This window comes from Micromys minutus (assembly GCF_963924665.1).
Source record: "Micromys minutus genome assembly, chromosome: 11".
In the NCBI taxonomy this organism is placed as follows: Eukaryota; Metazoa; Chordata; class Mammalia; order Rodentia; family Muridae; genus Micromys; species Micromys minutus.
The window spans coordinates 3,743,922-3,816,010 of NC_137980.1; positions in this window are offsets into that span (position 1 = coordinate 3,743,922).

The window sequence follows — 72,089 nt, forward strand, 5'->3', positions numbered from 1 at the left end:
GAAGTAGGAAATCATTGCTAATGTTGAATGGGTGAGAGGGTATATTGGCAATAATTCGGAGGGTTAGTTTGCTTTTTTCCCTGTGGAACATGAACAGGTTTGTTTGAAATATAATTTGACTTTAAACTGTTGTAAATCAATGGTTGTTTGGAAGAAGATGATTAAGTAATACAGAAAGACAACTTTACATGCAGAATTTTAAAAGACACTGTGGTGTTTTAAATATGCTTGGCCCAGGATGTACCACTGTTTGGAGCTGTGGCCTTGTTGGAGTAGATATGGCTTGTTAGAGTGGGTGTGGCTTGTTGAGGTAGGTATGGCTTGTTTGAGTAACTGTTAATGTGGGCAAGGTCTACATGACCCTCATCCTAGCTATCTTTTTTTTTTTTTAATTGAAGAACTTTATTTAAAAAAAAAAACAAAGATAAATGTAGAAATTTTAACCATTTTTGCATAAAAGTATATGAATACGTTTTTGTCATTGCTTGGCTTTTTTTTTAAGGTTTGATAGTGTGCCTTAAGATCTTACTAGTTACAATGAGCATAAAGTACAGTATGATCTCTTAACTGTGGAGTCATCTCTGTAACTGTCATTCTTCATGTCAATAAAGAGAATTTATCTACAATTATTTTAGGCAGTCTAATTTTTTTAAAAATGTTTTTCAATATTATAACCCTCCAGCTTTAATTCTACTTTTAACAATAAATTTTTTATTTGCACACCAAGTATTCTACAACCTTCCACTCCTCCCTCCCAGAGTTCATTTCCCATTTCCCCTCCCCTTAGACTCTGAGATGGTGCTCTCTGGCCCCCCTGCACCTCCAGGCATCCCACTTCCCTAGGACATTAAGTTTCAATAAGATTAGGTGCATCCTCTCCCAGTGAGGCCAGGCAAGTCAGACCTCTGCTACTGCTCCTTATGTGCAGGGGATCACAGGTCAGCCCATATATGCTCTTTGATTGGTGGCTTAGGCTCTTCATTTGGTGGCTTATAATCCCAGGGACCTGGGTTAGTTAACACTGTTGGTCTTTCTATAGGGTTGTCATGCCTTAAGATCTTTCAATACTTCAGCTAACTCTTCCCTAAGTGTCCATGACTTCAGTCCAATGGTTGTCTGTGAGTGTCTGCATCTGTCTCAGTCATCTGCCAGTAGAGTCTCTCAGAGGATAGTCATGCTAGCTTCCTGTCTTCAAGCACAACATGGCATGAGTAACTTGGCCAGCATGTGCAGTCAACTGAGTTTTGATCTTAGCCTTTCTGACTGGTATGAGGTGGAATCTCTGGTCATATTGATTTTCATTTCCCTGATGACTAACAATGTTTAACTGTATGAATGGAAGTGTGTCTTAACTACTGGAAGATACTCTGAAGTGAAACACAAGAACAGAGTTCACCACAAATACTAGAGGCTTATTTTCCCATTCCCTGTCAGAGTTGACCCTCAATCAAACCCTCATGGTGAGTAACTAGAAGGCAACACCAAATTGCTTTAACAAGAAGTTTTTATACTTTTTAGTGACACTGATTGCATCAGCATGTTACAGTTTAAACTTATTGGCTAAGCACATTGACCCTTGAACCTATTGGCTAGCATGCATGGGCAGATAATGACATGCATTCAAACTTTATTTGAGACCAGAGGGTCAGGTGACTTTCAGCCAGTAGATTCTGCAGTTTTGTATGAATGTTCTGGCTCCTCCATAGAACTGTGAATAAAGAATGGAATTTGGCCTTGTCATGACCCAAGGCAGGAAGCTGGAACTTGGCCTAGTCTTCACCTGAAGCAGGTAGAGTTAAGGCTGGTAAAAGACCCTAGGGTCCTTCAGAGCATTTCATTAATCTTTTTTCTTTCTTTTTTTGATTGGATATATTTTATTATATTTCAAATATTATCTTCTTTCCCGGTTTCCCCTCCATAACCCTTATCCTGTCCCCAACCCTCTGCTTTTATGAGGGTGTTCACCAACCCACCCCATCTCACCTTCTGACCTTGGCATTCCCATACACTGGGATTTGAGATTGGCAGGCCCAAGGGGTTCCCTGGGTGCTCTGGGTGGTTGGTATTGTTGTTCTTGTGGAGTTTCAAACCCCTTCAACTCCTTGAAATCTTTTTCTATCTCCTCCATTAAGGACCCCACTCTCAGTCCTAGAGTTGACTTCAAGCATCTGCCTCTGTATTTGTCATGCTCTGAAAGACCCTCTCAGGAGAAAACTATAGCAGGCTCCTTTCAGCATGTACTTCTTGGTCAGCAGTATTTTCTGGGTTTGGTAGCTGTATCTGGGTTTGGGTCACTCTCTGTATGGCCTATCCTTCCGTCTCTGCTCCAAATTTTGTCTCTATATTTTCTCCTGAGAATGTTTTGGTTCCCACTTCTAAGAAAAACTGCAGCATCCACAGATTGACCTTCCTTCTTGAGTTTCATATGGTCTGTAAATTATATCTTGGGTGTTCTGAGCTTTTGGACTAATATCCACTTATCAGTTGGTGGATACCAAGGGTATATTTTTTCAATGTGTTACCTCTGTCTGGATGATATTTTCTAGATCCATCCATTTGTCTAAAAATTTTATGTAGTCCACTCAAAAGCTCAGAATACCCAAGATGGAATAAACCAGGAAAGTGGACAAAATTTGAAATATAAATAATATACATCCAATAAAAAAGAAAGAAAATAAAAATACCTCCATTTTGACAAAAATTATTTTGAAATAAAAATGGGATGTACCCACCCCCCCCCAAAAAAAAAAGATATTTGAACAAGAAAAGGAGGAGGACCCAGCTATACCACTCCTGAGCATGTTCTCAAATGATGCTTTCACATAAACAAGAACACATGTTCTACCATGTTCGTAGCAGCCTTACTATGATAGCCAGAAGCTGGAAAGCACCCATATGTCCCTCAACAATTGAATAGATACAGAAAATATGGTACTACTACACAATAGAGTACTTCTCAGCTATTAAAAACAATGACTTTATGAAATTCTCAGACAAATGGATGGATCTAGAAAATATCATCTTGAGTGAGGTAACACAGTCACAAAAGAACACCCATGTACTCACTAACATGTAGATTTTAAGAAAAGATCTTAGAGTGCCCATAATATAACTCATGGACTATATAATGCCCAAAATGAAGGAAGATCAAAGACTATATGCTTCAATGCTACTTAGAAGTAGGAACAAAATAATCAAGGGAAATAGAGAGGAGAGGGACTTGGGAGGAAGAAAGAAGGGGGGGCGAAGAGGGGCTGAATCACGTATGGGAGGAGATGTAGAGATATACAGATGGTCAGAAAATTAAACAGAGGTTTGCAGCAATGGAGGATTGGGAATTGTGGGCAGCAACCAGAAAGTCTCAGGTGCCAGGAAATTAAGAGTTTCCCCGGACCCCATAGGAATGACATTAGCTGAAATACCCCAAAAAGGGGAGGAAGAAAGTGTTGAAGCCATATCCAGAGATTAGGAATGTACCCTCTCTCCTGTTGAGGGAGTCAATGTTCCTTGGTCCTGTAAAGGCTTGATGCCTCAGTGTAGAAAAATGCAAAATTAAATAAATAAAATATTCAATAAAAAAACATGAAAACTCAATACAGCAACAAAATGAACAGAACAAAATAAAAACACACTGTAAACAAACATCAAACTTTAATAAAAGAAAACCATACACACACAAACACACACACACACACACACACACACAAAATCCACAACAAAACAAAGGAAAACAAAATGATACCTATGGAGTTATTATATGCTGGTCAATTACTCTAGAACATGAGGCTGGCCATGAAGTGCTTTATAACACTGCATCACTTTGTTGGATAAAACTGATTTTTCCTCTCCAAGCAGATGCAAGTGACAATTCAGTTGTTAACTTTTTCCTAGTGTCTAGGTATTCATCATTCATTCATTCATTCACTCCCTCATTTATTATTTTGTAAAGTATACCAGCATAAATTATAATTAAGTAAATGAAAACCATCATTCCAGAGTTGGACAAGACAAAGCATCAGAAATGAAAGACACCAAGAGAAGACCTATAATCAGAGACCTACTTGTTTGCTCAATGAAAAATCCCATAAAATATGTCAAGTACATCTTAAAATAGGATTGTTCAGAGAATTTATTCTACATTTATGTTAATGGAGACTTAATTATGTTTAATTGAAAAAATATCAATGAAGTTAGGTACAGATAATGTTAAATGTAGAACTTTGTTCTTAGAACTTTAATTGTAGAGCTCTATTTATAATAGCCAGAAGCTGGAAAGAACCCAGATGTCCTTCAGTAGATGAATAGATACAAAAACTGTGGTACATTTACACAATGGAGTACTACTCAGTTATCAGAAACAATGACTTAACGAAATTCTTAAGAAAATAGTTGCATCTAGAGAATAGTTTTTCCCAGACTATTACTCTGAGGTAGTGTCCGTGTTTGACTGTGATGTGCATTTCTCATATGCAGCAATATGATGGGTTCTGTTTACATAATAGTCTCTTAGTCTGTGTCTATTTATTGAGGGAATTATGTCCATTGATTTTCAGAAATATTAAGGACCAGTGATTGCTGCTCCCTGTTATTTTTGTTATTAGAGGTAGAATATTGTTTGTGTGGCTATCTTCTTTTGGGTTTCATGAAAAAAGATTACTTTCTTGCTCTTCCTAGGATGTAATTTCCCTCCTTGAGTTGTAGATTTCCATCTCTTACACTTTGTAGGGCTGGTATTTGTAGAAAGACATTATGTAAATTTGTTTTGTCATGGAATATCTTTGGTTTTCCATCTATTTTAATTGGGAGCCTTGCTAGGTTTAGTAGCCTGTGCTGGCATTTGTGTTCTCTTAGTGTTTGTATTACATATCCCCAGAATCTTCTGTCTTTTAGAGTCTCCATTAGGTAGTGTTGTGTAATTCTGATAGGTCTGCCTTTATATGTTACTTGACTTTTTCTTACTACTTTCAATATTCTCTCTTTTTTTGTGCAGTTGGTGTTTTAACTATTATGTGAGAAGAAGAATTTCTTCTCTGTTCCAATCCTTTTGGGGTTATGCAGGCTTCTTGTATGTTTATGGGCATCTTTTTTTTCTCTAATTTTTGAAGATATTTACTGACCCTTTGAATTGGGAATCTTCACCCACTTCTATACCTATTATCCTTAAGTTGGTCTTCTCATCCTGTTCTGGATTTCCTGGATGTTTTGGGTTAGGAGATTTTTGCATTGTGTATTTTTTGACTGCTGTGTCAATGTTTGCTATGCTATGTTCTGCACATCAGATTTTCTCTTCCATCTCTTGTATTCTGTTGGTAATACTTGCATATATGTCTCCTGATATTTTTCTAGGGTTTTCATCCCCAAAGTTGTCTCCATTTGTGATTTATTTATTATTTCTATTTTCATTTTTAGATCCTGTATGGTTTTATTCAGTTTATCTCGTTTGTGTTTTCCTGTATTTCTTAATGGATTTATGTTTTTCTTTTAAAAAAGCTTCTATCTGTTTGCCAGTGTTCTCCTGTATTTCTTTACCAAAGCTATATATTTTTTTAAAGTCTTCTATCATCATCATTAGATGTAATTTTAGATAATAATTTTACTTTTCAGGTATGTTGGGGTATCCAGAGTTTGCTGCGTTGGGAGAACTGGATTCTGATGATGACAAGTCGTCATGGTTTCTGTTCCATAGGCTCTTGTGCTTGCCACTTTCCATCTGCTTATTTCTGGTGTTAGCTGGTTTTGCTGATTTTGACTGGAGCTTCTCCCCTTTCTGAGCCTGTGAGCCTGTGATCTAAGGTGTGTCAGTACTTCTGGCAGACCAACCCTCTCCAGGCTGGATTTAGGTACAGAGAGATGTGGTACAGGTTTATCTCCAGGAACAAGTGGAAGCCATATGGATCCTGACCTCTGGTGCTCTGCAGTTCCTGTGCTCCATGGTCTGCCTATTGGATCTATACTAGTTGTCTCACCTGTGGCCTTGGGTATGCCAACACATCTGGGAAAAATTTTGTTATTGGGAGCTTTGGCACTGGTTTATCTCAGGGGTGTAGGTGGAAATCAGAACGATTAAGCAGTTAAATTTAAGTAATTATTAATATAGTAGTTTGATTAAAAATGTACTATACTTTCAATTTAAATTCATTGATTGCATGCATCTGTATTTTTTCTAACTGGTATTAATTTTGTTGTTATAAAACAACTGTCTGGATAGTGGATGTCTAAGTAACAAACAAAACAAACAAAAGGGATAATTAACTGTAGGAATATTAATTCTTGTATCTCAATTTTTAAAATAATTAGTGGTAGTTGATAAAAATAAATTATTATAATGTACATAAAAACAAAACGCTGATTCCAGTTGAAAGAAATTTCATCATTTGTGAAGTGTATTTTGCTACTTGGTAAAAGAAGTAAGAATCTGATTGTTCTTACTTGGAGCATGCTATTTCTTACCATTACTTCATAAGTAAGTACTGAGTATTTTTAAATTCTGTTTTAAAAAGATTTATTTATTTATTTTATATATGCAAGTACACTGTCACTCTTTAGACACATCAGAAGAGGGCATCATATCCTATTGCAGATGGTTGTGAATCACCATGTGGTTGCTGGGAATTGAACTTAGGACATCTGGAAGAGCATTTAGAACTTTGAAGAATTTTCAGTTGTAACAGTTAAAAGTGATTTAACACTTCTTGATTGTCCAGAGACAAGCTAAGCTCTCTCTCTCTCTCTCTCTCTCTCTCTCTCTCTCTCTCTCTCTCTCTCTCTCTCTCTCTCACATACACACACACACATACACACACACACACACACACACACACACACACACACAATAGGTTTTGAATTGTTGTCATTGCACTACTAACTTTAAGCCTTCCAGTTTTAAAATTTTAATTGTGCATGTCAAAACAAATGTTTCTCCCTGGGACTGAATGTCATATAAAAGATGTGTCACTGAAGAAACAGAAGCAGGAATCCTAGAAGCTTTCATTCACTAAATGAATATTGACTGGCTAATAATGCTGGGATGATATAAGCTTTTGAGAATCCCAAGCCATATGCTCACAGCATCTGGACCAGTATTTTATCACATCCTAAAGAATCAAAGTTTGTTTATGTTTAAAAGTGAACGGTCTGATTTGGGAAATATCTCTAAAATTTCTTTAATTTTTAGAATAAGTAATGACTAGAAGATAATTTTGTAGTCTTCTTCATTTTAGAACATGCTTCATAATAGATAACGTGCTGCCATTTAAATATAAACTATTGTCTATGATGGTCAATAAATAATTGAACGAAATCACATCTCTAAATCTTTAGATCCTCTCCCTCTGGCAATGAGCAAAGGGAAACCTGTTGTTGGTAGTGTTCTTGTAACAGTCAAGGGCAGACCATAAGTGGTCTGATGTAGATCTAGGCAGGCCCTGGGCATGCTGTTTCAGTGTCTATGTGCTTTGATTTTGCTAATTTAGAGGGCCTAGATTTCTGGAGTCTTTCATTTCCCCTGGTTCTTACACTCTTTCTTCCATCTCTTCCATGGATTTCACTGAGCCCTTTGAGGAGAGATCTGATGGAGACATCCCATTCAGGACTGAGCATTCCAAGGTCCCTTATTCTCTACCTCTGCATTTGTTCCGTCTGATGCAGTATGAAGCTTTTCTGATGATGATAGATGAGGGAGCTGTATAACTGATCGGTAGATGATATGTGATCTACCAGTGTAGCAGAACGTTATAAAATGACATTTAATTGCTGGGTTTTTTTTGTTGTTTGTTTTAGCTTGTTTGATTTCGAACAATAATATTTCATTGTAGCCTAAATTTCTGAGCTATCTAGTCTTAGGTTCTTAGTCCCCCAAGCAGTGTCAGAAATCTTGTTCAGTGATTGAGCTTAAACCAAATTAAATATTATTTGGTTAATTAGCATATCTTGCAGGCATCAATGTAGGTCAAAGCATTTGTGGTTTGCTAAGTGTTTCTGTTTCTCCTCTGGTGTGTGCAGTGTAACTTTTACACCAAAGATGGTATAAAATAGGAAAAAAGATGATCAGGTCAAAATTTCCATGTTCAATGAGATGTTTAGAAGTTGTCTATAGAAATTGTGGTATATTTACACAATGGAGTACTACTCAGCTATTACAAACAATGACTTTATAAAATTCCTCAGAAAATGGATGTATCTAGAGATTATCATCCTGAGTGAGGTAACCCAGTCACAAAAGAACAGACATAATATGCAGTCACTGATAATTGGATACTAGCTCCAGAAAGCCCTGAATACCCAAGAAACAACTCACATACTATATGAAGCTCAAAAAAGGAAAGGCCAAAACGTGGAAGCATCAGTCTGTCTTAGAAAAAAAAAAACAATAAGTGTATAGCACCTTCTCAGAGTGGGGTACACTTAGACCTTAAATCATTAGTAACTCAAGAGCTAAGTGGCAATTTTTGGTATTTAAAAATCATTATGTTTAATCCTTACACACCAAGAAAACTTTGACTACTTCTATGTTACATTTTGTTTTACATGTACGTTATGCTCCTTGTAACTAGTAAGATTTCAATGGATACTATCAAACCTTTAAAAAATTCAAGTACTGACAAAATATATTTATATAGTTTTATGCCAAAGCGCTTTAAAAAGTCTATACATGTATCTCTGTTTTGTAAAAAATAAAGTTGCAAAAAAATAACAATGGGGCCATACTTTCTCTTTCTTTCATTTTTTTCAATTATATTGGAAATTCTCTGTATTTACATTTCAAATCATATACCCTTCCCCCCACTCCCCTCCCTTCTTCCCTGCTGCTTGCTTCCATGAAGGTGCTCCCTCTCCCAATTACTCTCTCCACCTCAGAGCCATGGATGGTTGAAGATGTTGTTCTTCCCATGAGGTTGCAAACCCTTTGGCTCTTTCAGTCCTTTCTCTAGCTCTTGCATAGGGGTCCCTGTGCTCAGTTTGATGTTTAGCTGCAAGCATCCTCATCTGTATCAATATGACCACATAAACAAATATATAGAGTAATTGTTTTTTAGCTCTGACAGACCTCACCCAGGATTTTTTTTTATATTTCCATCCATTTACCTGCAAATTTCATGATTTCATTTATTAATGGCTGTTATACCCCACTGTGTAAATGTATCTTTTCGTTGTTGTTTGCTGAGGGACATCTAGACTTTTTCCAATTTCTAGAAATCATGAATAGAGAGAGCAGCAGTGAATATTTTTTAGTAAGTGTCTCTGTGGTAAGATGAAGTGTCCCTTTGGGTAAGTGCCCCAAAGTATATATGGACCATGAGGTAGATGAATTCCCATCTTGCTAAGGTACTGCCACACTGAGTGCCAGAGTGAATGCTCAAGATCATGCCATAATGGATAAATGCTCCCCTTACTCCACATCCTTGCCAGAATGAGCAGTCATATATATTATTGATATTAGATTTCAAAACATTTTTGAATAGCATGTCCCTGATAGTAAGAATATTGATCTTGTATTTGTTTCTCAGCTATTTGAGTTTCCTCTATTAAATATATATATATATATATTCTGTATATATAGATATATACCCAGGTTCTGTTTGGAGTATTTGGTTTTTTAGTGTCTGAAATTCATCATATGCTTTGGATATAAGTTCACTATTCTATGTAAAGTTAATAAAAATCTTTTGCCATTTTCTATGCTGCATCTATATATAATTCACAGTGTGTCTTATCTTATAAAATCTTTTCACTTTCATAATGAACTATATATTCACTGTTGATCTTAGTGCCTGTACTAATACCATTCTGACCAGGAAGTCTGTTCCTGTGCCAATAAGTTCAAGAAATTTTCCAATTTTCTTCTATCTTTTACAGTATGTTTGATTTTATGTTGAAGTCTATAATTTACTTGAAATTGATTTTCATATAGGGTGATAAATATGAATCTATTTGGATTTTTCTACCTGCAAATATATAATTTGACTGTATCATCTGATGAAGATTCTGTCTTTTGCCCAGTGATTCTATGTGGTTGTCTTTTTTATATCAAAAACCAGATGTCTAAAGGTGTGTGGATTCATGTCTGAGTCTTCAGTTTAATTTCATTTATCAACCTGTTTGTTTTGTGTCAATACCATTTTGTTTTTATTTTTTATTTCTTTATTTTTACTAGATAGTCTGTATTTACATCTGAGATGTTATCCCTTTCCCACTGCTCCACTCCTATCCCCCCCTTCTCTTCTACTTGTTTTCACAAAGGTGCACTTCCCCTAATAATCCTCTTTAACCATTGCCTTGGCATTCCTCTACATTGGGAATAAGTGCCCTCCCTGGATCAAATTCTCACATTGATGCCAAGCACTGCTGTCTTCAGCTACATATGCCACTGGATCAATAGGTCTCTCAATGTGTGCTCAATGGTTGGAGTTGTAGAGGGTTTGATTGGTTGATCATATTGTTCTTCCCATAGGTTTGCAACCCTTTCAGCTCCTTGAAATCAGAGATGGTGATACTTCCAGCAATTACTTTATCATTGAGGATTGTTTTAGGTATGCTAGATTTTTTTTTTGTGTGTTTCCATATGAAGTTGAAATTTGACCCTTAAAGATATATGAAGAATTGTGTTGGAATTTTGATGGAGATTGCATTAATCTGAAGATTGTTTTTGACAGGATGACTATTTTTCTATATTAATCCTAAAAATCCATGAGCATTGCATATCTTTCTATCTTATAAATTTCCTTCAGTTTCTTTTTGTCAGTGTCCTAATATTTTATCATGCACATCTTTCTCTTTCTTGATTAAACATAACAAGAGATATTTAATATCTTTTGAGAAATTGACATATTTTGAGAATATTCTAAAAAGTATTGTTTCACTGATTTAATTTACACTCCATGTGTAATTTATATATAAGAGGAATACTGAATTTTAGAAGTAAATTTGATTTCCAGCTACTTTTCTGAAAGGGCTTATCATCTTCTTTTAGTTCCTGATGGATATTTTTGGGTCAGTTATGTACACTACCATATCATCTCTAAATACACGCACCTGACTTCTTTTTTGCATGTGTACACCCATTGATCTCTTTCAGTTGTCTCATTGCTCAAGTTAAGGCTTCAAATAATATACTGAATACACACAGAGAGAATGGACAGCCTTGTCTTGTTCCCGATCTTAATAAAATTGCTTTGAGTTTCTCTTCATTTAATTATATGTTGGCTATATGGTTTCTGTACTGGCTGTTATATGTTGATGTATGTGTCTTGTATCTTTAATCTCTATGGGACTCTTATCATGAAGGAATATTGGGGAAAATGAATTTCTGAGATATGGAGTTTCTTGTAGTATTTTCCATGTTTCAAGTTCAGGCACGAGAGATTGTTCAAGGGGAAGAGGGAGACAGCAGAGTCAGAAAGTGGATGTGAGGACTCCATATGGCCTCCTGGCTTTGAAAATTGAAGGTTGTGAGTGAAGGAATTCAAACTGTCCTGAAAAGCCAGAAAAGGCAAGGAAACAGACCCTCCTCTAGAGTTTCCATAAGGAACCACCCTGGCAGAATTGTGGCTTCAGACCTGTGAAAGACACTTCAGATTTCTGAATTCCAAGACTGCGAGAAGATAGACTTGTTTTAAGTCACTACATTTTCGCAGTTTGTTACTGAACCAAAGGGAAATGGATATATATTCCAAAAGCAAAATCTCTCAAAAGTTTTCTTTTTTTCTTTTCTTTGCATTATTCCTACTGCTTTCATTTTATATTCCTCTATATATTCCATACAATATTTGAAATATTTTAGCAACATATACTCACTGAACTTTGTTTATGAGCAACAAAACTCTAATGACCAAAATGCTGAATGCCACATGCTGTCAGTGCCCCTGTTTGCTTAATGTGTGCTCACTTGAGGCAAATTATGGGTTGCATTTTATTGTTCTTTTTTTTTTCTGGTTAAAGAATAGATTTTGGTTCATGTTGAGGCTATGTGGGGAGAGTCATTTCACAACAGGGAAGAGACACTAAGTGGGAGTTTTCCTTTAGAGGAAGTAGGGAATAATTAATATTTGCATTTCATAGTGAAACCTGAAAGGATTGGGAAAATGTTAATGAATAGGGTGTACAGAATTGCTGTACAGAAAAGGGCTGCGTTATTTATTTGCAATATCTTTCTTTTAATGAACCACCGACTCGTGTATGCCACAGGGGATGATAATACTAGCCTTCAAGGATCCTAGTACAATAATGTCTTTTCCCAGAGTAAACTTATTTAAAACCATGTGTTATTATCACAAAAGCTGACAAAATACACTTAGTTTATTTTATTACCTAGTTAAGGATTTCAAAGTTGAGATCACATGACCAAAATAAATTGAAAATTAGGTTGCATAGTTTTAAACTTTGAATTGTGCTTAATTCGTCATAATTAAACCAAAGACGTATTATTTTCCTTCTTTATTCAAGATAATATCATTTGAAGAATGATTTATAGAAATGAGTTGTTTGACGTACCTTTCCATCATCATAGCCACCCTCAGATCTGTCTATAGACAGTGAAAATACTAACACTTGTGGTTCTCAGTGATTCCTGGCCCTATGAAGCTGTGAAACGCACATACTTACAGATTATGTTTATTTTTAATCCATTTGATGTAATAGGTACTTATCTTTAGGAGCTGGAGACATGGTCCATGCTTAAGAACACTGACTGGCTTGATTTTCAGTATACACATAGCAGTGCACAATCTTCTGTTACTCTACTTCCAAGGAATCCAATATCCTATTATGGTCACAGCAGTTGTCAAGCATATAAGATGTAGACAGACATATATGCAAAAAAATGACTAAACACATTAAATTAAAAAATTAAATTAAATTAAAACATACAGCAGAAATTTATCTTTTGAGATTAAATCATATAATTTTCTTTGCATTTATGTGTAACCTGGTTATATGAATTTGAACCATATTTGTTTTTTACAGAAGTGAGTAAAACCACATTAATACATAGCTACATAAAAAAAAATCTTCTCAGTTAATGAATTCATTATTTTAATTTGGGATAGTTTTAATCAGACAAGTATGTCAAAAGATACAATTATAATAGTTTTTTTATATTATGGAAATATAACTTTTCTTCACTGGATGCAATTGTTGTCTTGGAGGCTTAATGCTAAATAAGCTCGCCCTTTCTAGTGCTTTCAGAAGTTTGCCTGGCTGGTTCAAGTTGTCTGTTCTGGCTCAATACTCCACTCCAAGCTGACTAAATCAATCTGGCTTCTCTTCTCACTAAATTGCTCTGTTTGGAAAAACTGTCTCTAAATTTTGGGATCCAAATTTCACTAAATAGAACTCAATTGCATTGCCTGAACTCAACTGAACTTGACTCACTAAATTGTCCTCCATTCTTAACTCACTGTGCTGCTCTGCTAAGAAGCTTCTCTTTCCTGTCTATCCTTGTGAGAGTTGGACTTTATCCAGTCTCTGACACTTTCTGTCAAATCTGTCTTTGATTCTTCACTTTGTCTACCCCTCCGTTAGACATCAATTTCAAACATGTCTACTTCCTTCTACAAACTAATTTTACCTTCATGGTTTGGGATTTATGGTGTGTACTCATGGCATGTCTGTGTTCCTGCTCAATCATACTATAAATTTAGTTTGTATTATCATTATGGCTGGATCATTTAGACCTAGAAGGTTATTGGATGAAATTCCTTGCCACAGTAGCCATGTTGCTGGATTAATTTTTCTCTTGCTATGTTTATTTCCTATGATCAACTCAGCTTTTATATTTTGTGCTAATTTAGTATTAGATATCTTCTGTAATTGAAATTCTCATCAAAATGTTTACAAGTAAAATAATACTAACTCTACAAATTAGTAGTACATGTGCATCGAGTTCATGATTCATAATCATGTCACCAATTAAATTAGTCTTTAACCAAATTAATAAAAAATGGTTTGAGATTAAAACAGATCTCAAATATATAATACTCATCCCAAAGTCAGTTTAAGTTTTCATAGTTAAGTACACTTAAGGCATATTAAAGTATCTAGGATTGATAGAGAGGAACTGACTTTACAAGAAAAATTAAGATTCTTCTGAAACTGCCTTAAATAAAGCATCCAGCATATGATAGAAATGGATCATTTATTCTCATAAATCTGGCATTTAAACTGAACTAGTTATGAATATTCGTGACAGAAAGATTTAGCCTCATCCCCCAACCAGTGACTAAATAATTAGTCTTCCAGTTAATCTTCATTAGTATTGCCAACTTCCACCTTGTCCTTTGAAAATAAGATTGAGAGAGAAGGATACTCACAAATTCATATAGAGAAATATGAAGACTATAAGCCATTCATATGACAAAGGTTGTTCTGTGTAATCTATAGATACACCAATGTTAAATTGATTAAAATTTCAAAGGCGATTTCAGGGCACGGTAATGCTGATGAATAGTCCACAGACAGCAAAGGGTAAGATGAAATGCAGGCTATCAGGAGGCACTAGATTGTCTTTCATATGCTCTGTGCCTCTATAACATGACTGCTCTGTTGTAACACACTATACTGTTCACTCAGTCATTGAGACTAGTTACAACTAAAAAAAGTTTATGATGAAACATAATGTACAGATATGATATTTTGTTATTACCTCCCAAGATTATTCATCAGAACCAGAAAAACTGGTGGATATTTACCCTTAAAAATTTAATTATGTAATATTGAAAGAAAAACTTATTTTGGGAACTAAAGTATGTAAGTTAAGGGAAAAGTAGGTAATTTATCTAATTTATAGTGGAAAATAAAACTAGACAGAATTATTCTATCTTGTTTCATACTTTAATTTATGTCTTATGCATGTCAGTTTCCTGAATAGGGTCATGAGGTGGTAGAAATAAAGAATTTGCTTAACTAAATTTAAAATCTGTGATGAAAAATAACCATTGGGAATATGTTGACTAGATTCAGCAAAAGTTGTCAGATGTTTCTTTAATAGTTTGTGGAATATTTCAATCACTGCTTCGTCGTTGTTAACTCAGAAAGAAAAATCCAAGAAGAGTAACATAAAATGTGCAAAAACAATAGACTTTACTAAGATATAAATTTCCTTAATATCAAAAAATTAGCCTTACATTATTCCATTAATAATTATTTAATCATTGAAAAAAAGCTGCAAATGTCCATCTGTGCAGGCAACAAGAGGTATTTGAAAAGATAAATTATTGCTCTTACCTCTTGTAATATAATATCGGACTCCTCAGTAGGAATTAAAGTTTCATCCACATCCACAGACACCTCTGCAGTAAGCTCCACTGGGCTTTTTACCTGGTTTTTCTTGAATGTGTGCACTACTACATGAGCAAAAAAAAAATGTCACTGTCATTCAAAAAAGCTGGTGGGGTATCTTTCCAGTACTATTTAGAGAATTTACTTCATAGTCAAGAACAGCTTTAAAAACTTTCATTCTAACATTCCCATGTAAGGTCAGTCACTTTTTTCCCTCATTTATTTTTTTTAATTTTTTAAATTGAACAACTTTATTTAAAAAAAACAAAGATAAATGAACAGATATTAAGCATTTTTGCATAAAAGTATAGGAATACATTTTTGTCAATACTTGATTTTTTTTAAAGGTTTGATAGTGTGCATTAAGATCTTACTACTTACAATGAGAATAAAGTACATGTAAAACAAGATGTAACCTGTAAATAGTCAAAGTTTTCTTGGTGTGTAAAGATTAAGCATAATGGTTTTTCATTTTCTTCTTCTTCTTTTTGGCGTTTGTATTTTCTTGAATTTCATATAGTCTGTGAGTTGTTTTTGAAGTGTTTAGAGCTTTCTAGAGTTAGCATCCCACTATCAGTGACTGCATATTATGTCTGTTCTTTTGTGACTGGGTTATCTCACTCAGGATGATATTCTCTAGATGTATCCATTTTCTTAAGAATTTCATGAAGTCATTGTTTCTGATAGCTAAGTAGTACTCCATTGTGTAAATATACCACAAATTTTGAATCCATTCATCTACTGAAGGACATCTGGGTTATTTCCAGCTTCTGGCTATTATAAATAGAGCTGTTATGAACATTGTGGTGCATGGATCTTTGTTGTATATTGGAGTGTCTCTGGGGTATATGCCCAGAAGTGGAATAACTGGGTCTTCAGGTAGTGAGTACTTTAGTACTGTGTCCAATTTTCTGAGGAATCACCAGACTGATTTCCAGAGTGGTTTTACCAATTTACAACCCCACCAACAGTGGAGAAGTGTTCTTTTTTCTCGGCATCCTAGCCAGCATCTGCTGTTATTTGAATTTTGATCTTAGCTATTCTGGTTGCTGTAAGGTGGAATCTCAGGGTTTTTTTGATTTGCATTTCCCTGATGGCTAATGATGTAGAGCACTTCATTAGATGATTCTCAGCCATTCGATATTCCTCAATTGAAAACTCTTTCTTTAGCTCTGTACCCCATTTTTTATAGGGTTGTTTGATTCTCTGGTGTTTAGCTTCTTGAGTTCTTTGTATACCTTGGATATTAGGCCTCTATCTGATGTGGAGTTGGTAAGGAACTTTTCCCAATCTGTTGGCTGCCATTTTGTTTTCTTGACAATGTCCTTAAGCTTACAGAAACTTTTCAATCTCATTAAGTCCCATTTGTCAATATTTGACCTTAGAGCATGAACCATTGTTGTTGTGCTCAGGAAATATTCTCCTGTGCCTATGTTCTCTAAGGTTTTCCCTACTTTCTCATTTAACAGTTTCAGTTTACCTGGTTTAATGTGGAGATCTTTGATCCACTTACAGTTGAGCTTTGTACAAGGAGATAAGAAAGGGTCTATTTTCATTCTTCTGCATGCTGAGTGCCAGTTGGACCAACACCATTTGTTGAATAGGCTGTCCTTTTTCCATTGAATGTTTACAGCTCCTTTGTCAAAAATCAGGTGACCGTATATGTGAGGGCTCATTGCTGGATCTTCTATTCTATTCCATTGATCCACGTGCCTATTTCTGTACCAGTACCATGCAGTTTTTAGCACAATTGCCTTGTAATATAGCTTGAGGTCAGGGATAGTGATTCCTGCAGATGTTTTCTTGTTGTTGAGAATGGGTTTTGCTATTCTAGGTCTTTTGTTATTCCATATGAAATAGCACATTGCACTTTCCAAGTCAATGAAGAATTGGGTTAGAATTTTGATATGGATTGCATTGAATCTGTAGTTTGCTTTTGGTAAGATGGCCATTTTTAAAATGTTGATCCTTCCAGTCTATGAGCATGGGAGATCTTTCCATTTTCTGAGATTTCCTCAATTTCCTTTGTTAGAAGTTTGAAGTTTTTGTCATACAGGTTTTTCACTTGCTTTGTTAGAGTCACACCGAGGTATTTCATAGTTTTTGTGACTACTGTGAAGGGTATCTTTTCCCTAATTTTTTTTTCTCCATGTAAGTCCTTTGAGAAGAGGAAGGCTACTGATTTGTTTGAGTTAATTTTATATCCAGCTAAGTTGCTGATCTTGTTTATCAGCTGTAGAAGTTTCCTGGTAGATTTATTGGGGTCACTTCCTTAAACTATATTGTTATCTGCAAACAATGATGTTTTTACTTCTTCCTTTCCCATTTGTATCCCTTTGATTTCCTTTTGCTGTCAAATTGCTCCAGCCAGGATACAAGTACTATGTTTAATATGTAGGGAGAGAGTAGACAGCCTTCCTAAATCCCTGATTTTAGTGGGATTGCTTCAAGTTTTCTACTGTTAAGTTTGATGTGGGCTAATGGTTTGCTGTATATTGATTTTATTATGTTTAGGTAAGGGCTTTGGATTCCTGTTCTTTCCAATACTTTTAACATGAAGGAGTGTTGAATTTTGTCAAATTCTTTCTCAGCATCTAGTGAGATGACCACATGGTTTTATTCTTTGAGTTTGTTTATATTGTGGTTGGATTTGTTTACATTACATTGATGGATTTCTGTATATAAAACCATCCCTGCAACCCAGGGATGAAGCCTACTTGATCATGGTGGATGATCATCTTTTTGTGTTCTTGGAATCAGTTTGCAAGTATATTTTTGAGTATTTTTGCATCAAATTTTATAACTGAGATTGGTCTGAAGTTCTCCTTTCTTGTAGGGTCTTTGTATGGTTTAGGAATGAGGATTAGTGTGGCCTTGAAAAATGAGTTAGGTAGTGTTCCATCTGACTCTATTTTTTGGAAAAGTTTCGAGAGTATTGGTATTATGTCATCAGTAAATGTCTGATAGAATCCTGCACTGAACCCATCTGGACCTGGGCTTTTTTTAGTTGGGAGGCTTTTGATGACTGATTTTATTTCTTTGGGTGTTATGGGATTATTTAGATGGTTTACGTGGTCCTGGTTTAACTTTAGTATCTTATATCTGTCTTGGAATTCATTCAATTTCTCCAGATTTTCCAGCTTTGCTGAATATAGGCTTTTGTAGTAGGATCTGATGATTTCTTGAATTTGCTCAGTTTCAGTTGTTATGTCTCCACTTCTATTTCTGATTTTGTTAATTTGGATACTCTATCTTTGTCCTCTAGTTAGTCTGGCTAAGGGTTTATCAATCTTGTTAATTTTCTCAAAGAACCAGCTCTTGGTTTTGTTGATTCTTTTAATGGTTCTTTTTGTTTCTATTTGGTCAGTTTCTGCTCTGATTTTGATTATTTCTTACCATCTACTCCTCTTGGGTGTATCTGTTTCCTTTGGTTCTAGAGCTGTCAACTGTGCTGTCAAGTTTCTACTGTATGCTCTCTCCAATTTCTTGTTGGAAGCACTCAGAGCTATGAGTTTTCCTCTCAGTACTGCTTTCATTGCATCCAATAGGTGTGAGTATGTTGTGTTTTTATTTTTATTAAATTCTCTAAGATCCTTAATTTCTTTCTTTATTTCTTCTTTGACCATCCTATCATTTAATAGAGCATTTTTTAGTTTCCATATGTATATGGGCTTTTTGTTGTCTTTGTTGTTATTAAAGACCAGCTTTAGACCATGGTGATCTGATAGGATGCATGGGAGTATTTCAATCTGCTTATATCTATGAGTCTTGTTTTGTGACTGATTATATGGTCAGTTTTTGAGAAGGTGCTATGAGGTGCTGAGAAGAAGGTGTATTGTTTTGTTTTAGGATGTTGTGTTCTGTAGATGTCTATTAATTCCAATTGGTTCATAACCTCTGCTAGTTTTACAGTGTCCTTGTTCAGTGTCCGTTTCAATGATATACCCTTTGAGGAGAGTGGGGTATTGAGGTCTCCCACTATTATTGTGTGGGGGTGAAATGTATTTTTTGAGCTTTAGTAGGGTTACTTTTATGAATGTGAGTGCTTTTGTATTTGGAGCATATATGTTAACGATTGAGAGTTCCTCCTGACAAATTTTCCATTTAATGAGTAAAAAGTGTCCTTCTTTATCTTATTTGATAACTTTTGTTTGAAAATCTTCTTTATTCAATATTTGAATGGCCACTCCAGCTTGCTTCTTGGGGCCATTTTCTTGGAAGGTTTTTTTTTTTTTTTTTTTTTTTTTTTTTTCCCACCTTTTACTCTGAGATATTGTCTGTCTTTGTCTCTAGGATGAGTTTCCTGTATGAAGCAAAATGCTGGCTTCTGTTTATGTACCTAGTCTGATAGCCTATATCTTTTTATTGGGGAATTGAGTCCATTTATGTTAACGGATATTAAGGAACAGTGGTTACTGTTTCCTGCTATTTTGCTTTTGGAAGTAGAATTGTGCCTGTGTGTCTTTCTTCTTTTGGTTTTCTTGCTTAGGTATTTTCTTGTTTTTACTAGTATGTAGTTCACCTCATTGTATTGGGTTTTCCACCTATAATTCGTTGTAGTGCTGGGTTTGTGGTCAGATATTTTGTAAATTTAGTTTTGTCTTGGAATATCTTGGTCTCTCCATCTATGGTGATTGAGAGAGTTGGTGGGTAAAGCAGCTTGGGCTGACACTTGTATTCTCTTAGGGTCTGCATGATGTCTATCCAGGATCTTCTAGCTTTCATAGTCTCTGTTGAGAAGTTGGGTGTGATTCTGATTGGTCTGCCTTTATATGTTACATGACCTTTTACCCTTACTGCTTTTAGTATTCTTTCTTTGCTTTGTGCACTTGGCATTTTGACTATTATGTGTCAGGAGGAATTTCTTTTCTGGTCTACTCTATTTTGAATTTTGTAGGCTTCTTTTATGTTCATGGTCATCTGCTTCTTAAGGGTAGGGGAGTTTTCTTCTACAATTTTGTTGAAGATATTTACTGTGCCCCTTAGTTTATAATCTTCCTCTTCTATTCCTATTAACCTTAGGTTTGGTCTTCTCATTGTGTTCTGGATCTACTGGTCATTTTGGTTTAGGTGCTTTTTGGTTTTTGCATCTTCTCTGTTTTGCCTATGTTTTCAATGTTGTCTTTGGCTCCTGAGATTCTCTCTTCCATCTCTTGTAGTCTGTTGGTGATGCTTGCATCTGTGACTCCTGATTTCTTAATTAGCTTTTCTATCTCTAGGGTTGTCTCCTTTAGTGTTTTCTTTATTGTTTTCATTTCCATTTTAAATTCCTTTTTCCATTCCTTCTCTTTGATCTCTTTGGTTCTGTTTTCCTCTAGTTCTTTCATTTCTTTGAGTGTTTTTCTTATTTCCTCTTTAAAGGCTTCTATTTCTTTATGCTTTTCCTCCTGTTCTTGTTTATGGATTACTATCATCATCTTGCGGTATGATTTCAGGTCTGAGTCTTCTTTTTTCTGGAGTGTTTGGCATTCTGCTGTTTGCTGTGATGGGAGAGCTGGGTTCTGGCGTTGCCAGGTTGTCCTGGTTTCCCTGGAGTAAGTTCTTTTGCTTTCCTCTTGCCATCTTGTTGTCTGTGATTATACATGGTCTTGATGTCAGTGATTGGTTCTCATCTCTCCCGTGTACCTTGCCTGTGTCTCTGGATCTCTGCTGTTTCTTTGGCAGTTTGCCTGAGCACCTGATCAGCACGCACAGGCCCTCTGGTTGGATACCAAGTCTCTAAGGAAGAGTTTCTGCTCCCTTGAACCAATCTGGGGTAGGAAAATGCTTCTGGGCACTCAACACAGACCTCTCTACACCCTGGCTACTAGCAGCATAGTCTCACGAGGCCTGTGTCCTTGGATCTCCACTGCTCCTGATGTCAGCTGGCCTGAGAGCCTGTTCTGCACAAACTGGCTGGCTGGGTGGAAACCGAGATCCTCTGGCAGAGTTCCTGATTCCCTGAACCAATTGGGATCTTGCTCTGCGGGCACTCAGCCCATACCTCTCTGAGCCCTGGCTACTCGCAGTGCAGTCTCACCAGGCCTGTGTCCCTGGCTGGATCTCCGCTGTTCCTGGTGGCAGATGGCCTGAGAGCCTGTTCTGCATGCACCCAGTTATTTGTTTTTGACAAGGGCTAAAGTATCTTTTATAAAGTGATTAATTTTATAGTGGAAGTTTTATTCTTTGTCCTCTACTTATACATAAATGATTTTTCTTCCCAGACATAAATTAATTAGTGTCTTTATTTCCCAGACACCTCTACTAGGTAATGGATGTAAATCTAATGCCCTCAAGGTGATTAAAACAGAAAATAAAAGTTGAAAGACAGAATGCAGTTTATCAGTACATTTTAAAATGTTTTTTAAAAAACTAATACTATTTGGTTGTTAAAAAAAGGAAAATGAGTTTACTTTCTCATTTGTATTTTTGTTTTGTTGCCTATTGTTTTGCATTCCTGCAAAATACAACTTTAATATGTGCAATTGGTTATGTTTGAAAACAAAATTCTGATATTTTAGGTGCATAATCCTGAAAAAACTAATGATTTTGCTAATATGTGCCATTTCTTAGATTGCAACAAACTGCTTTTAATCAGATTATAGTACTAGTTAAGATCACAATGACTCAAACATTTGAAGTTAGAAATTTCTCCTCTTTTACTGAGAGAAACACACAACCTGCCAGTCTCTTGAAGGCCAAGTAAAGGTTAATAATATTGAGACATTAGTTACAATATTGGTAAGTTTTGCTGTATAGACACAATGATCAGGATCTCTTACAGTGATCCAGATTTCCTTCTGGGTACCAGATAATGGGGCTCACATGCACCCTGTAATGCCCCTTGCAGGTGATCAGAGGCTTCCTGCCAGTCTCCAAAGGCACATACACACATGCAAAGCTCATATACATAAGCGAGAATACACACACCTAGAAGCAAATTATAAGTAAATGAGTCTTTAAAAATATTACTAACTAAAAACCCAAATTCAAAGTCATGTGAGTATAGTTTAGAAAGAAGCTAAGGGGTACTCTGTAAAGTGCCATTTGACCCTACTGACTTGAAAACTGGCTTTGAACTCATCCTGGAGTATGTTCCGTGAACATTTAAACCCATATGTATTAAGCTGTTTTTAATACTATATTGATGAATTTTCCTGGAGGATATTTTAAAATTTTCAAATAAAGCACATTTGCATTTTCTAGAAAAGTTCCAAAAATATCAAAACTAACCTACAAATCTCAGGAATGAATCTAATTTTTGAGACAGCATTTTTTTGGAGCACTGGCCACCCTAGAACTAGTTTTGGAGATCAGGCCAGCCCTTAACCCACAGATATTAGCATCTGACTCCAGTTAAAGATATACACAACCATTTATTCAGCTTATTTCTTATTTTTTAAAGGGTGAACAACTATATAGTACATCTTTACTACTCTAGAACATCTGCTATGTTTGATACCTATCCCTCAGCACTACAGTGCACAGAAGCATGGCCTTCTGGGGGGTATTTCATACTTTGAGGACTATGACTTCTGAACGGATTCTCCAGAAGAGTTTCATGAGTTCATACTTTCATTCTTGTGCTCTGGTTGGAGATATCACTTGCCCTGCTTTACACTACTTGTCTGCTTTCTGCAGGTTTTTACCATGTATACAGCATAAAGTCTCTAGCATCAGTTTCCAGTACCTCCTTAGTAATTCCTGCTTTTCTGAGAAATGTGTGCCCAGGACTAGGATGGAATATGCTTAACAACTCCCCTGAGGCTGTTGTTTCTGAGTAATATTATGTTTGAATAACTGTATTAACTAAGTAAATGGAGCATATTTTACTGATTCTGATTTTAACAAGCTGGCCTCTATGTGGAGAAAGAGGAACACTTCTCCTCTGTTGGTAGGGTTGTAAACTGGTATAACAACTCTGTAAATCAGTCTGGTGATTCCTCAGAAAATAAATACCTGAAGACCCATTTATTCCACTTCTGGGCATAAACCCTAGAGAAACTCCAACAGACAACAAAGACACATGCACTAGAATGTTTAAAGCAGCCATTATTATAATAGCCAGAGGCTGGAAAGAACCCAGATATTCTTCAGTAGATGAATGGATACAAAAATTGTGGTATATTTACACAATGGAGAACTACTAAGCTATCCGAAACAATGACTTCATGAAATTCTTAAGAAAACAGATGCATCTAGACAATATCATCCTGAGTGAGGTAACCCAGTTACAAAAGAACAGACATAATATGAACTCCCTGATAATTGGATACTAACCCTAGAAAGCTCTGAACACCCCAGAAACAACTCACAGACTATATGAAGTTCAAGAAAATACAAACGCCAAAAAAAGAAAAACCATTATACTTAATCTTTACACACCAAGAAAACTTTGACTATTTACAGGTTACATCTTGTTTTACATGTACTTTATGGTCATTGTAACTAGTAAGATTTTAATGCATATAATCAAACCTCTAAAAAATCGAGTACTGACAAAAATGTATTCATATACTTTTATGGATAAATGCTTAAAATCTGTATATTTATTTTTCTTTTTTTATTTTTTTCTTTTTTAAACTTTATTTTAAAAAACAAAGATAAAAGAAAAAATTTAAACATTTTTGCACTAATGTATACGAATACATTTTTGTCAGTGCTTGGCTTTTTTTTTTTTTTCTTTTTTTTAAGGTTTGATACTCTGCATTAAGGTATTACTAGTTACACTGAGCAAAAAGTACATGTAAAACAGGATGTAACCCAGAATAAGTTAAACTTTTCTTAGTGTGTAAGGATTGAGCATAATGTTTTTGTTTGTTTGTTTGTTTGTTTGTTTTGTTTTGATTTTCTTGAACTTCACACAGTCTGTGAGTTGTTTCTGGGGCAGTCTGAGCCTCTGGGGTTAGCATCCCACTATCAGTGACTGCATATTATGTCTGTTCTTTTGTGACTGGGTTATCTCACCCAGATTGATATTCTCTAGATGCAACAGTTTTCTTAAGAATTTGGTTAAGTCATTGTTTCTAATAGCTGAGTAGTACTCCATTGTGTAAATGTACCACAATTTTTGTATCCCTTCATCTACTGAAGGACATCTGGGTTCTTTCCAAAATCTGGCTATTATAAATAGAGCTGCTATGAACATTGTGGTGCATGTAACTGGGGTATATGCCCAGAAGTGGAATAGCTGGATCTTCAGGGAGTACTATGTCCAATTTTCTGAGGAATCGCCAGACTGATTTCCAGAATGGTTGTATCAGTTTACAACCCCACCAACAGTGGAGGAGTGTTCCTCTTTCTCCACAACCTTGCCAGTGTCTGAGATTTGTATCTTGGCCAATCTGACTGGTGTGAGGTTGTTTTGATTTGCATTTCCCTGATGGCTAATAATATCGAACACTTCCTTAGATTTTTTTCAGCCATTCCATATTCCTCAATTGAGAAAGTTTTGTTTAGCTCTCTACCCCATTTTTAATAGGGTTGTTTGATTCTCTGCTGTCTAGCTTTTTGAGTTCTTTGTATACCTTGGATATTAGGCCTCTATCTAATGTGGGGTTGGTAAATATATTTCCCACTTTGTTGGCTGCCGTTTTGTTTTCATGATAGTGTCTTTAGCCTTCAAAAACTTTGCAATCTCATTAAGTCCCATTTGTCAATCTTTGACCTTAGAGCTCGAGCTATTGGTGTTCTGTTCAGGAAATTTTCTCCTGTGCCTATGAGTTCTAAGGTTTTCCCTACTTTCTCATCTAATAGTTTCAGTGTACCTGGTTTAATGTGGAGATCTTTGATCCACTTACAGTTGAGCTTTGTACAAGGAGATAAGAAAGGGTCTATTTTCATTCTTCTGCATGCTGAGTGCCAGTTGGACCAACACCATTTGTTGAATAGTCTGTCCATTTTCCATTGCAGGTTTACAGCTCCTTTGTCAAAAATCAGGTGACCATATATATGAGGGCTCATTTCTGGATCTTCTATTCTATTCCCTTCATCCAAGTGCCTATTTTTGTTCCAGTACCATGCAGTTTTCAGCACAATTGTCTTGTAATATAGCTTGAGGTCAGGGATAGTGATTCCCGCAGATGTTTTCTTGTTGTTGAGGATGGATTTCACTATTCTAGGTTTTTTGTTATTCCATATGAAATTGCACATTGATCTTTCCAACTCAATGAATAACTGGGTTGGAGTTTTAGTGGGGATTGCATTGAATCTGTAGATTGCTTTTGGTAGGATGATCATTTTTATAATGTTGATTCTTCCAATCCATGAGCATGGGAGATCTTTCCATTTTCTGAGATCTTCCTCGATTTTCTTCTTTAGAGGTTTGAAGTTCTTGACAAACAGGTCCTTCACTTCCTTAGTTAGAGTCACACCAAGGTATTTTATGCTTTTTGTTCCTATTGTGAATGGTATCTTTTCCCTAATTTCTTTCTCCACATGTTTGTTCTTTGAATATAGGAAGGTTACTGATTTGTTTGAGTTAATTTTATATTCAGCCACATTGCTGAACTTGTTTATCAGCTGTAGGAGTTCTCTGGTGGAATTTTTGGGGTCACTTAAGTACACTATCATGTCATCTGCAAAAAGTGATGTTTTTACATCCTTTCTGATTTGTATCCCTTTGATTTCCTTTTGCTGTCTAATTGCTCCAGCCAGGACTTTCAGTACTATGTTGAATAGGTAGAGGGAGAGTGGGCAGCCTTGTCGAGTTCCTGATTTTAGTGGGATTTTTTTCAACTTTTCCACCATTAGGTTTGATGTTGGCTATTTGTTTTCTGTATATTGCTTTTATTGTGTTTAGATATGGACATTGGATTCTTGTTCTTTCTAGGAATTTTAACATGAAGGGGTGTTGGATTTTGTCAAATGCTTTCTCAGGATCTAGTGAGATGACCATGTGATTTTGTTCTTTGAGTTTGTTTATATGGTGGATTACATTGATGGATTTCTTTATTTTAAACAATCCCTGCATCCAAGGGATGAAGCCTACTTTGTCATAGTGAATGATCGTTTTGATGTGTTCCTGGATTCAGTTTGCAAGAATTTTGTTGAGTATTTTTCCATCAATGTTCACAAGTGAGATTGGTCTGAAAGTCTCTTTCCTTGTAGGGCTTTGTGTGGTTTAGGAAGGAGGGTATTTGCAGGCTCAAAAAATGAGTTAGGTAGTATTCCATCTGATTCTATCTTGTGGAGTAGTTTGGAGAGTATTGGTGTTATGTCCGCAATAATTGTCTGATAAAATTCTGCACTGAATTTGTCTGAACCTGGGCTTTTTTTAAAAGGTTGGGAGGCTTTTGATGACTTCTTCTATTTCTTTAGGTGTTAGGGGATTATTTAGATGGTTTACCTTGTCCTGGTTTAACTTTAGGATCTTGTATCTGTCTAGGAATTCATCCATTTCCTCCACATTTTCCAACTTTGTGGAGTATAGGCTTTTGTAGTAGGATCTTATGATTTCTTGAATTTCCTTAGTTTCAGTTTTTATGTCTCCACTTTCTTTTCTGATTTTGTTAATTTGTATCCTCTTTATTTGCCCTCTAGTTAGTCTGCCTAGGGTTTTATCAATCTTGTTGATTTTCTCAAAGAACCAGCTCTTGGTTTTGTTGATTCCTTCGATGGTTTATTTTCTTTCTATTTGGTGTATATCTGCCCTAAGTTTGATTATTTCTTGCAGTGTACTCCTCTTAGGTGAATCTGCTTCCTTTTGTTCTAGAGCTTTTAGCTGCACTGTCAAGTTGCTGCTGTATGCTCTCTTTGGTTTCTTTTTGGAAGTTCTCAGAGCTATGAGTTTTCCTCTTGGTACTGCTTACATTGCATCCCATAGGTTTGAGTATATTGTGTTTTCGTTTTCATTGAATTCTAGAAAATCCTTAATTTCTTTCTTTATTTCTTCTTTGACCCTGCTACTGTTTAACAGAGCATTGTTTAGTTTCCATGTGTATGTGGGCTTTTTGTTGTCTTTGTTTTTGTTAAAGACCAGCCGTAGACCAGGGTGACCTGAGAGGATGCATGGGAGTATTTCAATCTTCTTATATCGATGGAGGCTCGTTCTGTGTCCAATTATGTGGTCAATTTTTGAGAAGGTGCCATGGGGTGGTGAGAAGGAGGTGTATTCTTTTACTTTAGAATGATATGTTCTGTATATATCTATTAATTCCTGTTGGTTTTTAGTCTGTGCTAGTTTTACAGTGTCCTTGTTCAGTTTCTATTTCCATGATCTGTCCATTGGGGAGAGTGGGTTATTAAAGTCTCCCATTATTATTGTGTGGTATGAAATGTATTTTTTGAGCTTTAGTAGGGTTTCTTTTATGAATGTGGGTGCTTTTGTATTTGTGCATATATGTTAAAGATTGAGAGTTCCTCCTGACAGATTTCTCCTGTAATGAGTAAAAAGTGTCCTTCCTTATCTTTTTGATTACTTTTGGTTAAAAATTTACTTTATTCATCATTAGAATAGCCACTCCAGCTTTCTTCTTGGGGCTGTTTGCTTGGAAGTTTTTTTCCCACCCTTTTACTCTGAGATAGTGTCTGTCTTTGTCTCTGAGATGAGTTTCCTGTATGCAGCAAAATGCTGGATTTTTTTTTTATGTATCCAGTCTGATAGCCTATGTCTCTTTATTGGGGAGTTGAGTCCATTTATGTTAATAGATATCAAGGAATAGTGGTTGCTGTTTCCTGCTATTATTGCTTTTTAGGTTGAGTTGTGTCTGTGTCTCTTTCTTCTTTTGGTTTTCTTGCTTAGGAGTTTTCTTGTTTTTACTAGGATGTAGTTCCCTTCATTGTGTTGGTTTTTCCACCTATAATTCGTTGTAGTGCTGGGTTTGTGGTCAGATATTGTGTAAATTTTGATTTGTCTTGAAATATCTTCATCTCTTCATCTATGGTGATTGATAGTTTTCCTGGATATAGCAGCTTGGGCTGGCACTTGTGCTCTCTTAGGGTCTGCATGACGTCTGACCAAGCTCTTCTAGCTTGCACAGTCTCTGTTGAGAAATCAGGTGTGATTCTGATTGGTCTGATTTATACGTTAACTGACCTTTTTCCCTTACTGCTTTTAGAATTCTTTCTTTGCTCTGGAACTTGGTGTTTTGACTATTATGTGTTGGGAGGAATTTCTTTTCTGGTCCAACCTCTTTGGAGTTCTGAAGGCTTCTTTTATGCTCGTGGTCATCTCATTCTTAAGGGTAGGGAAGTTTTTGTCTACAATTTTGTTGAAGATATTTACTGTGACTCTTAGTTGATATTCTTCTCCCTCTTCTATTCCTATTATTCTTAGGTTTGGTCTTCTCATTTTGTCTTGAATCTCCTGGACATTTTGGGTTAGGAGCTTTTTGCATCTTCTCTGACTGTTTTGTCTATGTTTACAATGTTGTCTTCAGCTTCCAAGATTCTCTCTTCCATTTCTTGTAGGCTATTGGAAATGCTTGCTTCTGTGACTCCTGATTTCTTTTTTAGGTGTTCTACCTCTAGGGTTATCTCTTTTAGTGTTTTCTTTTTTGTGTCAATTTACATTTTACATTTTTTCTTCCATTTCTTCATTTCTTTGGTTCTGTTTTCCTCTAGTTCTTTGAGTTCTTTGAGTGTTTTCTTATTTCCTCTTTAAAAGCTTCTGATTCTTTTTGCTTTTCCTCCTGTTCTTGTTTAAGGATATCTATTTTCATCTTGAGGTATGATTTTAGGTCTGCGTCTTCTTTTTCTGGAGTGTTTGGCATTCCAATGTTTGCTGTGATGGGAGAGCTGGGTACTGGTGTTGCCAGGTTGTCTTGCTTTCCTTGGGATATGCTCTTTCACTTTCCTCTTGCCATCTTGTTGTCAGTGTTATGTTCTTGCTTTTCCCTTTTACCTGGTCTGTGACCCTGGATTTCCGCTGGTCCAGGTGGCAGATGGTCCGAGTCTTGTTCTGTGCCCCAAAGCAGTCGGGTTGGAACAGAGGTCTCAATGCTGGGTTCCTGATCCCTGGATCAGGCAGGGTAGGGGTGCGCTTTCAGTGCCCCCTGGCTACTTGGATCTCATTCTCACCAGGCCTTAACCTTTGGGAACTGCTGGTTCAGCTATTTTTGTTTTTTAAAATAAAGTTGTTCAATTAAAAAAAAAAGTGGGTCTCTAACTCATAACCAAAATGGAAATGATAATAATAATAATAATAATAATAATAATAATAATAATAATAATGCCCCAAACACATGTATTGTAGATCAATAAATAGCAATCTCATTATGGAATTGATTTCTTAAATTTTTATTTTAATGTAAGTAGAAAGACATTCATATTCAAAATTTTACAATTATTTACAGAAAAATAACATTTCCTAGTTCAGATTAATTGATCTGGATTGAAATAATATCGTTTTATTCATTTAATTCATTTGGTTATATCATTACATAACTCTTCAGTTATGGAAGAAACTGCAACTATGTAGACTGCAGACAACGTGCTCTCAAAAGTTAGCAAGATTGTTTTCACGTTTTCTTAGAAAATAATACAATTTACAGTAAATGAATCCTGTCAAAATTCAGCTCTATCTTTACATTTGCTGATGACAGTGAGTAGGAGGCAATTGCTCTGTACTGATCATATTAAGAGGAACTGTATGTGTGAGTTATAATTTGTCTCTTTTCATATCCTATCTCTCAGAATGAAGTAGGCTACTATCATTCAAGTTTAAAGACAAGAAAATTGAGTTTTAAAATCTCAAAGATGTCTACAGGTAATAGTTAAATGATACAACCAGACTAACCTGCTAAAATAGTGTTGTCAGGACTAATCAAGTATTTTTGTATCCAAAAAGCTAGCTTGTAAAATAAATATACATTCACCATTCTTCAGTAATCAACCCTACACTTCCAGAGCCACAGGTGCAACTACAAATGCCCATAATCATGTTGCTGAAACCTTTAATATCTTACAAAGAAAGTGAGTCTGTACATAAAAAAACTAAAAATTATGTCTAAAAATTATGTTGAACCAGCCATGTAGTATTTGGATTATATCTCCTCTTGGCTTCAATTAAAGAACATTAAACACATTTTAGAATCAGTTTAATTAGTTAAGTGAAATATTACTATTAATAGAAGATCATTGGTGGCTATGATCTAGGGAAGAATGAAATGCTATGCTATACTATACCAAACTGTAAAGTATGTTAAACTGTTGCTGACAATAATTGTCATAGGTATGTAAGCCTCTTTAAATATAGTATACTGTCCACTAATTCGTTACTCCCAATTACTTATGAACAGGCTGTATCTACTAAAGTATTGATTTTGATCTAACGTGCATATTTTCTGTTCTGAAAGTGCTCCATAAACATTAGCTAGAGCCAACACTAAACGTACCTCACTATGTCTTCAAGCACCATGGAAGACAACACACGCAGTTTGCATTTAGATATTATGACATGTGTGTACATTAGACTTGTACAATGTATCCTTAGTGAAGTTTAGCAAATGAGGACGACTTTGTTGAAAACAAGCCACAATCCAGGAAATGCAGAATTATGACTTCAATGCAAAGAATCAAAACATAGCATAACTTTCTATACTTAACACCATGAAAATCAATTAAACTGAAGAAATATTTCACAAAATACTTTTCAGAATTAAATCCACAACATGTTAGAAGAGATGGAAACTGTTCCATATGAAAATTTATAAGAAATTATGTTTCATCTCATCACTAGTGAAGAAAGATGTATAATTCTGAAAACAATGTCAATTTATATGCATGTGTATGTGCATGTGTGACAATGTGAATCTGTATCCATGCATGTGTGTGTGGCGTATATAGTTTATATGTGTAAGTGATGATGTGTGCACAAGTCATGCACTTGTATGAAGACGAAAGGTAAAAGTTCATGTCAGGTGTCTGTGTGTGAGGGATTCATTCATTCATTCATTCATTCATTCATTCATTCATTCAGTTGATTATTGAGATATGGTATTCAGTCTCACACTCAACTCCCAGTAAATTGCCATGAAGCTCTGTAATTGACTCGAACACTATCTTTTTACTTTAATGTCAGACATGTGAACATAGAAAGCTATGTTTGCTTGGTAGGCATATTACCTATTGAACCATTTCGAAAGCCCCAGATAAAACAATTCCCAAGACTAGAATTCCAAACCAGTCACCATATACCTAGTTTATTTTTCTTATGTTAGGTTATCATTCAAAAGCTAACATTGGAAACTAAGATTTTGAGTCTTACTCTGAATCAGAAATAGAAGTGCTTAAGTTAAGCAACCAATTTCTAATCCTAAGAGAAAGCACATAGCACAATATCACCAACAGCCAATTAAGCACTTTGTCAATAAAGGAGAAAAAAGTATTAGATTCAACTAATCTTGATAATTAGCCAGGAAAATCAACGAATCCTGCATCAAATAAGATAAACTGATAGAATTTATAATGCTAACAAATCTGTTTTATTGTAAGATCAATGCACCAGAACATTACACTAAAGCCTTTGATTTTTAGTTTGCAGTTGCTCTCTGGCTAGATCAGGTCTGTGATCAATATAGCAAAATAGACAAGAACTCAAAATAAACAATGACAAGAAAGAAAGCCTGAAGCAAAATCATCCTATTCAAGTTGTATTATGAGATATGAACAACTCTTGAAGTAACACTAAATTCATACAGATTATACTGTGAGGTGAAATATCTGTAGTCCTGTAGGTTTCTTCATTACTGCTTCATTTATTGTAATTTCTCAGCATCATTATCCTATAAAGATTAAATTATAAATTTTTAAATTTTAATACAAAATAACTGCACTAAATAACTGGAAAGCATCTTGAAAACTTACCACCAGACATTATCTGGGGGAGATTATCTGCGTCAACAGCTTGCAAGATTTCCAATTCCTGTGTAAATCTTTTTGATGTCCTCCGATGTCTGAAATAGTTACCTCCTTAATTTGGTATCTCTGCACTCCATATTTTCTTGTGTATTGGATTATCTGTATGTTAGACTATAATACCAAATGCAAACATTGTGTGAATATCTTGCTCTTATATTTACTATGGTACCAAAATGCTGTAGAGGGCTGAGATAGACTGGGTATCTATCAAATACTTCATCGATATCAAATAATAATTAATTCAAATATTTTGTCTAATATCACAAATTCAAGATTTTAGAAACAATAATGACTTTATACATTTTATTTTAATGCATTCTCTTAATTTTTGTAAAGTTCAAAGTTCATGTGATATGGAAATTAATGATTGGAAGGTTGTTTGTAAATTTCAAAGCAGATAGTCATGTTATTTGAAACTTAAGATGTTGTTGACAGTAATTGTTACCCCTCTATGAAATACACACAGAGCACGAAGTTGGTATTTATAGTTTCCCAACACTTCAACTCTGCTTAAAGTTTGAGAAGGAAGCTTTACCTATATAGAGTATGGAAAAAATAAATGAGAATCATCAAATGAGAATTCATCTCCAAAAGATGTCCATCTGTTTCCTTTCATGATTTCTAAATTTACATGATAAAAGGCAAACATATAATAAATATATTTTTCAGTAAGAGACAGTTTAAATCAAGTACATCAACAATGGATTGTGTAACAAGTTTTGACACATATAATTTGGAAATCTGTTTTCATCCTGGGAGGAAGAAGGAGAAGTTAGAGCCAGTAGCCCTTTGCAGTTGAGGAATTTTAGTGATCCATGGCTGAACACCATAGGCAGATAGTCTCAGTTTTGCTCTTGAACATGCATCAAGCCCTTTGCCAATACATAGTCTTTCCTGTCACACTTTGCACTGATTCTAAATCAGTGAATGAGCTATGTCTTCTGGCAGCCTCACTGCATTTCAATCTCCTCTTTTAAATCCAATCTGCACTTGCTAAACCTGGTGATCTGCATTTCAAACAAATGGCAGAGACTGCATAATTTTATATCATTAATATTCTCAGGAAGTCAGCTCTCTGGAAATAGTCTCCGGAAGTAGGCTACCTTCTATAGCAAAGGGGAAAGAAGTTGTAGAGAGGTGCTCATAAGATATTTTCAAAAGGAGAATAACTGAGTAAAGAACCAAATCAGATTGTCAGTGTGGAAAAGTTACATGCATTGATTTTATTGCAGGGGTTCAGTCACAACACCACCCCCATGTGACAGACACAGACAAAAAAGAAAAAGAAGTGTGTATTGCTGAGTAACATACTGGAAACTCGAGACCTCTGAGTCATAAATACCAGATTTGCTAATAACTGTTGCATGACAAACCACTTAATTTCTGTCATCGCTTTCCATAAAATATTAGACAGGTTGAATCTGCCCAATGAAGATTTTGTTATTAAAGTGAACTGGCAGTTACAGGAAAAGGGCTTTTAGATTGGGGGTGTATTCTGGCTCAATTTTCTCTGATAATGGATTCTTACCAAGTGAAAAGTAATTGTTCTTACCCTTCAGATCGTCTAGGTCTTGAGTAAAGTGGATATCAAAATGCTTGGAAGGAATTTTAAAGAATGGGTCTAAAGCTGTCAGTCTTTTTCCCATGGTAAAATGGATTAGTACGGAAGATCATCAAATAGAGATTGCTGCTAGAACATGCTTACAAAGGGACCTGAATGACATTTTTGTCTACACATCCATTCCAACTGTAAGCTTTCAGCAATGATAAGCTTGTGTGTGTGTGTGTGTGTGTATGTTGCTTAGAAATTAGATATGTAGGCATACATGAGTTTTTCATATGCAGTGGAATGTTGGATTAAATGAAGCATTCTATTGAAACAATACATAAATAATCAAAGTTTGAACCCAGTGTACAAATTATCAAAAATAATTTTTTCATAAGGTGTATGAAAATACAGATTTGACAAATACTATTGGTAACTCTGAGTGATCAGTATATAAAGTAACCATTTTTTTTCTATTGGACGTTTATATAACTGGGCTCTACAATCAGAGCAGTGCTAATTCATACATTCACTTGAGTTCCTCTTTCACTTTGTGATCAGCTCTTGTTTTTGAAATACCAAGCTCAATGGTTTCCGTAATTCCCCACTTATAGTCTACTTTCTAAATTAGTTTAAGATACACATATCCTGGCCCCAACCTATATGTGATATGGCTCTCAAAAGCGAGGATTAAAAATAGAACTATGTAAAATGACTGCCTCAGCAGTATTCTCAGACATGTTTAAGATTGTGGCTTGGAATTTTGTACTGGTCTTGAGATCTTCTGCAATTTCATATAAACACACAGTTGGCTCATGTTTCATAAGTTAGTTTCCTGTGTATCTTTTTATTTTAGTGAGTATGACATAGGGTTGAAAATAAATCAAAGACTATATTAATAATAGAGTTTAAGGTCTAAATTCTGAAGGATTTAAAAAATTTGTGTAATTCACAAGAAGAATGTTTTTGGCAGTTCTTGCTCTCACAAAATAATTTTCAGCAGATGTTCTAAGTGACTTGCATTTCTTTTGTTAAGCAAATTAAGTAAAAAATTTAAGTTGGGTCAGTGATCTCTCATAATTCAATAGTTTTGGCTGTATACATGGACTATTTTTACAATTTTGTGTTAATTACTAACTGCCCAATGCTTAGGGAAAAATAATTTTTAAAATAAAGACTAGAAACTCCTTAAAGTTTGGGTATTTAAAACTCGTCTAGTATTTGATGCCATCTTTTGTGATTTAAAACTTTATTTCCTGACTTTTGTAAAATAAACGTGAACATGTAACACGTCTTTGGTAAGCTACTTACCACAAAAGTTTACACTATAAATATTTTTAATCTAGATTATACTTTTCTGAAATTTCTATGAAAACATATATCACATGGTGGAATTATTTAGTGATTCAGCAGTGATTGTGTAAAGCTATGAACACTTGGTATTCTACTATAGGTTAACGACTGGGCAAATAAATTAGATTCATGCTCGGCATCCTACATCCCTCTTCTGGGTGGGGCTTGATGCAGATTTATAAAAGTTGGGAATCAATCTGAATAAAAATTGCTATTATGAAGCTCCCAGAACCATAGAAAGAGCTGCAGATGCAAAAGAATAGAGCCCGGGGACTGTTCTTCCACCATGCCCACACAACCATGCTCCTGAAAGTTTGTCTTCCTGTACACCGTGTGTTGTATGAAGACACCGAGCATCTAGATTGTCTTTAATCTACATCACACAGACCCACTATGAAACTCCCAAACTCTTAGAGGTTGTGCTTCACAAGGCTGTAATTCAGAAAGATCTCTGAAGTATTTTGCTGCATACATTCCAAATCTGCCTTCTTGGGCTCGAAGTCTGCCTCTCACGGACATGAGAGTGACCAACAAGTTTCTCACTGCTACGATTGAACATCCTTAATAACCATAAAGCAGGGATCACACACTTCTGTTTTGTCTCCACTGCTGTCTGCTAATTTTGAGAGCATTCCTCCTTACCTATCCTGTCACTTCTGTTTCTAATCCAGAAAACTGAGTAGACCTTTGTTTTTTAACTTTTAATGCAACTTTCCAAACAGCTGGATCACTCTCTTAAAAAATTTAAAAATATACATTTTATTAGAACATATTTGCATTTGAAAAATATGCATTTGAAAAATAAATCATGTGTAATTAGCTTGTGTGTGTTGATATTTCCACTCTGAAGCATCTATCACAATAAAGACCTGAGCTGTTTATTGATTTCATTATTTCTCCAGAATAAGTTTTACTCTATGAGGGGATAGTCTTTAGTTTAATTAAAATTTCATTTCAGTGGCTTGAAGTTAGCTTTAATAAAAACTAAGAAATATATTGTGAATTTAAAACATAAGAGGCCCATGTTTGAGTATCATAAGACAAGGTTGTCAAGGTAGACTAGCAGGTGGGAAAATTTGTCTTTATCTTTCTAAATGTAAATAATAATAATAATAATAATAATAATAATAATAATAATAATAATAGTTGAAATGAGAATTTTATTATTAGGATTTTGGGTATTTAACTTTTTTTTATGTTTTCAAATAAAACTCAACTCTCTATACATCATGATACACAACTTCAGAAGATATTACTTCTATCAGTTTGGGGGAAAGATATTTTTTGAGCATTCCTTCAAATGTGCAACAAACATTACCACTGGTTTATACAGAACAATCAGTGAATTTACTCAGTTTGGTGTTAATCTAAAAGGTTAGGCTACCATCTGGCCAATTTGTCCCAATTTCTTTCCCAAGAAATATGAACAGGATGGAGAAATCACTTCTAAGTGAGGAGCTCAAGGATGGTTCTGTGCATTCCTGAGTGTTTAGGTCACTCAACCCAAGACAGTAGTTATTATTTAATATTACACAATTATAGTTATTTTTCTAGAGGATCTCTTAGAATTTTTAGGCATGTATTCCTTTCTCAGACTCTAATTATAGATTCAGGTACAGCAATCTCATAAACCAGTTTGCAGGTGTATAGAGAACTCAAATAGAAATGATAATGTTTCCCATGTAGCCGCTTCACAGGGTGCTGTGACAAATGATATGAAAAAATGTCTTTGAAGTATTTTGAAGTTCTGGTGGAAAGATATAAACATGGAGTTGTATTTTCAGAAGACTGATTCCAGTGGCCCCTAGGGGAATCCCATATTACAATTTGAAACAAAGGAGAAGTATAGTGATCATTATGTGGAAACACACACAGTGCTTGCACTCCAGGGAAGAGATTTCTGATAGCGCTATCAACTACAATTCTTTCTTCTTTCTAAGCAAAGGCAAACTTTAAGTTGGGGGAAATTTATAATTGATTTCTAGGTTTTAGCATTGACAGATGTTGTAGTGGAAACTCAGTATAAGCTAGCTGGGGTGTCTGACAAAATGCCAGAGACTAGGTGGGTTAGACAGTACTAAGTAAGTTTCTCAGAGTTTAGAAATCTAGAGGTTTGAGGTCACAGTGGGGGCAGGCTTGGTTTTCTCTAAGATCTCTTCCTTGACTTGTCTTATGTCTTCATGTGAGCTTTCCTCTCTTTGTGTATATTGAATACTCTTTCCAAATATTCTCCATTTTCCAAGCTTTTATCCTAGTGCATTCTACTTCTCATACAGAAGTAATACAAGGCTTGTCTTTCTTATTTTGGCTCACTTGTCTTAAAATGTGGATCTCTAGTTCCATCTATTTAACTGAAAATGATATATTTTAGCTCTTGTTTATGGCTGAATAAAAGTTCAGGTTTTGAGAATGTATTACATTTTGCTTATCTGTTCACATGCTGTTGCATTTAGCCCGATTCTACAACTTGGCTGTTTTGAATACTGCCACAGTGTCTCAGTTATGATGTAACTGCTGTGACCAGATACCAAGGCAACTCTTATAAAGACATTTAAATGGGGATGGTTCAGAGGTTCAGTCCATTACCATCAAGGCAGGAACATGATGACATCCAGGTAGGCATGGTGCAGGAGGTGCTGAGAGGTCTATATCTTCATCAGAAAGTTGCTAGCATAATCCTGGTTTCCAGGCAGCTAGGATGAGGATCTTAATACCCACACCCACAGGGACATGTCTACTCCAACAGGGCCACACCTTCTAAAAGTTCCACTTCCTGGCATAAACATAGAAACCATCACACTCTGTATACTTTAATATCTTCTCTGGTTTTCTGCTGTGCTGACAGAGAGTCCTCAGAGTGCCATAGCTAGGTTCTATTTCTAGTTTTTGAGAATATCCATACTGGTTTTTATGGTGGCTGCCCTAATTTACTCTCTTGCCAACACTATACAATTTCCCTTTTCTCTTATTCTCCTGAGCATTTGTTTTCTTGCTGATAGCCATTCTGGAGAGAGCTGGATAGTATATCCAAAAGCAGTTACCTTCTAAAGTGTGAGGGAAGAAAATTTCATGCAGGAATTGGCAAGGATGCACCATTCATTCACTACTACTTCAATAGTTGTGGCTGAGTCTAGAATGAACACCAATTAGTCACTTCACACACCCTCATGCAGAGGCTCTTCATATTGCCTTTTGTAGCTAAGATAAAACGCAGAATCTTCCAGGCAAACTGCATGACTCCATTCCTCCTGTCTACTCTTTTTCTAGACAAGCTATCCTCCCTCATAGTTCTCACACATTTGTAACCCCCTGTCTAGCCATTTGCATTGGTAGTTATCAATATCACGGTGCTCAGCCTGTGTGTCATGATAGCTTATACCATCAGGTAACAGAAAGATTGACATTATGATTCATAACAGTAGCAGAATTACATTTACAAAACATCAGCAAAGGTAATCTTATGGGTTGGGGTCTTGACAACAAATGGAACTGTATTACATGAATTAAAGCTGTGTGAAGTTACAGCCATAGGAAAGTTGGGAACGGCTGATACAGAGCAATTGTTCTAAACTCTTTAGCCCATCATCCCGGCATTTTAAGCTGAACATTATTTCTGAAGGCTAGTACCTCTAGCACATTATACAAACTAGTCATGTGGATGTTTTGCATTTCTTCCTATTTTTTTTATAGTAAAACATGACAAAAGAGGATATAAGCATTCATTTTTGGGAGGTGCTGTGTGCTCTAACCCTGGTACCATGTCATTGCTAATCATCTGACTCTTACAGAAATATCAACTTATTTTTTTGTTAGATATAGAACTTCTAGAACATTCACATCAGAAAGAGCACTGAGAAACCCACAATGCAAAAACCTTTTCTATCACACAACAACCAAGTGATTGCCAGTATGTTTATTTATTCAGCTCAACTTTATAATTAAATTTATTTATTTCAGTTTTATAATTCATTGTTTTTCTTTGTGTTTCACCCAATTAAAGTCCCTATAACCACATCATTACCTCCTGATAATTTAGGTTATGGTAAATTTAATGTTAAAAAATATATGTAAATTTCTCAAAGTCAGATGCATAAGCTATTGAATAGTTTCAATAATTCCTGAAAATAAATGGTTGAAACTACAAGTTCTAATTTCAGTTAAAATTATGATGCTTTTGCAAATTTTTTGACATTATTAAATCTAAGCTTTCCATTTACTTTCTAGAATAGTAACTGGTTTTCCTATACAGGGAATAAACAAAGAATTATCTTTTTATATTAATGATTATGTTGTTTGATTTAATACAGCAAAAATTCACATCTCCCTATGAAGTTCAAAAGAATAAAAGAATCCACAGAAGGCCATTGATAAAGGACTTATGCATTTAAATATGTAAATACCTACAATCATATCTGGTTACTCAACTTCATGAAAATAGTTAGTCTAGAGCAAATCTATGCTTCCTAAATCTCTCTTCAATTGTACCCAGTGAGGACACAAATCCCATTATAGGTTTTCTAAGATTAGTCACTGTGACAATCCTCACATTGCACAGTTGCAAGTATTTTTGCTAGCAGGGGCCTTTTATTTTTATTTTATTTTTTTGATAGAAGAGGCACCTAAACTCTTTTCTTGCCAATAATTAGTAATTCCATATTTATGTGTGTAGGAGTCATTTGTAAACATATATAATTAGTAATTCCATATTTATGTATGTAGGAGTCATTTGTAAACATATAAGTTGAAAGTCCGGTGCTTAGCTGCCATGGATGAAACCCTTCATGGCTTGCCCCCTTTCATAAGGGTCAAGTCTTACTTTATGAATATTTGTCTTTCAATTCTGAGTTCCCTAAATGTCCTTCAGAATATAAGTTTCTTATTATCACATGTGAAGTGGATTTATTTATTTACTTATGCATTTTTTCATAGAGTAATTTCATTACTTATTTTGGTAGCCATACCTAAAGTATACACAATAAAACAAACTTTGTAGGAGAATTTGTATTATGGGGTATAAAAAAGTTCCTAAATACAGGATTAATGTTAAAGTTATAACCAGAAAAAAATGTGGGATTTTGTGTGGATTAGTTTTTAAAACTTGGCTTGAAGTGCCACCTTCATGTGGCAAAGCAATAAGACAACATTAGGGCACATCCCTGTCTATAGCAGAAACTTTCCATGAATAATGCTGTGTATTTTAAAATTAATACCATCGGAATATTTGGTGATATTAACTCAGAATTAATGATTAATTTCTCTTATTTATTTAAAGGGTAAATTTGTAAATTGATCAATATACAGCCCTCAAACATGTGTGCACATAAATGTATCTCCTAAGTGTGCACATATGTGAGCTTAATGTCATGCTATTTTCCTATTTTTTCCAACATAATCTTTGAGAAAGTGTCTCTTTGAATCTAGATATCATCATTTCAACTATATTGGCTGACGAATAAGGGCCCTAAACTCACCTGTCTCAGCTCCTCCAGCATTGGCATTATAAGAACATACCAAGGCACCTGAGTGTCCTGGGGATAAAGCAAGTAGTGTACCTATTGAATTTCTTCCTTGGACATTCATATATTTTAGAAATAGCAACTGATAGAATTTATTTCTATATCCACGGTTGTCACGCGCCCACGCTTCCCGCCGGTAGGAACAGGCGTGCAACAAACAAACAGATTCTTCTGCGGACAACCTTTATTGTACAGCACTTTGAGCAGGGGGCTTCTTGAGCAGGAAACTTCTTTCTGAGCCAGGGACTCCCTACCGGGTTCTACTGTCTAGGCGACCTCTCACGCGCAGTCCCCCACGTGCGATCTCTCTGTCCAGTCTCTGTCCACGCGGGATCTTCAGCAATCTCTCCTATCGGGTCTCTCTCCACGTGGTACCTCTCCGCCATCCCTCCACGTGGGGTCTCCCGCAATCTCTCCACTATCTTCCTCTCTACGTGGGGGAGAAAATGCACTGCTATATATGCCTAGGAGACTCGTGTCGCTACCTGATTGGTGCGCCCTCCAGTAACTCAATAGTATGCCCCGAGAGCGGGCTATGAAGTATGTGGCGCATGCGCATTAAGTCTCTTGGCTGGGCAACAGCTCTGTTTGCTGAGTTCTCAGCGGGAAGCTGGCGCCATGTCTGGGTGTGGCACAAACGGCTCCCTACACACCATGATTATTAGAATCAAAGGGAAGAAAAAGCCATTCTGTATTCATTTATTTAATTCAGTTTAGCAATGTTTCCTCCATATAATATTTAAGAACTTGAATTCTGGAACATTGAAATGGACTGAAACCATGTTCCTCTGGGCTTTCTGCCTACAGAGAAAAAACTCCCTTTTCTTATTTACCTCCAGTACTCTTTTTCCCCCTTTTCTTTTCTTTATTGGACATTCTCTGTATTTACATTTCAAATGTTAACACCTTTCCTCCATCCTATCCCCACCCCATTGCTTCAATAAAGTTGCTCCCTCTCTCAACCTCCCTTGCCGAACATCTCTCTCCCCTGTCAACACCTTCTGCCAGTATCCTTAAACATGGCCTTTCCATTTAAGTAATTCATACACTCCAGACACAAAGCTTCATAACCTTTGGTATTCTGCAGAATGGATTTTCCTAATGCTTGTTTTTACAGCACCTTTTTAAAAGGACAATACTTTTGCCAAAAAAGATATTCAGTTTTAACATCCATAATTCATAACTATTCTTTATAACACTCTACAATATACTTTATAAGTGTTAATTCTTGTTTTCTTGATTTTTATAGTTTTTGTTTGTTTGTTTGTTTCTAATTGGTTGATTTCAGCTCTGAGTTTGATTATTTCCTGCCATCTACCCTTCTTGGGTGTATTTGATTCTTTTTGTTGTAAAGCTTTCAGGTGTGCTGTCAAGCTGTTAGAGTAAGCTCTCTCCAGTTTCTTTTTGGAAGCACTCAGAGCTACAACTTTTCCTCCTAGCACTGCATTCTTTCTGTCCTATAAGTTTGGATATGATATTCCCTACTTTTCATGAAATTCTAAAAGTTTTTAACTTCTTTATTTCTTCCTTAACTAATTTATTATTGAGTAAAGTGTTGTTCACCTTCTTTGTATATATATGGGCTTTCTGCTATTTTTGTTGTTATGGAAAACCAGCTATAGTCTTTGGTAATCTGATAGGATGCCTGAGATTATTTCAATATTCTTATATTAGTTGAGATCTCTTTTGTGTTTTATGGTCAACTTTGGAGAAGGTATCATCAGAGTTTGAAAGAAAGATATATTCTTTTGTTTTAGGATGAACTAATATCTATAATATCATAGATATCTAAGAGATATCTATGGATATCTCTTAAATACATTTGCTTCATAACTTCTGTTAGTTTCACTGTGTGTCTTCAGTTTCTGTGTCCATTATCTGTCTATTGGAAAGAGTAGGATGTTGAAATCTCCCACCATTATTGTGGGTGGGACAATGTGTACTTTGAGGTTTAGTAAAGTTTTTTTTATGAATGTGGGTGCTTTTGCATTTGGAGCATAGACGTTCAGGATTGAGAGTTCGTCTTGGTAGAGATTTTCTTTTGTGCATATGAAGTGCCCTTCATTATCTTTTTTTGAAAACTTTTGGTTGAAAGTCATTTTCTTTTTAAATATTAGAATGGCTATTCCACCTTTTTTATTGAAACAATTTGCTTGGATTTTTTTTCAGCCCTTTACTCTGAGGTAAAGCCTGTCTTTGTTACTGAGGCATTTTTCCAGTATGCAACAAAATGCTTGGTCCTGTTTACATATTTACTCTGTTAATTTACATAATTTACTCTATGTCTTTTTGTTGAGGTTTGAGTCCATTGATGTTGCTAGATTAAAAATAGTGATTGTTGCTTTCTGTTATTTTTATTGTTAGAGGTGGAATTATGTTTGTGTGTCTATCTTCTTCTTTGGTTTGTTGAAAGAAGATTACTTTCTTGCTTTGTCTAGGATGTACCTTCCCAACTTGTGTTAGGGTTTTCCATCTATTATCCTTTGTTGGGCTAGATCTGGGGAGAGATATTGCACAATTTTTTTTAAATCAGGAATATCTTGGTTTCTCCATGTATGAAAATTGATAGTTTTGCTGGGTATAGTAGCCTGAGCTGGCATTCGAGTTTGTTTAATGTCTGTATGACATCTGCCCAGGATCTCTTGTCTTTTAGAGTTTCTGGTGAGAAGTCTGTTGTAATTGATAGGTCTGTAATTATAAGTTATTTGATCTGTTTGCCTTCCTGCTTTTAATATTCTTTGCTTTGTGCATTTGATGTTTTGACTATAATGACACAAGAGGATTTTCTTTTTTCTGGTCCAGTTTATTTGGAGTTTTCTAGGCTTTTTGTATGTTCATAGGCATCTCTTTCTTTAAGTTAGGAAAGTTTTCTTTTATAATTTTGTTGAATATATTTATTGGTTCTTTAATTTGGGCACCTTTCCTCTCTTCTACACCTATAATTCTTACATCTGGTCTTTTCATTGTGTCTTAGACTTCTTAGATGTTTTGGGTTATGAACATTTTGCATTTTGCATTTTCTTTCACTGTTGTGTTAATGATTACTATGATATCTTCTGCACCTGAGATTATTTCTTCTATCTCTTGTATTCTGTTTGTGATGCTTGTATCTATGACCCCTGATCTCTTTCTTAGGTTTTCTTTTTCCAGGGTTGTCTACCTTTGTTTTTTATTTATTGTTTCTATTTCTATTTTTAGATCCTGGATTGTTTTGTCCAATTCCTTCACCTGTTTGCTTGTGTTTTCCTGTAATTCTTTAAGGGATTTTTGTGTCTCCCCATTGAGGGGATTCTCCCTGTTTACCTGTGTTCTCCTGTTTTTCTTTAAGGAAGTTATTTATGTCCTTTTGAAAGCCTTCTATCATCATCATAATATATGATTTTAAATATGAATTTTTCTTTTCCAGTGTGATGTTGTATCCAGAACTTTTTTGGGAGAACTGGGTTCTGAGGATACCAAGTAGCCTTGGTTTCTGTTGCTTATGTTGGTTGTGTTAAACTTCTCAAAGTTCAGCTATATCTGTGATCCTGTGATTCTGTGATCCTGTGGCTCTGAGTTTGTCAGAGCACTTGGGAGTCAAGCTGTATATGAAAGCCTGAAATCCTGGTGTAACTAAGCTTCTATGATTCAGAGCCTCTGAGAGTCAATGTCTGTCTGGGTTGTTGAGAGCCCTTTGTGCCGCACCCAAACATGGCACCGGCTTCCCGCCCATGACTCAGCAAACAGAGCCCAAGAGACATAGTGCGCATGTGCCACAGACTTCACAGCCCGTGGTCGGGGTATGCTAATGAGTTACTGGAGGGCGCACCAATCAGGTAGCAACATGAGTCTCCTGGGCATATATAAGCAGTGCATTTTCCTTCCACGGGGGTCCCCTGCTCAGAGAACGGTACAATAAAGGTTGTTCGCAGAAGAATCCTGTTGTCGCACGCCATTTCTGCCGGCGGGACATGGGGCATGCAACACTGGGTGTTGCAGAAATGGGTGGGAAGCCAGATACCTGAGTGTTTTAAGTGCAGAGGTAGGGAAAAAAAACATGTTTCTGATGGGCAAGGGTTTGTTTCCCTGGTCTAGTGGGGGTCCCAGTTACTCTGGGTGTTGGAAAAGATATTTAGCTTTAACTATGATCTTAAGTGTGTCAGAGCTCCAGTGTTACTGCATGTGTTAGTCTCTTTAGAGTTGAGCTTTCTCTGTGGTCTTGTGATCCGGTGGCCCTGTGATCCTGTGATAATATGATCCTGTAATGCTGGGAGTTTTAGAGCACTTGGGATTCAGGCTTCCTCTGGGTGTTATGGGAATGGGTATGAAACCAGCACCCAAGGTATGTTCAGGGCACAAATTTAGACTGGAAAGAACCTATGCAATTGGCTGTGAAGGGTTTCCTGTGTCTGTGAATCCCAGGGAACCCAGTAACTCCAGGTATTGGGGCAGATTTTGTGGCCTCCTGTCCTATGATCCTGGGCATGTTAGAGCACCTGGGAGTAGAGCTTCTTCTTAGTGTTTTAGAACTGGGTGCAGAGCCAGTTTATAAGGTCTGCTTAGGACACAAGTGCAGACCTAAAGGAGGTTACTTTATCTTGACAAAGGAGTACAAACCATCCAGTGGAAGAAAGACAGCATTTTTAAGAAAGGGTGCTGATTCAAGTAGTGATAACCATGTGGAAGAATGAAAACCGATCCATACTTATCTCCTTGTAAAAAGCTCAAGTCCAAGTGGATCAAGGGCATCCACATAAAACCAGATACACTGGAACTACGGGAAGAGCAACTGAGGAAATCCTTGAACACATGGGCACATGAGAACATTTCCTGAACAGAACACCAATGGCTCATGCTCTAAGATCTATAATCAACAAATGGGACCTCAAAAAATTGCAAAGCTTCTGTAAGGCACAGGACACTGTCAAATAAGACAAAACAGCAGCCAACAGATTTCGAAAAGATTTATACCAATTTTACTTCTGAAAAGGGCTAGTAGCTATTATACACAAAGAACTTAAAATGTAAGACTCCAGAGAATCACATCACCCTATTAAAAATTGGGTACTGAGCTAAACAAATAATTATCAACTGAGGCATATCAAGTGGCTTAGAAGAACCTAAAGAAAAGTTCAACATCCTTAGAAGGAGGAAAAATATACTTACAGGAGGAAATACATGGACAAAGTATGGAGCAGAGACTGAAAGAAAGGCCATCCAGAGACTGCCCGACTCTGGGATCCATTCCATATGCAGCCACCAAACCTAGTCACTATTTCTGATGTCAAAAAGTGCCTGCTGACAGAAACTTGATATGGATGTCACCTGAGAGGTTCTGCCTTACTGATACAGGTATGAATGCTTGCAGCTAACCATCGGACTGAGCATGGGGACCCTAATGGAGAAAGTAGGGAAAGGACTAAAGGAGCTAAAGTGGTTTGCAGCCCCATAGGAAGAACAATAATATCAACCTACCAGATCCCACAGAGCTCCCAGTGACTAAAGCACCAACCAAAGAAAACACATGTAGAAAACCATGCTGTCCTTATTTATAATAGCCATAAGATGAAAAGAACCCATATGTCCTTCAACAGAGGAATGGTACATTTACAGAAAATGTGGTACATTTACACGTTCGATACTACGATACTACTCAGCTATTAAAAATAATGACTTCATGAAATTCTTAGGCAAATGGATGGGACTAGAAAAATATCATCCTGAGTGAAGTAACTGGGACAAAAAAAAAAAAAAAGACACACATGGTATGCACTCACTGATAAGTGGATATTAGCCCAAAAGATCAGAACACCCAAGATATAATTTACAGACCCTATGCAGCTCAAGAAGGAAGACCAACATGTTGATGCTTCAGTCTTCCTTAGAAGGAGGAACAAAATACTCATAGGAGAAAATACAGGAATAAAGAATGGCGCACAGACAGAAGGAAAGACCATCCAGAGACTGTCCCACCTGGTGATCCATCCCATATTCAGCCACCAATCTCAGTCACTATTGCTGATGACAAGAAGTGCTTACTGCCAGGAACCTGATATGGACTTTACCTGAGAGGCTCTGCCAGAACCTTACTGATACAAATTAAGATGCTTTCAGCTAACCATCAAAACCATCTCTAACCAATGGAGGAGTTAGAGAAAGGACTGAAGGAGCTGAAGAGTTTTGCAAGCCTAGAGAGAGAAGAACAGTATCAACCCACCAGACACCCCAGAGCTCCCAGGGACTAAACCACCAACCAAAGTGTACACATGGGGAGACATGGCTCCAGCCATATATGTAGCAGAGGATGGCATTGTCTGGCATCATTAGGAGTAGAAGTCGTTGGTCCTGTGAAGGCTAGTTTCCCCAGTTTAGGAGAATGCCTGGGTGTTGAGGTGGCATTGGGTGTGTGTTGGAGGGGAGCATCCTCATAGAACCAGGGGAAGGCTCGATGGGAGAGGGGGAAATCAGGAAATGAAATAACATTTGAAATGTAAAAACTTAATCTATCTAATTTTTAAAAAACCTTTTATATCTTTATGCTCTCTAAATTTATATATAACCCACAGTCCAATGTGCAATGTAATACAAAGTAAAGAAATGGTATGCACTTATTAAATCAATAAAATCTTTACAAAGTGATTAAATTATTGTTCATTTTACACCCAGCATAGATTATCGATAAGGCAGACTCACAGAATAGACTATGTTATTATCCATAGACACAGTATATTAGACACAGAATATTCTTTACTAAGAAAAGAAGTATAGAAGAACATGATGAAGGTGTAAAAGTGAAGACATTGCTGATGGAGGGTGTGAGCTTAGATGCTGGATTTTCTCCTTAGCTCTGAAATGCTGTTTTTTTTTTTTTTTTTTCAATCTCATCATATTAATAGCATATGGGATTTCTGGAAGATTTTACCATTTTTATTAAACTAACATTCTGGAAATAATTGCAAATAGCAGTTACTTTGTTATCATTAAGAATACTTCCATTTTCCTATTACCCTGAGGAACTTAGTTTAAACAGTATAAGTGTCTAAAGGTGTTTAGGAGAGCAAACACTAAGCTGGTCTGTTGGTATCATTCGGCTCCCTTACTGTGGTGATGCCTGTTTCAGTTTGCTGTAGCTTGGTAATTCTATGCTTTCTACCAATGGCTGGAGAATGACTGACAACTGGGATTTAGTTGTCATTACAGAAATAAGAACCGGAGGTGTTTAGACCTTAAATCTGGGCTAAAACAAAAACAAAAAAAAAAAAAAAAAACAAAAAAAAAAAAGAAAAAAGAAAAAAAAAAGAAAATCACAGCTTATACCATTCAGACGGCAGCTGTCTCCTTATACAAAGATTGTGCCTCAGGAAAAGTATGAATTTAAAAACTGGTTGCATTTTAAGTTGCATTAGGCCATGTTAGCAGTCTAAGAGTTGTTTGCCCAAGGATACGTTAATATCCCTTCCATTATAAGCATAGGCTGCTGGTGTACTTAAAAAATATCAAAGTTCTGTTCAGTACTTGATGTGTATACTGAGTCAATGTAAAAGACGAAGATAAATCATTACATTAACAGCCCCTTTATTCGAAATTATTTTTTTTATTTTTAAGACTATAATATAGTAACATCATTTCTCCCTTCATGTCCTCTTTCTAAACCCTCCAGTATAACCTTCATTGTTCTCTTTGAAATTTATGATGTCCATCTTCATTAATCATTATTATATGGATATATGGTCATGCATATACATGTACATATATGTGGGTTTGTGTTTGTGTATGTGTCTATTTTATATTTACATGTATTTGTGGAATTCGTCAAGCAAATATCACGTTATTTTGGTTATACCTTATGGCTCTCGGAGCACATAACAGAAGTTGGAAAACTTGGCACCAGGTCCTACTACACATTGATCTCTCTCACAGGACTCTGTCGAGTTTAATTAGTGTTTTCAAGCATTCTTCACTGCTTTGTTTATTTAAACTATTTATTAAACTTTCTTTACGTACTGAAATTGCTTGACTGACAACTCTCATACTCTTCTCATCCCCATATTGTAGTCCTTTTCAGGAAGTAGACCTGGGAGAAGGATATCAGTTTAGGTCAGATAGAGATAAATCCCAGACTGAAACCACTACTATTGCTGTACAGTCCTCCCTGTGGTTAGTCAGTGAAAGGTATTGCTAATGCTACTGATAATCAATTGAGCTGGGGCAACTGCAATTAGACCCAAAGACAAAAAGCTCAACATCAATTATCAAGCAATCTTCGGTGTAAAAGAACTTTTTAAATGCTTACAACAAAGACTCTACAATGAAGCCACCGAAACTCAGAAAGATGAAACCTACGGCTAAAGGCCAGCAAGATTTGCTTATAGCTCGAGAGACCACCAGAACTTACGTGGATGCTGCTGCTTCCTTTATGGCTTATTTCGATGGTCTTGGTAAAGCTTTGCTTGGCCATGAAAGCTATGAATGATGCCTGAGATGACCCCAATGACGGGCTCTGTAAGCATCATGGTAAATGTCCTCTGTCAGGTCAGAAAGGAGCACAGTTCCTACCCATGGCAGCTGGGACAGTCAAGTCTCACAATGGGATTAAGGAAAAGTTGGTGTCTCAGACAGGACATTTAGCATGTATGTGGAACAGTCTGCCTCTTCCTCCTACTCCTCACATGGAGATAGGAAACTAAATAAAACACATGGAATATAGTCTATAGTAAGACACTTGGGATAAATGAAGCAGTGGAGTGGGCAGACAGGTAGTAAGGTAAGACATCTAAGTGAGATGGAAATTAGACAATGTATGATAGTCTTGAGACTAGAGTCTGGAGATTCTCTGTGCTCTGGAAGACCAAAGCCATACTTGTAGACACTGATAAAAGCTGGCCTAATGATTGTATTTATTACCTTGTTTTAATCCTTGAAAAAATGGGCCAGACTGAGTGGTAGAGTAGGCTACCAACTCCAGGCATACCTAACATTAACTTTAAGCTGGATAAAGTGATTCAGGAAAAATTCTGATTTTCTGAAACACCATTCAGCATATGGTGATTTCTTCAATGAAGACATTACTGGAGGGTGGCATTGAGATCCTTACCACAAATAATAGAAGACCCATGTGGTTGAATCAGGGAAGGGCTGGAAGAAGTTTAGAAGAGGGTGACCCCATAGGAAGACAAGCAGTCTCAACTAACCTCCAGAGATCTTCAAACACTGAACCACAAACCAGGCAATATAGACTAGCTGGTCCGAGGCCCCGGCACATATAAAACAGAGAACTGCCTGATCTGGACTCCGTGAGAAAAGATGCACACAACTCTTTAGAAACTTAAGGCCCCAGGGAGTGGGGAGGCTTGCTGGGGTCTGGGAGGTGTGGAAACATCCTCTTGGAGACAGAGAGGAAGAAGGCATTATGGAACTGTAGGTGGGTAGACCAGGAAGAGATAATGACTGGAATATAAAAAAATAATTAAAAAACCAAAAAGTAATAAACCATCACAAAACAAATTACATAAAGAGGGAAAAATTAATAATACATTATTATATTATTGATTATCACATGACAATTTTATGTTTATTAAAGGGTAGAAATCATTATGACTAACATTTAGATATCTTAAATATTACTTATTAAAAGTACATGAACATCATGAATGTGACAAGCTCTGAAGAATATAAGTAATTTCATATTTTCTTCTTTCCAATTAAGGTGTTATCTACAGTGACTTCTAACTCAGTTAAAGATTTCTAGAATATCGAACGGCTGAGAAATATCTAAGGAAGTGCTCGACATCCTTAGCCATCAGGAAAATGCAAGTCAAAACAACCCTGAGATTCCACCTCACACCAGTCAGATTGTCCAAGATACAAAACTCAGATGACAGCAGATGCTGGTGAGGTTGTGGAGAAAGAGGAACACTTCTTCACTGTTGGTGGGGTTGTAAACTGATACAACCACTCTGGAAATCAGTCTGGCGATTCCTCAGAAAATTGGACATAGTACTACCTGAAGATCCAGCTATTCCACTTCTAGGCATATACCCCAGAGACACTCCAATATACAACAAAGATACATGCACCACAATGTTCATAGCAGCTCTATTTATAATAGCCAGAAGCTGGAAAGAACCCAGATGTCCTTCAGTAGATGAATGGATACGAAAATTGTGGTACATTTACACAATGGAGTACTACTCAGCTATCAGAAACAATGACTTAACCAAATTCTTAAGAAAATGGTTGCATCTAGAGAATATCATCCTGAGTGAGATAACCCAGTCACAAAAGAACATAATATGCAGACATAATATGCAGTCACTGATAATGGGATACTAACCCCATAAAGCCCTGAACACCCTAGTAACAACTCACAGACTGTGTGAAGATCAAGAAAAAAAAGAAAAAAAAGAATATATTTTAATTAAAATAGAACTGTATCATATCCCCTTTATTTCCTACAGCCCCTCCCAGTTTCTCTCCTATCTCCTCAAATTAATAACTTCTTTTTCTATATTATTGTTACATATATACATATGTGTATGTATAGGTACCCACAAATACTTAATTACAACCTTATAAAATGTGTCTGTATACTTTTATGCAAAAATGCTTAAAATGTGTACATTTATCTTTGTTTTTTAAAATAAAGTTAAAAAAGAAAAAAAAGATTTCTAGAAGACTGATATATTGACATAGGTTTTAAAATAACTAAGTAGAAAAATAAAATTATGTGATTTCAAGACTGAATTAACAACAAAGATGATGGTTCCACAGTTGAAATTAAGCTTTAAAATTATTTTAAAATGTACATGTATCAATGGTTTCCATGTTTTATGGACTCAAGTGTCCTAGTCATATTTTAATACTCTGCTTCCTAAAAAGAGATTACAAGGTTATAGGAATATTTTTGATAGTAAACCATGAAAATGTATATTTAAAGTTTTAATTTTCACTCTAGAATACTTCTAGGAAAATTCTATCAATTCCTAATTCTATTGCTAAGAAACCATAACTTATTTCTTTAAAATGTGATTTGCCTTTGTAATACATTTTCCATTATGTTACCTGTTAATCATAAAATTATTTTTATTTGTACATTAAAATGGTGACATTTTTAGCTTTTATTCAGTGCGATGATTCAGATTAATTTATGCCTGATGGGCCAGTGTATAGAGAAACACACGTGACAGAGGCTCAGTCCTTGAGTTTTGATCTTCGGTATGTGTTCGGATGCCTAAGTTCTGAGTCTATTTTATTGGCCCTGGAGCTGTGGCCATTTCCATTAGGATGGCCATTTGTTCAGCTGGACAGTTTTGCTAACACTAATCATCAGTATATGTGTGGGTGATTTCATTTCTCTGCCTCTGCTGTTTTTAATGGAAAATAATGTGAACATGTATCTAAATTGTCCTAGAAAATGCAGCAAAATGAACAGTTTAACATGTTCTGTAATGGTTGCTGTAAATATAAGAAAAATGTGAAATTTTGTCTCATTTCTTGCTGTATGCCTTGTAATATTTGTAGCAGCAGTGGTGGTTAGGGCCGCTGTGGTGCATGATATGAAGTCTCTGGAAGAAGCAGTACCCTCTCAATTATCAGAGGATGGGTAATATTTCATATGGTTGTTTGTATTGAATAGGTTTGTATTGAATACTGAGTGACAACAACTATGCTTTGAATTCTGGTAGAAAATGGTTTTGGTATTGAACCTACTGACCAAGTATCTTATATCTTTGAGAATGCATTAAGTGGATAATTAGAGGATTTAGCATTAGACAGTAGTTGGTAAAGTGATGTTACCTCTAACCACCTTTTTTATGTTGTTGATTCAGCCAAACACAAAGATGTCACCATAGACTCTCTTTATGTGGAGGTTAATTATTGTTTCACCTTTTGATATGCTGTTATGAGTTATGTCCAGCTCTTCTAGTTTCCTGTGACTCTATGTCACTCTAGGACATGCAGATTGAACCTATGGAGAAAATTCTATTCTCATTGCCAAAACCAAGTAATCTAAAGCACACATTAAATTTCCATCTTTACTCTAGTGTATTTCCTTTCCAGAAGTGGTCCCCTAGTGGATATTAGACTAAAATAATAACATGGCAGTTAAACATATATTGGCTCTTTCCAAATCTCCCACTACAGAGACAAAAAATAATATGCTAGCTTTTCTTTGTATTCTAATTGAAGAATTAATATTACAGAACCCATGGCAATCAACATTTAGTCAAACAAATAACTCAAGAGAAGAACTGTTTGTAAAATATACGTAATATAAATTATGTACAAAAGGCCCAAATCAGATACATTTTATGCAGTCATGATGTAACTCAATTTAATTTTAGAATGATGATTTTAATATTTGTCCTAACTAAGGTGCATATTATAACAAGGCATATTTACAGTATATAATAAATGCTTAGATTAAATCAATTAGTATGTATAACTGGGACTTTTTAATGTTTAGAATTATTTGGCTTGCTAAAGTAGTAAATCCAGAAGACTTGAGTGCTCAAGTGTTTCTAATAAGAACACTTGGCATTTCTACAACACATTATATTTTCTAAGTGCTTTATAATTACAGTATTAATTAGTTAAGTGACACAGTGATCTTGTGAAGAGGTCTACATTATCATCCTCTTTTACAAATGAGGAGACTTAAAACAAAGACTCAACTACTTACATACCTATTAAATCAGGTTAATTCTATGAAACCCTTTGCATGGCTTGTGCTGTCTTGTGTTGCATTTTATCATGAACAATTTATATTGTCACATTATCTTGGTTCAGAATATTAGATAATAAATCCACTTACTAAGTCTGGATTTTAACTCACATACACATTTTTATCAAGCTAGTTAACGCCCCCAAAGACAAGAGAAAAAAAACCAGGATTATTTTTATTTCAGTTTTAGCACATTGTGTCTCTTATTATATACCATATTTTTGTATATGAGATGTTGATCAAGGCATCTTAATATAGATTTGAGTAACGTCCTTGAAAAATGCACAATTTCTTATCTTTAGGTAGCCTCTCCTCGTCCTGCTTGTAGCATTTCTAAAGATTTATGTCAAAGCATCTTGAAACAATACTTGAAAGACTAATGAGGTTTGACAATTGGTAACATTTCTTTAGTTTATATAGTTCATGCTAATGAAATAAATTTTTGAAACATTATGAAATCATTTCAGATTACTTTAAAAAATAACTTAAACATGCATTATTAATCATTTGTTTCTGTTTGAGTATCTTAGAGAGTTTCTAAATTAATAAGCAAGGTATCTGCACTCAAATGGCTTGTAGTTTATTTAGAAAGATCTAAACATGAAAAATTAGAACACTATCCAATAAATATTTGTTACATACTTGCCATCTTTCAGGCATAATTTTAGATAACAAAGTAGATAAAAATCAGTTACAGTAGCTTTCACAGAAGTGAGAAAATTAAATATTATTCACACCAAAATAACAGCTCTTTGGAATACTTGCCAATGAGGCTTAACAAAAGGAGTGTTCAGTAATTATCTATTCAAAAAATATACTATTCAAAAAATTTGCCGGTATGGCATGGCTGGAATTTGGTTTAAAGAGACGAAGAGGGACAGGAATAATCTGTAAAAGTATAGCAGTTTTTTTCTCTTTCAACTTTTTTTTTTAAAGAGATACATATACAGATTTTTAAAGGCATTTTGATATTACACTATATGAATATATTTTGTCAGTACTTAATTCTTTTAAAGGTTTGATAGCATGCATTGAAATCTACTAGTTACCATAAGCATAAAGAACATGTAGAACAGAATGTAACATGGAAACAGTCAGAGTTTTCTTGGTGTGTAAAGATTAAACATAACGATATTTGAATACCAAATATTGTCAGAAGACTATATTCCTAGGTCTTGGATTATTAATGTTTGCCTCAGATCAGTATTGGCAGAAAGGATGGCCAAGATAGAGCTCACCTTTCCTTTGCTGAGAATTGGCAGCACAGGAGGTAAGACATATTTCCCTTTCCCTTCCACCTATACAAAGCAGAGAAAAAAATCAAGCAATTGTAATAAGTGGTTTTTTCATATATTATAACTTATTTTATTTTTTCTGTATTTTTCTTCTTTTAAAATATCCATATTAATCTGTAACCAGGCAAGAATTCAAATGGAAGCAATGGGATATTACCCAGCCCTAAAACCTTAGAACTCACAATTTGTCCTGCCTTCAAGATGTGCAGGAGTAAAAGACAGAGCCAAATCTGAGGAAAGGGCCAACCAGTGCCACAAAAGGAAACCATTCCTGACACCATGGATGATATTGTTTTAAACTTGCAGACTGGAACCTAGCATAACTGTAATCAAAGAGGCTTCACAAAGCAACTGATGAAGAGACACAAACCCAAACATTAAATAAATCTTAGGGAATTTTTGTGGAAGATGAAGAAAAACTACAGAATCAACTAACCTGGGTATGTAAGAGCTCACTGAGACTGAACTACCAACCAGAGATTATGAATTGAATGAACATATACCCTGAACATGTATGTAACATTTGTGTAACTGGGTCTTCATATGGTATCACTAAAGCAGAAGGTGTGGCTGTCTCTCTCTTCACTGTCTCTCCTTGAATCCCTTTTCTTAACTGGGTTGCCTTATCTGTTCCCAATGAAGAAGATGCCCATAGTCTTACTATAACTTGGGGAAAAACATCTGCATTAAATGATTAACTGAAAATTACTGAAAATTATACAAACATAACTATTAAAAGGTTCAAAACCAACATTACATAAAATTTTCCAATGTATACACTCCATTGAACCAAATAACCCTATTAAAAATTGGGTACAGTCTGATGGTTAGCTGCAAGCATGTTCAGCTACATGATTCTGGCAGAACCTCTGAGGAGGCACCCCTATCTGGTTCCTGCCAGTAAGCACCTCCCAAAATCAGCAATAGTTCTTGGGCCCAGTGGCTGCCAATGTAGGGGAATGCCAGTGCACTGAGGTGGAGAGAGGGATTGGGAGCTATTGCACTTTTGTGAAGACAAGTAGAAGGGAGAGGGGATGTGAGCAGGGTGAATGAAGGGCATAATATTTCAAATGTAAACACAGAGAGTATCTAATAAAATATGGGGTACAGAGCTAAACAAAGAATTCTCAACTGAAGAATGTCAAATGGCTGAGAAGAACCTAAAGATCTTTAATCATCAGGGAAATGCAAATAAAAATAACCCTGAGATTCTACCTCACACCAGTTAGAATGGCTAAGATCAAAAACTCAGTTGAAAACAAATGCTCATGATGATGTGGAGACAGATGAAAAGTTCTCAACTGTGGGTGAGATTGTAAACTGGTTAAAATCATCCAGGAAATTAGTCTGACAGCTCCTCAGAATATTAGACATAGTTACCTGAGAACCCAGCTATACCATTCCTGGGCATTTACCCAAAAGATGTTCCAACATATAACAAGGGCATATTCTCTACTATGTTCATAGCAGCCTTATTTATAATAATCAGAAGTTGAAAAGGACCCAGATGTCCCTCCTCAGTGAAATGGATACAAAAAATATTACATAATTATGCAATGGAGTACCACTCAGCTTTTAAAACATGACTTCATGAAAATTTTAGGCAAATGGATGGAACCAAGTTGCAAAGAACATACATGGTATGCACTCACTAATGCATAGACATTAGCCCCAAGGCTCAGAATACCATTGATACAATTCACAAACCATATGAATCTCAAAAAGATGAAAGACAAAAGTGTGGATGCTTCAGTCCTTCTTAGAAGGAGGAACAATAGATGTCTCCTGAGAAGCTCTGCAAGAGCCTGACAAATATAGAGGTGGATGCTCACAGCCAAACACTGGACCAAGCACTGGATCCCCAATGGAGGAGTTAGAGAAAGGACTGAAGGAGCTGAAGGGGTTTGCAGTCCAGAAGAATAAAAACAATATCAACTAACCCCCAACCCCAGAACTCCCATAGAATAAATCAACAACCAAGACTACTCATGGAGGGACCCATGGCACTAGCAGCATATGTAGCAGAATATGACCTTGTTGGACATCAATGGGAAGAGAAGCCTTTAGTCCTGTCAGGGCTCAATGCCCCAGTGTAGGGAATGCCAGGCTGGGGAGTTGGAAGTGGGTAGGGGTAAGGGGGAGCACCTTCATAGTAGCAGGGGAAAAGGGATGGGATAATGTTTTCTAGAGGGAAAACTGGGAAAGGAAATAACATTTTAAATGTAAATGAATAAAACACCTAATTTAAAAAAATACAAAAAGAAAAAAAAACGAAGTAAAGTCAATCTTAATTTACAAAATGTTAAGTATCTTATACAAAAAGAAATGGTGTTCTCCAGCAGTTCATATATATTTTGTGTTACTGAAAAGATAGTTATGTTATAAAAACTGTCATAAAAATTCCAAGTATTTACTGATCAAGAATTTTCTTTATCCATATCAATTAATTTTAAGTACTATATTCATCCAGAGGGTGTTGAAAATATAAAAGAGTATTTGTTTATTTTTTTATGTGATTAACATAGTTCTCTAGGAGTTTCTCACATATGGGACCCTTTTGTACTTTCAAATTTAAGTATAGTATTAATTATAGTACATGGTGTTGATGTACAATAACTATAAAGGTTGTTTGCTTGTTGAATGAATTACAGACAAATTAATAAAACATTCTTTTATAGAAGCAATGTGTTGAGTGGAAGACAGGAGTTAGTCATTATGAAGCACTCTCACTATAGACAGGATATAAGGTTTTCCGCATCAGAAGAGACAGACCTCAACTCTAGCTTCATGAAGTGAGAGGTTCCATAAATAGTCAATAAAGGGCCAACATAGCCAGAGGCATGTGATTTGAAACTCTGGTCAAAAAGGCTCAGAAATGTTATCCAGTGCACACAGCCTCATCTGTACATATACCATTGCATCAACTGAAAGAACTGGAAATTCATTCTCCCTTGAGTTTTGTGTCCCTAAACAGGCACACAATTACAGGTCATCCTATTACTGGGAAAATTCATGGGAAGAGACTTAGAATAGAGCTCCCGAAATTAAGTATTACCCTATGTCAGAATTTTGAGCTTTACATTAATTTTGTAGAACAAAGGAAAAACAGGACAAATTATGTTGTTTAACTTTAAAAAAGTATCTTGAACAGGCAGGTTAGCACCTAAATGACATATTTGTCTTTTGGCCTTCAACTCCTTGAATGTATTGAGAATTAAGCAGGCCTGCTTCTCAGTAAAGATTTTATGACTTATTCTGGAAACCTGATCAAAATGTCATTAATGGCAAAATCAGGGGCCCTTGAGAAGATGAACTACACACACATACACACACACACATGCACACATGCACATGCACACATGCACAAACACATACACACAGAGAGACACATACTGCTCAACTTGTATGTAAAAAGTTTCTTTTTGCAGTAGGTAGTTATTATTGAAAAGTTTCATAACTGGTTAATATGCCTTGTAAATTAACCGAGTAATCACTGTAATAGCTCTAGTTGAATTATCTATACCAACGTCCCACCATTCAATGGTCAGGGGACTTCTTAGAAAAGAATGCAGATAGTTGTGAAATGGTCACTTCTGAGCACAACAAAGATACCAGCTGTGGTTATCTTCAAAAGAGGTAGTCAAGGTCAAGCCGATCCAGTTCAAGTATGAACTGTAAAGTGTCACAAGGCTCTTCTCCTATTACAGTTGAGGAGGAGTCATTGTTTTGGGGATGTGGAAGGTAGGTTGTTTATGTGCTAGAGGATGACCATATACGCACACCCATATGGACAGCACTAACTGTAATTATAGGGTTATTAACAACGAGTAAAAACTACATGAAGCTTGGGGAAAGCTAGGGTGGGGAACAAATGGGGTTATTGGGAGATGTTTGTGGCAGATAGTCATTGTATGAAACTTTCAAAGAATAAAATTAAAAGAGATAAGAGGAAAAGAAAACAAAAGAGTGTTCCACCCAAACATATTTTGGTTAAAATAAGCTTCAAATGAAGTTCTCCTATGACTTGTTCTTGGGGATTCCATGCCTGAAGAAGCTCTTTCATCTCAATTCCACGCTCCATTCCTTAAACTATTAGCCTTTCCCCTTGACCTTCTGCCTCTCTGTCTTGTAGTCCTGGACCTTTTATTATATCCACGCAGTTCCCAAGTAATGGCAAGGAAGCTTACTTTCATTTATTATGCTTTTGTCCTCACCTTAGGCTTGTTCCCAACCAGCTCTTACCTCTGTTATCTGGCTTATAATTTAAATTCTGCCACATTTCTGCTTACCATTCCCCAGTTTCATTTGTCCAACTTCTTTCAAATCAGGGCAGAAAATATCCCACACCTGACCCTTTTCCAGAGTTCTTATTTGTGCTGATGTTCCACATTCTATTCTGCTTTTTGCTATAGGCCATAGTCTTTAAAAAAAAAAAAAAAAAAAAAAAACTAAAACCCATCAGAAAATGCTGTAGACAGGCAAGGAAGGGTAGATCCACATCCTCACAAATGTATATAAACAATATTCCTACACTTTATTTTTCTTTATATTTTGAAATATAATCTCTTGATTAGACTAGTCTGGGCTGGAATCGGTATCTCATTGCCTCAAACTCCTCTTCGTTTTCAATAGGATAAATTAATTTCTTTCTGAAAAATATAGGTTGCAAAGTAAACATCCCAAGCCTTGTTCCTGTAAATATAATTAAAATCTATTTGCACTCATTTTCTATTCATTTTCCTTTCCTCCCTAAGTATAATGCACCACCACCAAGAGAGAGACTAATGAGTTATAGCTAATAATATGGTGATTTATGTTTCTTTGAAACTAGCTTTATGTACATACATGAGTGAGAGATAATTTCTCTGAGTCTCCTTTCCCTCTCATGTAAAAAAAAAAAAATGTGTCTACTAGCTCTCGTCACTGCTTGAACAATGTTCTTGGAGTATTGGCTAATAAACTTGTGTAAAAGAAAAATAGAGATTTTCTCTTGCTCTCTTGCTCTCTCTTCTTGCTGTCTTCCCCCCTCTCTCTCCATTTTCTCATGGGCAGCTTTAACTCTTCTCCCCCCATCCCTCTCTTTCAACTTTCTTCCCCATGCCCTGAATAAACTTTATTTTATACTATGAAAAATAGAGAAAAACAGAGCATAAAATATCAGACAAAAATGTATAATTTTCAGATTTTGCAAAGTTATCCTGGATATTTAACCTTAAAACCATTTAAAAACATTGATACTACATAGCCAAATCATGTATAAATATGGTTGTTAAAAATGAATGCAAAAGGTTCATGTTTTTTTCTTGTAAAGTAAAATAGTTGCATAAATACAAATTTATTTTGAAATAAATTATATTCTCCATTTTTAAAAAAAATTTAGAATAGTGCTAGAAGCACTATTTTATTTTGTTCTTTGATTTTTTTTTATTGAATAGTTCATGTATTTACATTTCAAATCCCTTTCCATCTCCCATCCCCACTCCCCCTGTTTCTATGAGGATGCTCCCCCTTCCTACCCAACTACTTTAACCTCAACACTCTGTTATTCCCCTACACTGGGAAAACAAGCATTAACAGAAACAAAGGCTTCTTTACCTTTGGTGCCAGACAGTACCATCCCCTGCTACAAATGCAACTGAAGCCATGGGTTCCTCCATGTGTACTCATCGATTTGTGGTTCAGTCCCTGGGCGCTCAGGGTGATTTGTTTAGTTCCCCAATTTTCATGTATTAAAGCTCTAATCCATTCTATGATGTGACTTATAACAATATAGTAAAGATAAATGTAGCTGTGCTGGTGGGACACTAGCCACAAAGTATTAGGATATTTATCAGAAGTGATAAAAGAGATTAGTTGCTTATAGCCCACCTCTTCCTACCACATGAAAACACCAAAAGAGCCCAAATCCCTGCAACCAGAAATGAAGATCTCTCACCAGAAACTAAACAACCAGATCATTGATTTTTAACTTCCCATGCTCCATGGCTATGACAAAAGAAGTTCAATTCTTTAAGCCACCGTGGATAGCATAATGGCTTCCTGAGTACACTGATGAAGTGACTGGAAATAAAATTACTTTAAGAATAAAAATCATGTTAAAAAAATTTTTGAGATCAAGCTAAAGCAGACAAATGAACAGAGAACAAAGACAGAGCTCAAGAAACTGGCTATATCAACGAAAACATAAATTTTAGAATTGGAGAAAAGCTAGAACATATGAAATGCAAAAGATATTCCCCCTATGAGATGCATAAAGCAGTAATTCTCTATGAGGTAAATTTCAAGACCCCTATTGGTACCTAGAACTTCTGAGTCCAATAAATTCCATGTTTGCCTATATATTCATACTTAATTGCAAAGTATAATATATAAGATCTGATGATATATTTTCTCAAAATATCCCATACCATGGAAATGACAGAACATTTTTCAGACATTACAGCCAACTTAATGTTATGTTATGATATCATGTATGACCTTGTACATAGCCTGCTAGTTTACTGATCACTCCATCTAATCAGCACTTATCTCCCTGTAACAGAATATTGGAACCAAGCATACATGTATTTCCCATGAGAGCATCTTTCACAACCTAAATGAAGTGCATTTTTTTAAAAATCTTAAGTGCTTGTCCAGGCCCCTGACCCAGAGTAATATATGTGTGTGCTGTCTTAATCACGTGCTGATAACAAGCAACAGGTTGAAAACAACCTTCCACAAATACCCAATAAATGCTGCAAGCAACATGTGTGAGCACATACAGAGACACAGGCATCAGGGACAGATAGATCAGGCACACACAACAGATAAAAAAACAGATCAGTAACCAGTCTACAAACAAAAGCTACAGGGAAAGAATTGAAGAATCCAAATTTGACATTGCTCTTGATCCAACTAATCTACAAAAAAGTCTATTTTATTTGTTGACATTGACACACTTTATTTTTAAATGTTGCTCTCATTTCTTCATATGACAGAATGAGATGAAAGCCATCACCCTGCTGTGTGAGTACACTTATCTGACTGATAAAAACATGGCTACTACATTTCTTCTCCCAGCACCCCATTTCTGTTCCTGGGAATGGTCACCCCTGTTTATTTCTATTCTATGCCAAACTTCAAGACACAGTTTCTCCATGTCTCTTCATGGCAGCAGTCAAGATTTTTCTCCTAAGCTGTATCATGGGTTTCTATTAACCTCTAATAAAATTGTTTTGAAACTACAAACAAAAGATTATCTTAAACAAATGTGCATTGTGTTTCTTCTATCACATCAACATGTTTAAATTCAAAAGCAAGATACAAAATGGCATTCATTGTATAAGAGAACTTAACCAATTAAAAATTCAATTAAACATAGAATCAGTGCAGAAGACTTAAAGATTAAAGAGGTGTGAAAAATTTCTGCCTGTGTGTGGAGGTGTAGGGGTTTATTTCAACTGCATATGTATCTGTGTACCCCATACATGACTGGCATCTTTGGTGGTCAGAAAAGGACATCAGATAGCCCGGAAGGAGAGCTGCAGATGATTTCAACTCACCCTGTAGGTACTAGACTTGTACCTAGATCTTCTGGAGGAAGAAAAGCATATGTTTAACTGCTAAGGCATCTCTCTAGCACAGTCTTGGCATATTTTGATAATTGGTTTATAATTATGATTGCTTTTGCATAATAAATTGTATTTATTTTCATACTTTCAGAAAATACAAACGTTGAATAATATGTATAAGTAGATACATTTATGTAGAGACAGCAGACAAATACATACTGATTAATAGATACATTTATATTTGGAATGGACAAAACAAAATTGAAGTTGTCATTTGATCAATTCTGAACCATAGTAAGTCAATCTTATAAAATTCAGTCAAAAACTACTAAAAACAAATTATATTTGATATTGAAACTTATTGTAATAAAAAAAAATCTTAGCTTGGTGTAAAAAAAAAAAAAATCAAGAAATCTCCTGAGTTCTTGATGTGCCTCATCTGAAACTGTGCTTGCCAAGAATTTGTGGGTTGAAAGACATTTTAACTCAGTGAATAGTAATATTAAAATCAGCTTTTTATTATACATTTCTTAAATAGAGCACTTATTGATAGACAAGAGACATATGTAGCTTCTTAGGGGATATTTCTAAACACAATTTCCCCTGCTGCTTGATTAATATGGAGACCTTTATAAATAACAACCTTAGCTTAAGACAATATTTGCATACTTAAAAATGACATTGCCCTTCTTGAATTTTCATTAATGTCAACACATCAAAACAGAAATCTAACGTTTGTGAATGGGAAGATGCTTAGGGTTTGGTTCAAAAATTGTTTTCAGTCCTGGTGGAGCTTGTGTTCCTTAGGCACATGATGTATAGTAATGGTTGAAATATGTAATAAATATCCTTCCGTACTAATGTGTTGCATTTTATTAGCTAGATCAATATTGCTGTAATTTCCACCCATTAGCATCTCATTGCTGTAAAGTACATAAAAATATTTACATTAACACTGATCAAAATTGCAACAGCGTGTATTAAAATATGAATGACATATAATCAGAGATTTCTGTTTCCACTGCCTCCAGTTATTTGTGACCCCAGATATGAAGTTCAAGTTTATACTTAATAGCACAATTATGTAAATCTGTAATTCTAACACTGAATTACAGCTGGTAATGATCAATAATTATATTTATGTGTGATGTGAAGTTAATACCGCCACCATAGATTAATGTAAACCACAAAATCATTTCTGCAGTTGAGAGCTAACAAATCATTGTAAACAAAGAGAATGAAAACAGTCTCTTCAGGGCCTAATTCCTCAAGCAGAAAAACAGATTTTTTTTCTACTTTTATTGAATGTTAAAGTCTTGATAGAATAGAACATGGTTCATTCAGAGAGACACTATGATGGGCTGGTGACTATACTGTTAATTCCATTTCAGCTTTAAAGTAGGAAAATATCTAGGAAGACTTTTTTCTGAAGGACATTGGAGAAGTGAAAGATGGACAATGAAATTGCAAAATGAATACATCAGCCAGTTTAACAAAACAATCTAATGAGCATAGATATCTTTCACTTCATTAAAGACTTCAAGATCTATTTACTAATAAGCAAACAAACCATTCCTTCAAGATCATCCTACAAAAACCAAATAGACAAGAATACCAGGCTTTGTGCCTAGCTCCCATGTCGCAGCCCATTATTTCTTTGATTAGAGTCTTGAATCAAAGAAACAAAAGAAAAAAATATTACATGTAACAGCCTTTAAATTTCAACAATTAATAGATGACTTAGGCAGAGAGTACGAAAACAAAGCAGAATCTTGTAGACAACATTGAATCTTTCCTTTTTTAACTTATTAACTTAATTAACTTTACATTCTACTCACTGCGACCTCCCAGTCATTCTCTCCCACAGTCTTCCTCCATCCTCTCTCCCTTTCTCTGTTTGTCATGAAAATATTAATTTCTTGCTTTTTCTTGGGTGTTGTCTCCTTCTTTGTGTTGTACTTTTCCTTCTATTATCCTCTGTAGGGCTGTATTAGTGGAAAGCTATTGGTTAATGTTGATTCTGTCTTAGAGCACATTGGTTTCTCCATCTATAGGAATTGAGAGTTTTGCTGACTCTATTAGCCTGGACTGGCATTTTTGTTCTTTTAAGGTCTGTATGACATCTGTCCAACATCTTCTGACTTTCAAAGACTAAGTTGAGTGGTCTACTGTGATTCTAATTGGTCTACATTTATACGTTACTTGACATTTTTCCCTTACAACTTTCAGTACTCCTTCTTTTATTGTGCATTTGATTTTTTAATTATTATGTGACAGGGGAATTTCTTTTCTGGTCTCATCTGTGTAGTGTTCTGTTGGCTTCTTGTATATTTATGGGCATCTTTTGTTTTAGGATGATATGTTCTGTAGATATCTTTTAATTCCAATTGGTTCATAACCTCTGCTATTTTTACTGTGTCCATGTCCAGTTTCTGTTTCCATGATCTGTCCATTGATGAGGGTGGGGTGTTGAGGTCTCCAACTATTATTGTGTGGGGTGCAATGTATTTTTGAGCTTTAGTAGGCTTTCTTGTATGAATGTGGGTGCTCTTGTATTTGGAGCATATATGTTAAGGATTGAGAGTTCCTCCTGACAAATTTCCACTGTAATGAGTAAAAAGTGTTCTTCCTTATCTTATTTGATAACTTTTGGTTGAAAATCTACTTTATTGGATATTAGAAGGGCCACTCCAGCTTGCTTCTTGGGGCCATTTGCTTGGAAGTTTATTTTCCAAATTTTTACTCTGAGATAGTGTCTGTCTTTGTCTCTGAGATGAGTTTCCTGTATGTAGCAAAATTCTGGGCTTTGTTTATGTATCCAGTCTGATAACCTATATCCTTTTATTGGGGAACTGAGTCCATTTATGTTAATGAATATTAAGGAATAGTGGTTGCTGTTTCTTGCTATTTTTGCTTTTGGAGTTAGAATTGTGCCTGTGTGTATTTCTTTCTTTCTTTCTTTTTTTTTTTCTTTTGGTTTTCTTGCTTAGGTATTTTCCTGTTTTTAGTAGGATGTAGTTTCCCTCCTTGTATTGGGTTTTCCACCTACAATTCGTTGTAATGCTGGGTTTGTGGTCAGATATTGTCTAAATTTAGTTTCGTCTTGGAATGTCTTGGTCTCTCCATCTATGGTGATTGAGAGTTTTGCTGGGTATAGCAGATGGGCTGACACTTGTGTTTTCTTAGGATCTGCATGATGTCTGTCCAGGATCTTCTAGCTTTCATAGTCTCTGTTGAGAAATCAGGCATGATTCTGATTGGTCTGCCTTATATGTTATATAACCTTTTTCCCTTACTGTTTTTAGTATTCTTTCTTTGCTTTGGGCACTTGGTGTTTTGACTGTTATGTGTCTGGAGGAATTTCTTTTCTGGTGCAACCTATTTGGAGTTCTGAAGGCTTCTTTTATGCTCATGGTCATTTCATTCTTAAGGGTAGGAAAGTTTTCTTCTACAATTTTGTTGAAGATATTTACTGTGCCTCTTAGTTGATATTCTTTGCCCTCTTCTATTCCTATTATCCTTAGGTTTGTTCTTCTCACTATGTCCTGGATCTCCTGGACATTTTGGTTTAGGAGATTTTTGGTTTTTGCATCTTCTCTGACTGTTCTATGTTTTCAATGTTGTCTTCAGCCCCCTAGATTCTCTCTTCTATCTCTTTTAATCTGTTTGAGATGCTTGCATCTGTAACTCCTGATTTCTTTTTTATGTTTTCTACCTCTAGGGTTGTCTCTTTTAGTGTTTTATTTACTGTTTCCATTTCCATTTTAAATTCCTTCTTCCATTGCTTCATTTTTTGATTCTGTTTTCCTCTGTTCTTTGAGTGTTTTTCTTGTTTCTTCTTTAAACGCTTCTATTTCTTTATGCTTTTCCTCCTGTTCTTGCTTAAGCGTCTCATTATCTTGAGGTATGATTTCAGGTTTGAGTCTTCTTTTTTGGAGTGTTTGCCATTTCACTGTTTGCTGTGATGGGGGAGCTGGGTTTTGTTGTTGCCAGGTTGTCTTGGTTTCCCTGAGGTACATTCGTTCACTTTCCTCTTGCCATCCTGTTGTCTGGGATTATACATGATTTTGTTGTCAGTGATTGGTTCTCGTCTCTCCCTTGTACCTGGCCTGTGTCCCTAGATCTCTGCTGTTCCTGGTGGCAGATGTCCTGAGCACCTGTTCTGCACGCACGGACTGCCAGGTGGAAACAGGGATCCTAAGGCAGGATTCCTGGTCCCCTGAACCAATGGGGGGGGCGCACTTTCTGTGTGCTTGGCACAAACCTCTCTGTTCCCTGGCTACTCACAGTGCAGTCTCACCAGGCTTGTGTCCCTGGATCTCTGCTGTTCCTAGTGGCAGATGGCCTGAGCACCATCTTCTATAATTATGTTGAAGATTTTTTTCTGTCCCTTTGAGTTGGGAATCTTCCCTCTCTTCTATACCTATTATTTTAAAATTTGTTTTCATTGTGTCCTGGATTTCTTGAATATTTTGATTTAGGAGCTTTTTGTTTTTTATTTTCCTTCACTGCTCTGTAGATGTTGTCTATAGTTTCTTCTACACCTATGATTCTCTTTTTTTTTCTTCTATATTCTCTTGGTGATGCTTTCATCTGTAACACCTGCTCTCCTTCCTAGGTTTTCCATCTGCTGGGTTGTCTCCCTTTGTGTGTGTGTGTGTGTTTGTGTGTATGTGTGTGTGCATGTACACCTGTGGATATGTATGTGTTTGATGTTTCTACTTGTTTACCTGTGTTTTCCTGTATTTCTTTAAGGGATTTATTTATGTCTGTCTTAAAGTCTATCATCTTTGGGAGACGTGATTTTAGATTTGATTCCTGCTTTTATGGTGTGTTGGGATATCCAGTGTTTGGTGTGGTGGGAGAACTGGGATCTCATGATGTCAAGTATCATTTGTTTTTGTGGCTTATTTCCTGTGCTCACCATCTGGTTATCTCTGGTGTTAACTGGATATGCTGTCTCTGACTGGAGCCTGTCCCTTCTGTCTTCCTGAATTCCTGGGCTCCTGTCTTCCTGTGCTCCTGTGCTCCTCTGTTCCTGTGATCCTGTGATCATGGATATGTCAGAACCCTTGGAGGCTTGAGCTTCTACTAGGGTGTGTCCAGAGTGATTTGGGATCTAGAAAAGAGGCTCTGCTCCAGGAATAGATACAATCCGGAAGGAGCATGGGTCTCTGCCTAGGTGGGAAATCTGCATCCCTGGTTCCCTGGGGTCCCAGAGAAACTGGGTATTGGGTCAGGTTTGGAGTCTTACCTGTGATCCTAGACGTGTCAGAATATCTGGGGAACCAAGCTACAAGTGGGTTGTGGGATGAATGAGTTGATATCCAGGGCAGAGGCTCTGCTTCCAGCACAGATGCAAAGCAAATGCCAATATGATTTCCTACAAAAATTATTTTTAGTTTCATAATTAGGGCTATTTTAGAGACTAATCCGTACCTACCTCTATTCAGAATTTGTCTTCTGACTTTGCAGATAGTTGGAACACAAATAATTCTCTTGCTTTAGGATCTGACTTCTACATTGTATGATGTTGGGCACTATCTCCCACTTTCATTCACTAGCTTTAGCTCTTGCTAAGCATGTTTCCCAGGGAGGATTGTGTCTGCAGTTAAAAATGCCAAGTAGTAATCTAGCAAACAGATACAGTTAAAAGAGTCTTAATCTATGTTTTGCAATGACGCACAGTAAACAACAGATGGAACCTTTATTTTTCATCTATCTAGGGTGAAAATCTCCCTGTGTTGACTTTCTGAAGGGTATGTCTGGGAAACGAATTTGTCATTTTTGTGTCGTCATGCCTCATGGTGACATTGGACGTGATGGGCAACTCTCTTGTCCTGTAGAGATTCTTATCGGTGACAGGCTTATTGTATTCACTTGTTACTCTGTGAAAATAGTGACAATTTAGTAAGGTATTAGGGAAGAGGTTATAATTATTCCTCATAACCTATTGACAGTGCAGCTTAAGACATTCAGAGAATGATGCTTCATAGATAAGAAGTTAAAGGTTTTTTAGTGATTTCAATGAGATGTAGTGGTTTGCATGAAACTAGGTGTACACTCAGATACTTGAACCTGTATTCCCAGGCAATGGTGTTATTTGGGGAGCTTTAGATGTTAAAGTTAGTGTTGCTTAAGAATGTGCATATGGGGTGGATCTCCTGGTGCAGCAGTCTCTGGATGATCTTTTCTCCAATCCCTGATCCTCTATTTGCTCCTTTTATAATCCCTTGAGTGTTTTGTTCTCCCTTCTAAAAAGGACTGAGGCATCCACATTCTGAAATTCCTTCTCATTGAGCTTCATTAGTTGTGTGAATTGTTTCTTGGGTATTTAAGATTTTGGGGTTAGTATTCTCTTATAAGTGAGTACATACCATGAGTGTTTTTTGTGACCGGGTTACCTCAGAATAATAGTTTCAAGTTCTATCCATTTACCTAGGATTTCATGAATTTATTGTTTTTAATAGCTGAGTAGTACTCCATTGTGTATACGTACCATGATTTTTGTATCCATTCCTCTGCAGAGGGACATCTGGGTCCTTTCCAGCTTCTGGCTATTATAAATAAGGCTGCTATGAACATTGTGGAGCATGTATCCTTGTTAGATGTTGAGCTTCTTTTGGGTATATGTTCAAGAGTGGTATAGCTGGGTTTTCAGGTACTACTATGTTCAGTTTTCTGAGGAACCACCAGACTGATTTCCAGAGTGGTTGTACCAGTTTACAATCCCATCAACAGTGAAGGAGTGTTCCTCTTTCTCTGCATCCTTACAGCATCTGCTGTCACCTGAGTTTATGATCTTAGCCATTCTGACTGGTGTGAGGTAGATAGAATCTTAGGATGGTTTTGATTTGCATTTCCCTGATGACTATAAGTGTTGAACACTTTTTAGGTGCTTCTCAGCTATTTGATATTCCTCAGCAGCCACTAAACCCAAGCACTATCGCTGATGTGAAGTACTGCTCACTGGCAGGAACATGATATGGATGCCTCCTCAGAGGCTATGCCAGAACCATATTGATACAGAAAAGGATGCTTGCAGCTGACCATCAGAGTGAACTCAAGGACCCCATGAAGGAGGCAGAGAACAGACTGAAGGAGCTGAAAGGGTCTGAAACCCCACGGAAAGAACAAAATGACCAGCCAACCAAACTCACCACAGCTTCCAGGGACTAAAACACCAACCAATAAGTTCTAATGAAAAGACCCATAGCTCCAGATGCATATGCAGCAGAGGGTAGCATTCTCTGGCATCAATGGGAGGAGAGGCCGCTGGTCCAGTGAAGGCTCATTTTCTCAGTGTTGGGGAATGCCAATGTGCTGAGGTGGGAGATGGTGGTTGGGAGAGGGAGTACCTTCGTGGAGGAAATGGGAGATGGGGTGTGATTAGGGGAAGGATATAACATTTGAAATGTTAATGCAGAAAATACCCAATAAAAAAAGAAAGTGCATCACTAAAGGAGAATTTTGAGGGTTTAAAGATTTTATGTGTGTGTTTGAGATATGAACTTACAGCTCCTTGATTGTGTCACCATATTATTTCCTTATGGCCATGCTTCCTGCCATAATTATTAAGTCTCTGAAACCATAAGCTCAAATAATGTATAAGTCTATCTGTAAGTTACCTTAGTCATGGTATTTTATTACACCAAGGGAAAAGTGATGGATATATTCTCCTTTATAAGTTAATTTCTCTATTTTAGATGAATGTATATATATTTTTAAAAATAACCTTCCAAACACATGTCTATTTTCTCTCATGTAAACACAACTATCTTAGGTCAGCCAAAGTAGTTATTGTCTGATAATTTAAATTTTCTTTCTGCGAAACCTAGTGACATCTTGGCAAAGGAAAAAAACATGGGAAAAATATTTAAGCCCTGCTCTAGAATTTTCTTATGACATATGCTTCTCTCCTACTGAAAAAACTTACCCGTTGGCATTGGATGATAGATTGACATATTTTTACCTGGTCCCTGTAGGAATTCCAAGGCTGCTTAACTCCAGTTAAGCTTGTTCATCCCAAATTTTAAGTATAACAATAATTCAAAGACATTGCATTTATGTGAAATTTATTCATTCAGCAACTATCTTTATGACATTTAATATGTGCCAGTCATTGATCTAATGGAGTCACAAAATAGTTCATTTAACACATATAGACACTGTCAAATGAGTACAACTATTTTAATAGTCGTCTTACTTTAGACAAACCTGAAGTAGAATTTTTTCATAAACAACTTGAAGGACACATGACCATAGATAGAGAACCAAGATTTAGGCAGCCATGTCTTTCTGTACTGAGCATGTGCAAAATGAGTATGTAGAGTTTTTGATTAGGGAGTATATTATTCGCTAACCTTTAAAACACCTACAAACTTCCCCATACTTAGAATTCTTTTTCTCATTAAACAGGTTTTCAGTTTTGTTTTGTTTTTTTTTTTTTAATTTAGAACATGTAAAATCAAGCCCGTGAACTAAATTCTGCCTGCAGGTATGTGTTTATGTTTATGTTTAAATGACATGTTATTGTGATATTAACTGGCATAATTAAAATGATTAAGTTGGTAGATTATGAGATGGCTTAGCAGATAAAGGTGCTTAACACCAACTCAGAGTACCTGAGATAACTCTTTATTTTTTATTATTGAATATTCTTTGTATTTACAATTCAGGTGTTATCCCCTTTCCACCAATCCCATCTATCCCCTCACCCTCCCATTGCCTTCATAGAGGTCCTTCCTCTACCAAGCTCCTTCTCCTACCTCAGCATTCCCCTACACTGAGAAAACAACCCTTTCCTGGACCAAAGGCCTCTCCTCTCATTGATGCCAGAGAATGCTATTTTCTGCTGCATATATACCTGGAGCTATGGGTCTCTCCATAACAACTCAGTGGTTGGTGTTTTAACTTCTGGGAGGTGTGGGGAGTTTTATTAGTTGATAATTTTGTTCTTCCCATGAGGTTGCAGACCTTTTTATCTCCTTCATGCCTGTCTGTAGCTCCTTCATTTGGGTCCCCATGCACAGTCCGATGATTAGCAGTAAGCATCCTCATCTGCATCAGTATGGATCTGGCAGAGCTTATGAAGAGGCATCCATATCATGTTCCTGCCAGTAAACACTACTTGGCATCAGGAATAGTCCCTGGGTTTACTGGCTGGATATGGGATGAATCCCCAGGTGAGGCCTTCTTTGGATGATCTTTTCTCCACTCCCTGCATCTCTATCTGTCCCATTATTTCCTCCCAAGAGTGTTTTGTTCTCCCTTCTAAGAAGGACCAAGGCATCTACCTTCAGGCATTAATTATTTTCAGTATCATAAGTTTTGTTAATTTTTTCTTGGGAATCCTGAGCTGTTTTGGGGTAGTATCCACTTATCAGTGATAAGTGATGTTCTTTTGTTATAGGGTTACCTCACTCAGGATGATAGCTTCAAGTTCTATCCTTTGCCTAGGAATTCCGTGAAGTTGTTTTTAATAGATGAATAGTACTCCATTGTGTAAATGGACCACAATTTCTGTATTCATTCCTCTGTAGAAGGACATCTGGGTTCTTTCCAGCTTCTGGATATTATGAACCTGGTAGAACATGTGTCCTTGTTATATGTTTGAGCTTCTTTTGGGCATATGCCCAGGAATGGTATAGCAAGGTCCTCAGGTAGTACTATGCCCAGTTTTCTGAGGAACTGCAAGACTGATTTCCACAGTGGTTGTACCAGCTTACAACTGCACCAACAGTGGAGGAGTGTTCCTCTTTTTCCACATTCATGCCAGCATCTGCTGTCACCTGAGTTTTTGATCTTAGCCATTCTAACAGGTATGAGGTGAAGATACAAGGTTGCTTTGATTTGCATTTCCTTGATTTAACACCTCTTCATGTTAAAAGTTTTGAAAAGATCAGAAACTCAAGACCCTTACTTAAATATATTAAAAGCAGTATACAGCAAACCAGTAAACAAAATCAAACTAAATGGTGAGAAATTTGGGCAATCCCACTAAAATCAGGGACT